Genomic DNA, 72,089 nt, shown 5'->3' with positions numbered 1-72,089 from the left:
TCCATCAACATTTGTGTTACAGGATTTAGTAGGTAAGAGAGACTCTTTGCCTGTTAATGGACAAATTCTCAAGAAATATTTTCCATAGAAGATTATTCTTCTATTTTTGTAGAGTAATTGTTTTTTTTCCTTTCATAATAAAACCAGTTGTGAGTGGTTACATTAGGCATTTACGAATAAGACACCAATTCTCTTTCAGATTTTGAACTTTTCGCTTGTATAAATAGCAAATCTTTTGGAAAATTGATCTTTATTATTGATAGATACAGTTAAAGATTCTAGCTTAGATATGATACTAGTTTCAACTTCATAAAGTTTGATGAAAACAACCTTTTGTGAAGAAGTTGTTTTATATCAGTACAATGAAAGGTATCAATAACAAAATAAAGATTCTCTGTAGAACAGCTATTTCCAAAAACTCTACTATTGTCATCCAAAGCTATCTTAAGGAAACAATCACTTCCTCCCTGCTAAGGAAATCACAACTTTCAGAAGAACAACCCAAGGATACACTTCATCTTGAAGAATAAGAGGACTCATCACGAGCCGGCTTATCATAATCACAGATATTATAACTTGCTGACTTTGCCAAATACTGTACACCACAACAGGGAAATGACTCAAGATTGGTTCAATCAAAAGACAAGGGGTCTCATCATGAGCCGGCTTGTTCAGCAAAGTTATAAATCAAGTGAATGACTGTGTCAGAAATTGGCTATCAAACCAAGACATTGTTCTTTAAGAATAAAAAGAAAATCAAAGCAATAAGTGTGGATTTGGATTCTTCTTTGAGAGTTGTAGGTTGCTTTAAGTAGGATACAGGATCATTGCTGGGTAACAGGTAACCTTGTCGAGGCTATAAACGCCTGCTGGCAGCAGAGGCTCTACCTACGACAAATGAGCATATTTAAAACTGGTTTACAGAGAAGACTTTGTTTTATCTTTACAGACCAAGTAATGACTGATGTAAATACAAGGACTAGCCTGAGGGAGCAAATAATCAAAGTTGAAAATAGTTGAAACAAAATGTCATTGATAGGTTAGAGCATAATGTACTTTATCTCTCCACAATAAAGTTTAACTTTCTGAAAAATTTTCTATTTTGGAAGTTTAGAAAATTCAATAGAAAAATAGAGATAATTGGTTCTTCCAAATGAATCGCCAATTGTTGTGGCCACCAACAACCCCCCTCCTTATTTAGTATTAGCAATAACACTATATAAGTGGGGACCCTTCGTCAAAAAATTTAAAAAAATCAACTATTGCTTACATTTCCTTGTGGATAAAACTTACCATCATGGACTTAGGAAAATACTTTTGAAAAATCTAAAAGGCTTAAGTTTCATGATCAAGAAAGTAAAGTCACTCCTTAAGAAATATCGCATCACGCGAAGAATGATAGGGCATCTTCTTATGAGTCAAAATGATAAAAATTACGAGATTGCGACGCGAAACTCCATCGCATCGCATCCATTAATGAGCACTCACGTTGGAAAACCTTAAAATCGCCGATATGCGATATCACATATCGCATACCGCAAAATCGCATAAAATACACATAACGATTAAACAATTAAGCGAACTATGATCTTGCGATATTGCGATCCGCGATCTTGCGATATTTCGATCAAGCAACCTTGCGATAAAACAACACGATGATATTGCGGTAATGCGATACAGCGATATGCGATACTACGATGCAAATCGCAGAAACATTCCATCGCAGATTTTCCTGGCTCAAAATTCAAGAAAAAGTTTTTCCATAAACCAAAAATCGGTTACGCGCTTTAATGATAATTAATGAGTTACATGCCAGTTGTTAATAAAGTATGGTTTTGTGTTTTCCGAAGAGCTAGTTCACGTAAGGTGGCATGTTTTTGCATATCCTTGGCATTTAAAACTTTCCTGTCATTATTTATTATCATTACTCTCACCTCACTTGTGAATTGCAGGAACGAAGAACAAAAGTTACACAAAGCAATATGCAGGAAGCTATGGGGAAAAAGGGTAAGGCTCCAATGTCCAAAGACAGAGAAATGGCACCCTTATAAACAAACACTGCATACAACAGAGCCGCAGCTTCACAGAATTCTGCTGAGCCATCCATTACAGATCTCTCATATACAGCCATGGTTAAATGGGTACTGAACGATGCGGATATCAGAGATAGACAGTTTAATGCTCAAGGTCAAGAGCTCACGAAATCATTATTTTTACAAATTTTGAGCTTTATACCTGATAAGAGAAAGAGGCGCAAAAGGCGAAAAACGCATCAGAGAAGCCTGGATCAAAGAATGGAGGCAGTTTCCGATCGCGCATCGCTGAGAAAATTGCTCAAGAAGGAAAGCTTCTAACTGCTCAGTCACCTGTAAGCCCGAAAATTGCAAGAAAGCAATGATAAAAACAAACTGGAAACAGAAAGCTAAAGAAAAGGCAGAAGCAATCCAAAGGGTTAACCAAGTTGAACTGGGATTATTACTGGGCATACACGGTAAAGCCACATAGTCAGTGGATGACTCTCAAGTATATCATCGATTTTGCTGAGAAGATGGTGCCAGCTCTTGCCAATTCTGTTTGCTTAGCTCAACTAAAAGCGGAAGATAGTCAGCCGACTCTACTCAAGCAAATATTGAATTCTTGCAACGTTAAGGAGCAAATGCGGAAATAGTTAGATATTAGATTTAATTTTAGGAATAGTTTCGCTTTATTTTTGCTTATAAAAAGGGCAGTCATTTAAACCACATCCTGAATTTTTGTAAATAAGTTATTTATTTAGTAGTATTTAAACCCTTCTCATGCATTTAGAGAAGGGTGCAGAAATTTATCAAAAACTTGTTCTCAGAACATGCACTTTTGCACCCTCCGAGGAGGTTTTGATGAATGAATGGAACAAGATTTGTTGATGTTTGCAATTAATATCTGCTACTGATGTTGCACTTCTGTACTCTTAGTGGATGTTAGATCAAGGAGAGATAAATCGTTGTCGCTTGAAGCTCATGAGTAGGACTAGTTATAAATGGTACTTTTATCTCTTAACCATTTTTGCTTATGTGTTAAAGTGATATACAGTTTTTAGTTGTTTATGTATTATTGCATGAATGCCTGAGTTATCATTTGGCACTTTTGTATGGTGATAGCTATTTATTTATGCTTAATGTATGAATAGCTCATTATGCGATATGTTTTTCACAACTGTTTCGTCTAACTTTTTATGCGAAGTGGTTCATCCTTATTGATTTCTTTTCTCATAATAGCTGAATGATCTTTATTACCAGTTGTTATCTAAAATCTTTTTAGATCGAATAATAGAAGAATTACATCCCGGGTTAGCATAGACTTAGATGTTGCTGCTTATTAGAATACAATAGCATAGCATTAGATTAAAGTTAGAATTAGAATATCTTAATTAGAAACTATTAGATCAGGAACATCAAGTTCTACACACACACACTCATAGATTGGGAAACTGGTCCCATATCCCCAGTCGGACCCGCTATACCAAACGGATAAGAAGCTGCCAACCAAGGTCTGGACCGGGCGGGTATCCCCCTTGTTGTAGACCCGATTTTCGGGGCTTCAACAAGTGGCTACAACCACCATCCAAAATTTTATCCTGCACCATTTTCGGAGCCTGACTCATGCTTGCGACTATTTTATGGTTATGCTCAAAGTCTTCGCTTTGTATGTGTTTGATGTGTTCGCCATGAAATCATCTGTCACACTACACACGAAGTCACATTCACTCAATCATGAATGATCAATCATGAGTGTCGCGCTTGTCACTTGCACTGTCGGTCAATCATGTTTAACATATGTATCCTGATGGTTTGGTCGTTTCATCGTCAAGTCGTGTGAGTGTGTGTCCGTATGATCACCTATGCATCTTTCAATTGTTCACACACTTAGTCATTTTTTCTAAAGTTCTGACGACCAAACTCTTCACTAACAGTCAGACCATCACCCTTCTTTCGACTCGATCAACTATCAACCAGAACAATGCAGAAGCATCAAGCTAGTTCTTTCAAGTTGTGCTGCCCGCAAGCATTTTTCAGCACTCATGCTGGCCACTTGGAGAGTCGACCAACTGTTTATCTCAGAAATTGCACAGCGCTCATGAGCAGGTATCCCACTGCCTATCAGTCATCTCAGCTCAGAAATTGCGTAGAGATGATTAGCAGGCCGACCTGCTGGCCTTAATGCAGTTTTCCCAACCAGCAGCACATTGCCTGTTCCCTCCAAGAATTGCGTAGTTTCTGCTGCCAGTGACTTAGCATCCAACTGGAAGTTCCCTCTGGGAATTGCGCAAGTCTGGCTGCTAGTGAACCCAGCAGCCAATTGGCAGTTCCCTATGGTAATTGTGTAGATCTAGCTGCCAGTGACCCAAGCAGCCAACTAGAAGTTCCCTCTGGGAATTGCATAGATTTGGCTACCAGTGACCCCAAGAGACAACTGGCAGTTCCCTCTGGTAATTGTGCAAATCTGGCTGCCAGTGACCCCAGCAGGCAACTGGAAATTCCCTCTGGGAATTGCATAGATCTGGCTGCTAATCTCCCAAGAAGTTCCCCAAGAAAATTGCACAATCCCTGCCGATTGACCCCTCATGCAGCCCGGCTCATTCCTCTGGAAAATTGCGTAAATTTGGTTGTCTAGCCCCTGCTGACTATTTGTTCTAGAAAATGCACAGAGCATGCCTACCTTTCCTTCCAGCAACCTGGACAGTTCCTCCTAAGATTTGTGCAATTTTGCCTCCCAGCCGAGCTAGACCTTGGAGTCAGTCGCTTTCGACTCAATCGCCTATCTCCATCTCTCAGTGACTCTTGTGCAGTTTTCATCAACAGTTTCCCGGATCCATCATCCCACATCACAGCCCTACTGCCTCTCCCAGTCACTTGCATTCGAATGATCATGTGTTATGGTAGACTAGGAGGTCTTGGATTTGATTTCATCTCGTCAAGAGTGGCTGTAGGTACAAGTACACCAACAAACATGTTAAGACTACGAACGGGATGAACAAAGGGAGCACATGCACATGGACAGGTTCACCAACGAATGAACAAGTGACGCATGCGAAGCAGACAAATGCAACAAGCATGCACATTCGCGAACAAGTGAGCTTGTCAAACCTTCCAGCATGAAAGAAAGGAACAACATGCTAAAGCTTCATCAAGTGAACCAAGGACCATCGAAGACTCTGCGCACTTCACCATGCGAAGGTGAAGCTATGGTACACCATGAAGACATCCATCACTCAGCAACACTCTAGCTCGACATGCACTCCAGCAGCAGCACGAATTTACTAGCATTGTCATGTCAAGTCATGTTGAGTCAAGTCATGAGTCATGTTGCCCACATCTCCACTATGGGCTTGTTGTCAATCAATGTGATGTAACGTGGAAGTCCAAAAGACCCACTTGTTGAACAAAGAGTCATGTAAGTCAGAAATTCATAGAAGTCGAATAGCCATGAGGGTAGTCGAACAACCACAGGCGTTAGTTTCACCCTTGGCTATAAATACCCACCTAATTTGTACATAAAGGGACTTTTCACCTCAGCTCCTCCCACATAGCCAAGAGAGTCTATAATCTTTTCTTTGAGGAGTAAGTAGTGGCTCCAATGCCCCGTTGATAGGGTTAGTGATGTATGGTGTAACGATGTGTCTTGGAACTTTCGCTTAATTCAGAAGCCTTTTAATAGGCCAACACATTTTCATACATGTATTGTATTTTTGTAAGACTAATCTTTAACACCTGTAATGCATGTTGATTTAACCATGTGTTCTACATCTGTATTAATTCATTTCTTGTAATGCATCATCTATTAATGGAAATGTGTTGTATATGTTGTTAATGTTGTCTCGTTTGTGTCAACTACTCTACCGGACATCAGACAGACCTTTCACATGAGCCTTGCTGCAACAACCGTCGCACTCGTCTCAGACTGATCCATGAGTGTTGTACATGTTATCTTACCTTGTATGTTGTGACAGTCACATCCAAGTGGACTACTCCACCGGAAGCTGTGCATGTCCTTTTGTCTTATGTCATTGGAAATATATTTTTGTTTAGAATAGCATGGAAAGATGACACGTAAACAACAAAGTTTTACCCAAAAAAATTGATGTTTTATGCCTCAAAATGCACTTGGAAGGTTTCATACCTTGTTTTTCCAAATTGGGTCCCACCAGTAAAAATACTCCCACGAGCTTATTCCTTCACTTTTTCCACTTTGAATGAATTGAGATGGATGACGACCAATATAATGATCTAATCTAGACAAGTGGAGGAGGGATGAATATAGATCCTACCAATATGGAGGTCATCATGAAATGGTTGGTGTCTAATAATGTTTCTGGGGTTATGAGTTTCATTGGGGTAGCACAATACTTGAGGAAATCCATAGCCTCATTTTAAACAATAGAAAAAACACTCCATGCTATAAAAACAAATAGCAAGAGTTTCTAGTGTGAAAAGGGTTAGCAGAGGACCTGCGAGCAACTAAAGAAGAAGATCATGCAATCACCATTTCTAGCATTACCAAACTTGTAGTATCACTTTGAAGTGGAGATATATATGAGTGGGTATGTTATGGGAGCAATATTGATGTATTGAGGAAGGCATGTATGCTACAATTGTGAAGTATTTCATGGGGTAGTTCTTAACTACCCCACCTATGACTGGGAGCTCTATGCCATGCTGCAAGTTGTGAAGAAGTGGAAGCATTATTTGATGGGAAAGGAGACAATAATCCACATAGATCACTAGTTTCTATAGTACCTACATGCCTAGAGTAAGCTACAAAAAAACACACATTACAAGTGGATTTGGTTTCTACAATAATTTCATTTAGTGATTAAGTATAAGAAGGGAAACACAAACAAGTTGGGTGACATGCTTTCAAGGCCACCCACATAAAATATTATAGCTTTGGGAACTTTTATGCACATGGAATCATTCACCCATGATGCATACAGAGAGGCATATCCATAGGATGATGACTTTATGGAAATGTTTCAATAATTGCATAGGTATAGTAAAGTGCACAATGGTGACAACATCGTTGACTACCATATCAAGGATGGGTTACTTTACAGGATGGATAAGTTATGTGTTCCTAAATGTGATCTATTGTAGCTTATTAGAGAGGTTCACACCTCCAAGGTTGCAGGGCAATTTTGTATAGGGAATATCATGGTCAACTTGAAAAGGTATGTGTATTTGCCCAAGATGAAAGAAAAGGTAGTGAGGTTCATAAGATGATACATGATTTGTTGTACCAACAAGCCTCGCAATAAGAAATAGGGTATATATCATCCCTTACCTATACCCACTCATCCTTGGGAGAGAAATTCCATATACTTTGTGGGCAGTTTACTAACAACTAAGAAGGGACATGACTATCTATACGTGGTAGCTTACAAGTTCAACAATATGTGTGTTTTGATACCCTATAAAAGCACCATCAGTGGGAAATAAGTATAAAACTTCTTCTTTGTACAAGTATGGGTACAGTTTGGGATACCATGCAACATCGTTTCAGAAAGGGACACAAGATTTCTAACTACATTCTACATTTTAGAGAAGATGGACACAAAGTTGAAGAGATCTATAGCATTCCATCCATAGATAGATGGATATATAGAAGTAATCAATATGAATTTGGTGCAACTACTAAGGGGATATAGTCAAAAGCATCTGAAGACCTGAGATGAAAATATGTTATATATACATCATTCTTACAACATAGCAGTCCACACTTCTACTAGAAAGTCCCCATTTGAAACTTGTTTTGGATATTTTCCACATTCACCTTTAGAAATTGCATATGATCAGTAAGGATGAGTGACAAAAGATCTTATAGAAGACACCTCGATGGCTGAAAATTTTATAAAGAAGATCATGTAGATTCATACATAAGTACAAGAATCATTGTAGAAGTCACAAGGGAAGTATAAGGTTAGTGATGATCAATATAGAATAAAGAAATAATTCTAGGTGGGAAACAGAGTATGGCTACAGTTGAACAAGGAGAGGCTACAAGGGCCTGGAAATAAAATCAAGGCTTTGTGTTATGGTCCCTTCGAGATACTTTAAAAGGTGGGTGATATTTCCTATTAACTCAATTTACCACCATATATGTGCATTTACTCAGTTGTGAATGTAGAGAATCTAAAACTATATGAGCCTTCGATGCTAGATCAAGAAGAGGAATAGATCCTAATTTCTATGGAGTATTTGGCACTAGATTCTCAAGTATAGTTGATTGGATATACAATTTTGCAAAAGAGGTCCATAACTACAAGATAGGGCCAGCGTGACCCTTGGCAGATTGGGTTGAAAAGGAAACTTCCAGGCAAACCTAAATGATACACCTGTGAGAAGGGGGAAGAAAAATTTCCTTAGCTCATTCAGTAGAAGCTTTTAGGTACCAAAATCCTCCCAAAAAGGGAAGGTGTGAACTAAATTGGATCATTATATTGTTTTTCACCCATCTCAATGCTTTCAGAGTGGAAAAATAGGAGAAATCATCTCACATAACACTTTTTAGCACAAAGATAACATCAAATGGTGTTTTTTGGGGGTAAAACTTTGACGCTTTAACACAATGCCATTTTTTCCCATTCTACACACAGAGACCTTTCCAACGACACAAGAATTGTGTCAATCAGATTCTGTATGCGAATGTTATTCTGCTTAGACATTGACCTCCCTATTTTCACCACCATAATTTGAGAGGATGCCACATCAGCCCCCATTATTCATGAAACATGGTCTAGCAACTTAATGATGATGAAGTAGACTTTAGAAGATTCTATATTGTAACTATGGTTAAGAGTTGAGGCAGTGAAACCTAACTAGTCATAGGCTATTGGGTTGTGTTATAACTAGGCAACTAAGAGGAAAAGGGGTTCCATTCTTTTGAGTGCATTTGTTCCATAGCTAAGAAAAAATATCCAAGAGGGATAGAAATTAGAGCACATAGAGAGGATTTTTCCACTGTAGCATCCCATGGGCCACATGCCATACTTCTTTGTACTCACAACCATATTTTCATTCAGAGAAAGTGAGTGGAGCAACCTCACCTTCTACTCCCAACAGGGTTTCCCAGGTCATATCGTATGTCAAATGTGTTTGTGAGATTTTATTTTGTCGTTCTCTATTTTCTACATAATTTTAATTCGCATGCATACACTATTAACAATAATCTACAGATCTATAAATCTAAAGAGATATAAAACTATAATAGTGTATATTTTGAATTTTTAAGTATAATTTTATCAGATCTATTGTGATGAATTGTCCAGTGGAATATTTATTGTAGTTTATGGATCATGAAAGGTATGTAATACATAGTTGTTCCATTCATTTGTTTTTCTCGTATGGTTTGTTTGAGAGATAGCCTTAAAGGTACTATTGTTATCCTTAAAATTCCTACAATATAATAACCCATGAGACTAATGACGTGTCTCAATCACATGGCATTATAAATGTCCTGTTGAGAAATAAAAATATATATTATTTTCTCTTTTCTCCTTTCTTTTTCTTTTTTCATTTTTTTTGAACTCTGCTAGTTGGGTTCCAAATTTTCTAGCATAATTCCATCCAATTATGCCTTGAAAGGTTTTCATAGTTTAATGTCTTTTTTTAGTGATATCAATCGGTACCTAATGTTCTGACATCACTAAGTGTTGAGCACCTAAAAAACCAAATTTTCACTGCCAGATCTCTCTCTTTTCTCATTTTTTTCTTATGTATTTTTTTTCATGGACTAGAAATTAAGAGGTCGTAGAAGGGGGTAGGTCATCCTCCATTTTGATGAGTTCTAGGTTTGATTAATTTAATAACTCCTTGATAAAATATTCTTCAGAATTATTTTTTTGATATAATATTAACCATTTCCCATTAGCCATTAATTGTCTTCATGCATCATCAATGGTGTGAAGCTTTACAATCCCATTGTTGAATATAGTTTAAATTTCGTATGACCCTAACCATTGAGTATAAAATTTCCCTTTTAAGCCATTTTATCTAAAATAAAACAAGAGAACCCAAGCTCCCTCTTTAAATTCCTTTTAGTGGATGAATATTTCATGCCACTTTGCTTGTTGTTGTTGGACAACAATCGTTTGTTGTATCGAATCCTGATGGATTTCATCAAGTTCATTGAGTTGATCCAGTAGATTATGTTGAGCAATGGAGAGGTCGATTCCCACTTGTAAAGATTTCCTTAATTTTTTAATTTCAAACTCAATAGGGAGGATGACCTACTTCCCATACACAAGCTTGTAAGGAGTGAAACAAGTTTGTAACGAACATAGTTCATATGTGAAGCAGAAATATCTGAATATTCAAAAGATTTAAATATCCATAATAGGATAATAATATTTATATATAAGAAAATTGAATGTACAATAGATATTGTTATGATATGGTTCCAAATGAGGGTATGATTATATACCTAGGAAAGTGCCCCTTCAGGAACATTCATGTCCATAAAGACATGACTCTTTAGTATACTAATCATTATTAACAATTAACTATTAATTATTTATATTCATAATTTTTCCTTCCCCTTAAGAATTTTTTTTTCCTCAAAGCTTATTGATGAAAAGGCTTGATATATTTTTCTATCTCAGAATGTCTTCTCATTTTATCAACATGTGGAGTTATCATCTTTGATGATACAAGATGTTATTAACTTCTGTGAGTGGTACATAATTTTCATACTGTGAAATGATCTAACCATCCCAGATTAATATTCCATGGAATCATGATTACTCAAAAAATTGGATGAATTTTTATCATAAGATTGGATTATGGTGACATCAATATTGTTGGGAACATCAATCACTTGTTTCTGATTTGAGTGACAAAGATATGCAGACTGGTTGAGATGTATGATTTTATGATTTGGGTGTTAATAAGGAGTTCTTGTGATATGATTTCCCCTTAACACATTTTTTGTGATTTCTTTATTTACATGAGGTATATGATTTCCTTCATGTATCGAAATTGCTGAGTTAATCATCACATCTTCACTCGAATTCTCTATCATTTGAACTACAATATCTGAGAATGTTTTCACTTCGATTAGATTGGGATCTATCTGAATCATAATACTATTGGATCAATGTTTGTTCCCTTTTCTTCAACTTGGATTGTTAATTCCAAAGACATTAATTCTTCTTTTGTGTTATGTTATTCTAGTTTGTTCTCTAATGATTTCTTATCACTTTTGAGTTTCTTGATTTGTGTTATTATCTTTTGATTGTGAATCTTGATACATGAAAGTTCATCACTTTCTAAATTGTTGACTTTATTCTTAGTGTCATTATCCTCATCTTTTAGACTTTTGATTTGTTCTAATAACCTTTCATTAAGGTTCTTTAAGCGTAAGTTTTCCTCCTCTTATTCTAGTAGGTGTGTCTTGAGTTATTTCTTTGTGACCTTAGCCTTCTCGACTTGCACCAATAAATTTTCACTGTGAGTTAGGCAGGCAAATTGGTTATGCAGACAAAAGAAATCTCCCTAGATTTCCAACAAAACCTAGTAACAAACATGAAAATCACCACTACCTTTCCTTAGCTTATGACTGATTGAAACAAGTAGTATGTGAAGAATCACTTACCTATTCAATGAAGTGCCTATTGAATTCCTTTCAGTGCTTTCCACAATGAGCTTCTCTTCAATACCTTAGAGGCTTTCCCAATGCTTTTCACAACTTAATAATGATGCTCCAAAAGAGATCTACATAGAAAAAAATATTCAAAGGCATCAAACCATCTTACATATAAAATCAAAGGCAAATGAATAAAAAATTAGGTATAAACCATGTGAGTGATCAAGGAATCTCACAAATAATATCAAATTGGACACAATTAGGAAAGAACAACTACTTTGTATTGAAATAAAAGGAGAAAAAGATTACAACCTGGTTACCTTGTTGTCACAAGCCTCTTCCCATGATCTCCAACCTTCTCCTTCGATGAAAATCCTTCTAGCCCTATTTCTACATCATAACCCTACCTTTAGTGGTCCTCTTTAACCCTCTAGCCTGTGTTTGATTTATAGACCAAGAGGAGGAGGTTTGAGATCCTCTTCCTATGGGGTGAGATCCTCAAATGGTGGGATAGGGGATCCACAAAGAGAGGGAATTAGCTCCATTATGAGAGGGATCAAGCTTGAGTAAGAATCAACATGAAGATTTTATTTGGGAAATATTCACCCAACAAAGCTTCTAGAATTTACTTTTTTATTTGTACTTACGTTGAGTCATGTTCACAGTTTATAGTGTAATATAGAGTTCACTTTTCCACTAACTTTAATGATCAAGTCTTTGTATGCACATAAAATAGCTAGGGAACCACACAAGAAATCAAAAATAGGTTTTGGGTCTTGTAATCCATAAATTTCATTCTCTTTGGGATTGTTTAGCTTCTAGCCTTGTAGGGGAATCAATTGAGACACTCATCGGATGGCGAGAGATCTGAATCGATAGTCATGGTGACAAAATTGTAGTGTAACAGATTTCCCACTAAAGTGAAAACTCAGAAAAGATGTTTGAGGACTGAAGCGCTTTATCATGCTAAGGTTCATATTAGAGACCATTCTTGGAGACTTGGAACAATCGATCAAAGGTTACAATGCAATATATAATCATCACTGAGGTAGGAATTCCCATACTCAGAGCATAAGTATCTCAAAGAATAAGTATGGAAATACATCTGAAGATCCATGTCAACAAAAGACACAGTATGGATGAAGCCATCAATGGATCTATGTTTACAACCATGAATATTTAATAACTCCACACAACCTGGATGGATGAAACTAGATCGAGGTTCTTTATCTCAATCTTTCAATCCATAATACGAATCTAACCATGAGAGTTAATGTCTCCTAGTTGAACCTGGTAGAAACCACTTGATTACTGATCAATGATGTGAACCATTAAAAAGTGCAAGAGAAACCACCAGTAATGACAATTATTCTCAAGGTACTTCTAGTAAAATCTATGAAGTGTTTAAAGATGTCCTGAAGTCAAGCACTCATAGAATCATTAGATTGAAGGTCAATGATGAGAACCTATCATCTAAGGTGAGAAACCTGTCATTAAGGCATAAAGGCTCCAAGGTACTGAAGAAGTTTTCTAGATCAACTTCGTAGATAGTGAGCTAAATTCGATAGGAAGCGACCCATCGTAGGAGGGCATACGACATGAAACACATTTCAAGTTTTGAAGAACAAATTTGGAGTGATTCAAGACTGAATCAGGGATGACCGGCGACATTGAAGTTTATGATTTGTAAGGTAATTTTGGCTAAGGTTGGACTTCTCTTGAACATATTGGTGACATGACATTTTGACTTGGTAGCATTTGACTAAAAAACAATACCCAAAACCAACTAAAGACTTTCAATGAGGTATGATCAGCTATGAGACAAATGTATTTCCCAACTTGGACAAAAAGATGATGAAGTGTCATGTTCAAGAGTGACATACTGTTGGGTCCCTATAATACTAGTGATTACCCCATTACTATTGTAGTTATACCCCTTATTTATATTGTTGTGCCCCTATTACCCCCATATTGTTATTTATGTGCCCCATAGAATCCCTCTATTGTTATTTTTGTGGTTTTATATTATTATTGTTAGGTCGGCTGGATTATATTGTGACTCCTTAGACTCCTATATATAGAAAGGAGGTTTTGTCATTTGTATCATCCAAGAATTGTTCATTTATGTAATGTAAAGGAGGTTTCCCCCTCGAAGAGGCTGAATTCTAAGGCGTTGATCTTTCTTTTCTATCTTTTCTTGAGCTGGTTTCATAACACATACTACCTTTTATAATACAAAAACAAACATTATTTCCCAATTTCCCCCCACCATTACCATCAAGTACCTCTTTGTTTTTGTGCAATCTTGAGGAGGATAACATATGATTGTCCTTTAATGAACCCTAGTAAGGACTGTTTCAGTCTCGTCATGATTGACAAGTCTTGGATTGTTTATGTTTTACGAGTCTAGTGAAGGGATAACTAGATGTTGATTTCATGTTTAAAGAGTTTGAAAATACACGAAAAGAAAATCATTCAGCTCTTTCAATGTAAATTTTTAACGATCCTGTAGAAAGTAAAGCTCGGTGTTTTTCATTTTTAGGGAGTCAAGAGAAAAACATAAGTAAACTCCAAAAATGCCCTTTTTCGTAAATTTAGTCTCTCGGGCTTGGAAAAGGGTAAAATAATGCAGGAGAGAACTATTTTGACTATGATTAATCAAGGTATACAGGCACATGCCCCCCAAGCTTCGTTTCATTCGCCTAAGTAGACTACTGGTTACTAATAGGTTACTACTGGTTACTATAGGTTACTATTGGTTACTAATTAGGGAATGATTTGTTTCATTTTTTTAACGAGCTTAGCATAGAAAAATAACTATGCTCATGGTAGTTGTTTCATTTTTTAATGATCTTGACACAAGAAAAGGAACTATGCCCATGGAACCTTTATTCATTTTTTAACAAGTTTGACAAAATAAAAGGAACTATGCTCATATGAACTTGTTTCATTTTTTAACGAGGTTAACACAGTAAAAGAACCATCCTCATGAGAATTTGTTTCATTTTTTAATGACGTTGACACAACAAAAGAACCATCCTCATAGGAACTTGTTTTATTTTTTAACGAGGTTGAAATAGTAAAAAAAACATCCTCACAAGAATTTGTTTCATTTTCTAATGAGGTTGACACAGTAAAAGAAACATCCTCACAAGAATATGTTTCATTTTTTAATGAGGTTGACACAGTAAAAGAACCATCCTCATAGGCACTTGCTTCAGTTTTTAACGAGGTTGACACGTTAAAAGAACCATCCTCACAGGCACTTGTTTCATTTTTTAACGAGGTTGACACAGTAAAATAACCATCCTCTCAGGAACTTGTTTCATTTTTTAATGAGGTTGACGCAACAAAAGAACCATCCTCATGGATGTTGTTTCATTTTTTAACGAGGTTGACACAATAAAAGAAACATCCTCACAAGAACTTGTTTCATTTTTTAACAAGGTTCACACAATAAAAGAACCATCCTTAGAGGAATTTGTTTAATTTTTTAACGAGGTTGACACTATAAAAGAACCATCCTCACAAGAACTTGTTTAATTTTTTAATGAGGTTGACACAGTAAAAGAACCATCCTCATAGGAACTTGTTTCATTTTTTAACGAGGTTGACACAGTAAAATAACCATCCTCATAGGGACTTGATCATGGCTTCCATATGGAAGAAACACATGTCAAGGGACATATCTCGATCATGGCTTCCAAGAGGTCTTCATTAGAAGGAAGAATAGTTCTCTGGAAAGAGCACATGTGAAGAGAATCAAAATGGGTAAGAAAATTGATTTCAAATTCCCCCATAGGGTACACCATGTCAGTTACTAGATCTAAGTCAAAATAAGTTGAGAAAACATTGAGAGGCTCACTTACATTGGTAACCAAAAACATGGGACATGTTGCAAAATAATTAACCCATGGTGGTGTAGGTACCACTTCCATATAAGGAACATTTAGGGATGTCAGATGACTGGTAGTTGAATCGAGACCAATGAATGAAATCTAGTCAATAGTCACAATGTTTCCATTTTGATGAAAATACATCACACGAAAGAGTGTCGATACGACAACTTTCATGGCATAGACATAGTATCGCCCAAAGAGTAAATTGAAATCCAAGGGCCTTGGACTACCATAAGATCGATACAGATAGTTTTTTCTTCCAGAGTAATATGTTACTTAGGAAGGATCCCTAAAGGCTCACTAATGATTATGTTAAAAACTAATATATTATGTGTAATAGGCACAAGATGAGGGGAACCAAAAGCTTTCCAAGTGGTTGAGGATAAAATACTGACAAAAGCACCTTCTTCAACATTTGTGCGACGCACATTCTTACCATTATTTTTCACAATGATTTGTAAAGGGGTGAAAGAAGGAAGATGACGCCCAGCTAGTCTACTCCAATCAAAGGAAATAACCTCATGACTTGGAGGGGGTTCAATGGAAGCAAGTGAAATGCCCCCATGTGCAGAAAAATCTGAGGTAACAAGAAGAACCTTAGCAGTATTGATTTCACTCTCTAAAGGGAGAATGGGACCAATTGGAAGTGGAATCAAGTTGACCACTTGATCAACCAATGGTTCATCAACCTGAGTAACATGATTTTCACTCTACAATGGAAGAGTTGGATTGACTATACTTGGCATTATATCAATCACTTCGGCAACGGATGGTAGGTTGGTAGAAAGTTTATGGTAACTAGTTGGAAGTTGTTGTTGTGAAATAGTAAGTTTTACCAACAATTTTAAGGCCTCATCCATATGATGGCAAAGGTGACTATGATGAATCCCTTTGCATAAATTATGCTGGGATGGGGTCCCCAGGGTTAGTTTGGGGTTAAGATAACCCAAGTTTTGGTATAGATTTTGTAAATAATGTAAAGTCTCAGTGATTTGTGGATGCAAAACGTGTAGATGAATAGGAGTCAAAGGGGTTTAGCCCCTTGTTTTATGTAAAGTTTGAGTTGGTTTTTAGATTCACCCATGGTCCGTGGACCATGGCATTGTATAAAAAGGTGTGTCTTAGAGAGTCTAAGGCATAATTGATGGATATGAAAGAAAAGAGTAGAGGGGAAGTGATAGCAAAGAGAAGTGGGTAAGATAGAAGAAAGGCTCTACAGCTAAGTGCGCAGAGGCCTAGGTAGAGTCCACAGCTAAGTGCACGGACCCCTGTAGCTATGTGTGCAGGGCATTTTTAAGTCTGTAACCCTGAATTGAAGATCAATAAAGACGATTTCTGAAGAATTCTTATGTATTTCTGTTATTTCTGTTAATATTATATGTTGTCAATGAATGAGGTGTTTTATGAAATATTGATTGAATGTTATGTGATTCTCTTGAATAAGTGTTAATGATGTATGCAATGCATGTTTAAGTACTTTTGCGAAGACTCTAATGAATTCTATGATGTTTATAAATAACTTAAGTTAATCTGTGTGAACCCTACTTTAGGACTTCTCTCTGATGCGTGTAAGTAGACAAATTGACTATTAAAGGTCTGCAAGGACTGATCGTAGACCTTCACGAAGGTTTAAAGGCTATTTGACAAGGTTGCAGCAACGAGCCCTAAGAGTATATCGATCTATGTGAAGGTAGATCTGAAGAATTGAAAGACATCACACTAGTCTCTGGATGCAGAAACTTGGTTCTTGCATCCCCCCATACTGCTTCGGGTGAGACTGCAGCCTACGCTACGTGGATTGTTGTCTAAAGGGCCAGTAGTGTAAGGTTTTATTGGTTGGTGCAACTAACTCTGAACCTGGGTCAAGACTCCTTACGCCAACAAATAGTTCTGTTGTCGAGACATGGATCTTCTTGAAAGAGATGTGTGACGTCGCATCATTAGAATCCGACCAATAAATAAATTGAAAAGTGGTTGGATCAAAAGATTCATGAGTTCGTGGTGCAAGAAAACAGGAATTTGAGCCTGTCAAAAGAAGAGTGGTTGAACATGTATCTCTATATAGTGATACACGAGATCTTCTTCTTCACCTTCCCCATTGTTATGTATGAATGGTTAGCTAAATTGACAGATAAACAAGGAAGGTGGAAACTTGATAGTCCTTTAGTGTGGACTCCATAATTAGTGCAACGACTAGAAACCTTTAAAAACAAGATCGTGTGAGTTGTTGATCATTGGCTTGATTGAATTATACGAGGATTTGTTACATAATTTGTAGTTAATACCTTGTCATGCGGAAAGAGTCGATAATGCGGACAAAATCGACCTCCCTAGAAGCAAAGGCTTTCTAGTGACAAACAAGACAAATAAACACTACCTTTCTCTAAACATGCATTGAGAATACAAGTAATCAGATGATTTTAACATACCTTTAGTCCAACGCTTTGTAGTAGTACAACCTCGCCGATCCGGATGAGCTCCTCCTTCTCTTTGAAACCTGCATTCACTAACAAGCCAAAAGATTAAATAGCACCTGATAAACTTATAGAATAACATATATCCATCATACAGACCAAGGAGTATATGAAACAAATCATGAATAACAATCTGTTGAGAAAAATGAGTTCATTTGTATTAAGTGGAAACAAAAGAAACCATTACAACCTGAGCCTTGGTGTTGTGCAGGTCCCTCCTAGGGTGCAGCAAGAGTTTTCCTTTACTTTGATCAGCTCACCCACTCTCAAATAAGGCTAGGAAAGGATGGGAATCTCTCCTCTCAAGCTTTACAAGGGAGTCCTAATTCCAGCAGCATCTACCCTTAGGAATGTTCAGCTTTCAACCTCTCCTCCCTCTGGTCCAATGCCTGTATTTATAGTGCTCTAGAGGAAGTTATTCAGGTCCACCATTAATGGGATAAGCCCCTCTTTGGATGGGATAGCTCCCCTCTTGATGGGATAAGTTCCTCTTTCATAGGGATACATGAACCATCTGGAGGCGCTTCATACATGTCAAACAAGCTTCTAGAATGCTCTAGAAATGACCACAAGTAACGTTTTTAGAGTGAAACTTGTGCCTTTTGACCTTTACAGGAGTACGCACCCTCCCCTTTACAGACAGAGCATACAAGTACGCAGGTATTGTGAATTTGGGGTGCGTACACGCAGGTAAGGCTAAGAGAAACTGCGTAGCCAGAGATATATAGATTTTTAAAGACTTTCTCTCTTTCTTGGAGTTTGACATGGAGAGCAGAGGTATGAGACTTGCCAAGGAGGATAGTATGACAGTTGATGGAGCCATACTAACTGCAAATAGTCATGGTGACAAATTTTAGTGTAACAGATTGCCCCCTAAAGTGCGAAGCCTGTAGTAGATAAGGGTTTCATATCATCTAGGAAGGGTGAAGTACTTTATCATTTCAAGGATTATCTTGTGGAGAGCCCAATCGGAACCTGCAAGTATTCAACACAAAATACATATATAAGATCATATCATCGCTGAGGTAGGCATTCCCATACTCAGATTGAAAACTTTAACTAACAAACTAACTACTGTTCTGATACAGGAATGATTTTGCAGTACATCATAATCATAGACTTTGTAGACACAGTATGGGCGTAGCCATCTGTTTATGATTCGTCTACTGTATAATGAATACAAAACTCCTCGCAGCCTGGATGGTGGAAACTAGATCCAGGGTCTTCATTTCTACTTCCCGAATAGGTACGATTCTATCCATGCGAATAAATGAGTTGATGTCGAACATGGTAGAAACCACTTGACTACCAGTCAATGATGTAAACTGTTAACAAGCGTGAGAGAGACCACCAGTGATGTCAATGGTTCTCAAAGTACCCAGTACAATCCATGAGATGTGAATGAATGAGTTGATGTCGAACATTTCACGGAATCCTTCGATCGAAAGTCAATGATGTAAACCATCGTCAAAGGTGAGAAACCTGCCATTGATGCATGCAGATTTCAAGGTACTAACGATTCCTAGGTCATCTTTCTAGATAATGTGTTGATGTCGATAGAAAGCGACCCGTTGCAGGCAAGACCACAACACGAAATCATAGATCAAGTTGAAGAAATGTAGCTGTAAGGACTGACTCAGGGATGGTCGAGATGGATGACGGGTATTTTGCAGATGAATGGTTTATATGCAGAGACCTCTTGAACACATAACGACACAACAGATGGCTTTGTGACATTTGACCCAAATTTAATATCCGGCTGAAAACTTTCAATGTGGTTTGATCAACTGTGAGGCAAAGGATTTCCCAACCCAGGTGAATGCAAGTGTCACGTTCAAGAGTGGTAATAAGGCTTCTTCTGAGACAAAGGATAACAAATAGGCTCATTTTTCTCTCTTTTCCCCCACCATTTCTGGCAAGTACCTCTTTATTTTTTACAAGCTTGAGGAGGATAACATATGATTGATTATAAGCTCATCCTTCGGATGAGTCCAACTTAGTTTTGATTCGAACCCTAAGAAGGAGTGGTCCGTTCCTATTTGTAATCGAACAGGTCCTTTACTGTGAAATTTTAACGAGTCTAGTATAGGAGAAACTCGGCGTTTTTCATTTTTAGAGAGTCTGAAAAACTTAAGAAGACTCCAGGTTGAACTTTTTCGTAAAGTTGTGTCTCCCAAGCCTGAAAAAGTATAAAATAATACTTGAGAGAACCGCTTGATCTTACGACCAAGGAGTACTTTCATGATTAGTGTCTTTGACCTGAAAATTAAAAAGCGATCAAGGACACGTCATTTTATTTCCAGTATCGAATTTGAAATGACAAAAATCTGGCAATCTTTTCCTGTTTTTATGGTCAGAAAAGGGCTATAAGGGGACCGTCTTTTAATTCCATTTTAACGACTGTAAAAGAAACGCTTGGCAATATTTTCATGTTTTAGGAGTCAGAATAGGGCTTAAAAGGTGACTCTGATGTTTTTGTATGTGAAAAATGACAATTTTCCCTGAAAATCCTTCTTATCCTGCACAAAAACCAACACATTACTCATACCTGTTTAATATAGATAAAAATACTTTGAAAAATACCTTTTCATGGTGGAAAATAAACAAATTTAACATTCATTTACTCAAAAAACCTATAAAAAGGGGTTTTACCATTTCATTTTTACCATTTCACTGTTGAGGAGAGAAAAAGGGCTTTTGGCAAGAAACTTCCCATGGTCGTTGCGGAGAATCCGACCGTCGAAATCGAACGTCGTCTCATCAGGTATTCTACAACATCCTCCCTTGCATTTCCATCCGTTTAGAATTTGTTTTTAGGCTTTAGATTTATTTTTTGGAGGCCTTGGGGGTTTCAGGGTCCGCTTTTCGGGGTACGCAGGTGCCCCATGGGTGACCTGCGTACCCCGACATTTTCTCCATTGGGAAAATGCCGGGCGTACGCAGCTTGCCTTAAGAGAAGGTGCGTACATACGCCCTGTCTCTAAAGGGCTGGCTGCGTACACCGCGGAGTGGATTTTTAAACTCCAAATTCTCCAAAATGAACCAAAAACTTTCAATTTTATGGACTCTAACAGATGTTTTATGGTGTGTAGATTGCCCACCATGCTTGATTGGCGTGAGAGGGAGCACGAAGATGTTGATTTGGCCGCCATTAGTCACCAACCTTCCATTGATGCTTTGAAGGCATGCGGTCTTTACAAATACTGGGCCATACCTGGCATGAGGGCCCAGGTGCGCTTTCTAGAGTGGCTGGTCGAAAGGTGGAACGTTCAGGATCAGTGTTTCTACATCGGAGGGCACCAGCTCGAGATAGAGCCCTCTGATATTTATTTTCTCACTGGTTTTCCCAAGAGGGGCGAACAATTGACTCTGTCCGGGACTAGGCCGGGTGGCCAGTCCATTGCTAGCCTCCGGCTAGAGTGGTGTAATAACCAAAACCAGGATAAGGGGATAGAAATCAAAAAGATATCCCGACCTGAACTTATGGTAATTGCCTTTACAGTTACCAGACTTTGCGGCACTGCCGCTTTGCACATTGCCACCGGGTCCCAAATGCGGATGGCGATTGACTGCTATCGGGGCACCATTTTCAACTGGTGCGATGCTGTGTTGGCCAATTTAAAGGGCCAACTAACTAGGGCAAAAAACGGGCAACTGAAGACTTTTGGTTATGGGCCCTTAGTTGTGAGTTTTTCTCTAGAGAGGGTTCCGATGTTGATCCCACAGCAGCTCACTGTTGAGGCTGGGATTCCCCGAGAGCCTAAGTTGATGCGATGGGTTGCAGTGATGGCCCGTCATCCTGACGAGGGCACAGAGGTTGTCCGATTTAGACCGGAGTATTTTCACTGGTTAGAGAACCAGGTCTTCTCGATTCAGGATTTTCCGTATGCCGGAGTTGATTTTTGCGGAGATCCGGACATGATTCTTCTAGCGGGAGAACAGTGGGACAACACAGGTACTTCATTTTCCACAAGTTTTTAAATTATTTACTCTCTTTTTTTTTTTATATCGTCTCAAAACTGACAGTGACAATTTTAAAAATGCAGATGTAGGTCCACAGCGTCCGGCCAATCTCCGGCCTTTCGAGAGGAGAGTACCAGTTGCACCAGCACCAGCCCCACAGGATGCGGCCGCAGAGACCTTAGCTGAGTTGGAACAGGACCTAGAGCGTCTTACGGCAGACATACCAGAGACGACTATAGATGATATTCCTATCAGACTTCAGCGCTATGTGGTTGTAGTCCCAGGACCTTTTAGGAGGTTCTTGTGTAGGGTAGCGCGTGAAGTGGTGTCGTATAGAGAGCACCACCAGTGACTGGCTGGTCACTTTTGTAGAAACATGTGACATTTTGGTTTTTTTGTACTTATCATTTTTGCCGATCATAAGGTGTTTTTCAACCTATGATCGAAGACGATGTATATTTTGACACACTCCTATCTATATATATCATTATTACCGGCTTATCTTGTTAAACATGTGTGATGAAATGTTTTTAAATTTACATGTATGATTATCGCAAATGTCTGTCTAACATTCGAGAAGCAATTGCATCTGCTAATGTATTTAATGACCTTGGAATATGCTGATATTCAATGTAATCAAATTCACGTTCCAAGAGGCGCACTCTCAAAAATAACCTTAATAACACTGGATTTCTAATGGCATAAACTCTATTAAGCTGTAATACAACGAGTTCAGAATCTAACCTCACTATCAAACTCCGAATCCCAAAAAATAGATTCAGACAATAACTCAATCACTGCACTGTATTCTGCAATGTTGTTTGTTGTTTGACCGAGGCTCACCCCATGCATATAAACTAACTCGTCAGAGGGCGAATAGATAACCCAAGCTGCGGAAGAGATATTCCGTGTACTACGACAAGCACCATCAGCGAATCCAATGTACGTTTGGAGAGGCGTCGACATCTGCAATATCAAGAGTAAAACCAAGATAAGCCAGAATAACGACGAAAAACACACTCTCTAAGCTAAGCACACTGTCTATACTAACAAACACACCAACTAGAAAGAAAAACTAACCCAACTAAATCTCCATACCCATCATTTAAGCATAATACCTCTTTAGGTAAAGTCCATTTCTGGGCTTACCCAAAGAGTCCCCATCAAAATCTACCAGCTCATAGGCCCCTTTTGCTAGCTTTCGCTTGACAATGTAGGGCCCATGCCACATAGGAACGAATTTTCCAGCACCTAATTTATCGTTAGCTTGATCATATAATAGCACTAGGTCTCCTTCCGAAAAATTTCGAGGGGTCACGTTGCGATCATACTGAGCTTTCATCTGTTTTGCGTGAGTCTCGATTGCCAATGCAGCGTCACGTCGAGTCTCATCTAATTGAGCTAAGTATAATAAACGCTTCTCCTCTTCGGAAGTAGCTGGAAGTAATTAGTGATGGGATTTCGCATTCAATGGGCAGCACAGCTTCCAAACCATAAACTAGTTGGAAAGGAGTGAACCCTGTTGATGTTTTCACTGAGGTTCGGTACGCCCAAAGCGCGGAAAATAACATGTTGTGCCAATTCGACCGATGAATACCAATGATTCGTCGGATCATGATAACTAAAACTTTGTTGATAGACTCAACCAGGCCATTGGCTTGTGGATAATAAGGAGTTGAGCTATCGTGACGCAAACCAAGCTGGCCTGTAAGTTCTGTCATCATAATGTTTCGAAAATGGCGCCCATGGTCAGTGATTATCGCTTGTGGGACACCAAACCTAGCAATAATGTGATTGAATACGAAAATCGCAGCTGTCTTGCCGTCTGCCTCGAATGTAGGCATCGCCTCGGCCCACTTAGTAAAATAATCAACCGCAAGGATGATATACGCATGCCCCCCGGCCGAGTGAGGGTTACATGTAATAAAATCGATACCCCATTTGGCAAAAGGACCAACGACAATTATAGGGTGGAGAGGAGCAGGTGGTGCGCGCATCTTGCGATCAAACACTTGACAGTTGTGGCATTTCCAGACCGCAATAATACAGTCTTTAAACAAAGACGGCCAGAAGTAGCCAGCGCGCAATATCTTTTGGGCTGTGGCATACCCAGACATATGACCGCCACACGCTCCAGAGTGACAGTCATTCAAAACCCTTTCAGCTTCCTCATGAGTTAAGCAACGACGAAAAACCAAGTCCGCCCCACGGCGATAAAGAGTATCTCCAATAATTTTGTACTGTTGGGACTGGAATCGAATTTTCCGACGTTCCGACTTTGAAAGTTCGGGCCGAAAGGATTGGGTTTGGAGATAGAAAATTATATCCCCATACCACGGATCTAAAGTGCTGATGAGAAACAAAGATTCGTCCGCAATGGGTTCCTCTGCCACAGTTTCCGTGTCAGCACGCGGGAAATCACACATCAACTCCGCAAAAACTAAAGATTTCTTAGACTTAGACTTTTCAAATTCCAAGTCGAACTCCTGCAGGATAACGATCCATTTAGAGTACTTGCCCCCTAGCAATTGTTTAGTCAAAATGTAGATCATAGGGTTGCAATCCGAAATGACTGTAGTTTTACGGAGAAGAATGTAGTGACGAAAACGTTGGACAGCTTGAACAGCTGCCAAGGCCAATTTCTCCACATGTGAATATTTGAGCTCAGTGGGATTTAACGTCCGACTAAGATAATAGATCACATGTTCCGTTCCGAATTCATCTTCCTGGACTAAGACCATTCCAATGGTGGAATGAGCGGCGGCGAGGTACAAAAAGTAATCCTGGTTGTAGTTGGGAGGATGCAGCAACGGTGCATGGGTCAACGCGTGCTTTAGCGCATCAAAAGATTTCTGAGCTATCTCATCCCAAGAGAATTGAGCATTTTGTTTCAACAACCGGGTAAAACCCTTGGTAATCTCGGCGTAGTTAGGAATGAATCGGCGTAAAAAGTTTGCTTTCCCCTGCAAACTTTGGAGTTGGCGAAGACTCGAAGGAGGAGGCAATTTGATGATAGCTTCTACCTTCGAGGGATCGACGCGAATGCCGGCTTTTGAAACTACAAATCCCAGCAATCGTCCCACTTCTATGCAGAAGACACATTTGTGTGGGTTCAACCGTATACGATAATGCCTACACCTCATAAAAATTGCTCGTAAATGGACAAGGTGATCAGCTCGATGTAAGGAGTGAGCGGGCAAATCATCGAGATACGGTTGCACAATGTGTTTGATGTCATGAAATGCATAAGACATCGCCCTTTGAAAAGTGGCTCCGGCATTCTTAAGCCCAAAAGGTAATTTGCAATAAGCAAATGTCCCCCATGGACAAATGAAAGCCGTTTTTGGTTGATCGGCAGGTAGAATATTGATTTGGTTGTAACCGGAAAAACCGTCCATAAAGGAAAATATTTCACTGCCGGCACAATCATCAATTATTTGATCGATATAGGGTGTTGGATAGTTGTCCTTGGGACAAGCACGATTGATATCCCTATAGTCGATACATATTCTTATTGTTCCCTGTTTTTTGTTAACCGGAACAATATTCGATACCCAATCCGTTAACGGGATCGGATAAATGAAACCTGCTTTCAACAGCTTCTCAACTTCTGCTTTAATCGCAGCCGCTTTTCGTGGGTGAATCTGACGCAAACGTTGCCGGACGGGTTTAGCGTCCGGGTAAGTCTTGATTTCATGGACAACAATGGCGGGATCAATTCCTGGCATTTCCTCATAAGACCAGGCAAACACGTCGCGGAATTCTTGAAATAGGGCCTTGTATGTTTGAATTTCGTCATCTGAACACGAGGCACCTATATGAATGTGTTCAACAATTCCGGGCTTCACTGAAATGTCAATGGGAATAGTGCGAGAAATGTTTCCCAAATTCAGCTCTGAATCAGGATGTTTCATTGGACTCTGAGCGTCTTTGACATATTCAGCTGTAAAGATTGATGAGAAATCGTTTTCAAAACGATCATCCTCAGGTAAAAACGAAGATCTATGATGGAGATCTTCCCATGGTAAATCGTCTACGCACAGGACTTCACAAAGTTGTTCGTCAGATGACACAACTTCGGGAAACGTTATTAATTTCGAGGTTGACGCGAAAAGGGATTCCTCACGGACCACATTCATTTGGTCGATTTTGGTTGAACTTGGGTCGGTAAAAGACTGCACGGCTTCATAGGCAATTTCATATGGACTCAAAGGCATTGCATCACCAAATGAGTCTATCTCAGATTCAGAAGGAACGATCCAAGGATCGTCATAAATAATGGTGTCTGAAGTAATCATATGAATAGATGCAAACAAAGACACGGCGTTGATTGGAGGAAAAGGAAAAGTTCCCAGTAAACCGGCATCTTTAACTAATCCTACGCCAACATCCTTATAAGGGATAGTCGTTTTACCGACATGCTGGATACTCTCTGAAGAGGCTGGGTCGGATGAAAAGTAAGCCAGCTGGTCTATGGTTACGATCTTGCCATTATGTGGAAACTTTATTACTCTGAAGACCGATGAAACGACCGCTGTCATAGCGTAAGACCAACTTCGACCCAAAAGAAGGTTGTAGTCTAGAGGGGCATCAACCACCTCCACATCTAGACTAACGGTTTTTCCTTCAACCCCTATAGGCAAATCCTGTAGAATGCCAAACGGATGGAACCCACGGCCATCAAAGGCCTTAAGAATTGTCGGGGATTGATTTAGTGAAGGAGAACCAAGCGATCTCCAGCACTGTATCGACATAATACACGTGGAAGCTCCCTCATCAATTACAGTCCGATGAATAGGCCTGTTTTTGACTATCACTGGGATCTGGAAAGCCATCTGATGAGGCAAACGCGGTGTACTATTTTCTAGATCAAAGATTATTAGGTTCGGGTCCTGAACATCAACAGCTCCTATAGCCGACAAAAGTAATTTTCGCTGTGCTGGGCATGATTGCAGCACTTCTAAAGCCGACATTGCTGAGGGTGAAACAGCTAAATCCTCAACAATGTTGTAATTCTGGGCCGCTCTCGCATGTGGATTGAAAGCAGACCTTCGAAGTACACCCTTGGCGGGCGGTTTGATTACTAAGTCAGGGTTAGGTTTCTCGATCTGTAGTGGATCGGAACCGGGAGCTGAGGTTGATGGATTTGAATGAGAAGATTCTGCTTCTTTCGATCCATCAACAGGACTTTTACTACCATAATCTTGCGATCGAGTCGCAATCCTTACATGAGACATCATCAATATGGGTTCTTCAGTGGCACCCGAGGAAGAACCTATCATCTTACTCTCCTGCTTTGGAAATGGATCTTTCAAAACAGCAGGAGTTGGGAACCTTTGACGATTTTCACAACCTCGGCCCGATGAGGGCAATCTCTTGTAAAATGATCCTCTTCACAAATAAGACAAGGATATCGAGGTTTGCGCTTTTCGTCATTGGTTTCCGACTTTTCTGTTTTCTCCTTTGGAGTCTTGTCTGCTTTACCCTTCTTCTTACCTTTCTTCTTCCCACCGTTTTTTGATTTAGCCGTAGATGACTCTACAGCGTGAATATCAGCGGAAATTTCAGGAGAAGACTCTCCTGTCGGGGAATCTGGTAAGGTTATAATGGGCGAAGAATTCTTTGAAGACTTCTTCTTGCTTTTAGTATTTACCGTACCAATCATGCCATCAGCAGCATGAGATCCCGAAGGAGCAGCAGCGATTTGATTTGACTTTGGAAGATCTGGGATCTTTTCGTGTAACGTACCTGACTGAGTGTAAACTAAGTCAAGGTACTGCGCTTGAGCAATTACTTGCTCCTCAGTAACTACTCCGGCCTTAGCTACGTCTTCAGTAATCTTCGGTAATAATGATTTAACAAACCATTCAGCTAAGATTTGGTCCGGGATAAAAACTTTCACTAATCGCCGTCGACGTCTCCATTCATGTATATGATCGGAAATATAAGTGGACGTCGACTGTTTTAATGAAGTTAGTAGCTCCGTGCCATTATCATATCTGACCGGCAACTGAAAATGAGTTAGGAACGAGGTAGCTAACTGACTAAAATTGTAAAAAGAGGCCCGTGGTAACTCAATGTACCACTTGGCCGCGAGACCAATGAGCGTACGCTGGAAAAGACGTAAGCGGATCGAATCATCCGAGATGGAATTTGAAGCACACCAGAGGTGGTAAGTCATCACATGATTGGACGGATCCTCTCCAGACTTACCTTCGAACTTGGGTATGTCACTGGGCAACTTATTTGGCATTGGCGGCCAGAACGGAAGATAATTTATTGGATCGTTCGTTAGGCGCGACAAGTCTGGTAAATCCAAAGTTGCGATAAACGGTAATTGCCGATTAGGATCCCTAAAACTCTGGGTCACAAGACCAGTCCCAGGAGGAGGATATCCAGGATAACTTGGAATAGGAATCGCATTCGGGATATTGTATCCTCCTGGAAAACCAGGATTAACCGGACCGTACTGGGGTTGCTGAGGTTGTTGATAAGTGTACCCAGGATACGGTTGATACTGGTAAACTGGCTGTTGGACAGCAGGCCCGTATTGGTACTGTCCCTGGTACGGTTGATAAGTGAATTGTGGTTGACTAGTGACAACCGTACTTAAACCAGGCTGTCCTACAGGCATCTGAACCGTAGTTTGAATCGTGGATCCAGACAATGGTAAAGATGTCTGAGGAGTAGTTGCAGAGACAGTAGAAACCGGAGCTGTCGATACTCCAGAAGTAAGTGTGGTGGAAGGAACAGATGTTGCGGTAGTTGCAGCAGTCGTTTGAGATGGAGTACTAGGTGCAATTGGCGACTGAGTAACTACCGAAGGTACAGAAGTTTGAACATTAGACTGGACTGGTTGCTGGGATGGACCAGCAACTAAGGGTTGTCCAGCTTGAGATGACAACTGTACGCTTGGCTGCAATACCTGTTGAACTTGCGATGGATCCCACACTATGTTCATTCCGGGGTATTGACCCATGACAGGTTGAGGATATTGAGATCCATAACCGGATTGAGGGTAGGATTGATAATTGAAAGGTACATTTCCCGTACCTTGAACATAAGATTGACCTTGAGGTGGTTGATAACCTTGACTCGAGTATTGACCTTGAGGTAGATACCCTTGAGGTAAATACTGATACTGGGGTTGACCTTGAGCTATGAATTGATACTGAGGTTGACCTTGGGGTACATATTGAGGCTGGGGTTGACCTTGAGGAATGTATTGTACTATGGGTACATACTGTCCTTGAGGTTGCCCCCCAGACGCAATTTGTGTACCTTGAGGTTGCCCCCCAGGCGTTAATTGAGGCTGCCCCCCAGGCGGTAATTGGCCACCTTGAGGTTGAGAACCGGGAACTGAACCTGACATCATGTAAATGTCTCCTACACCCAACGGTTTATTACCATTGTTTCCAGCTAATAACCCATGTTCAATGGGTTGAGGAGATGCTCCCGCAAAAGTACCAGAAAGTGACTGATACCCGGAGGGAACAGAAGGACCGCCGTACAAGAAAGATTCAGGAGATTGAGTGAACACGGACGACTGACCAGACATATTTACAGGAGTATAAATACCTCCAGGTGGATAAGGAGTACGAGGTGGAGAAAAACTTATCCCTGAGTTGTCTAAATAATTGGTTAACGAAAGGTACCAAGTAGTACTTCTAGGAGGACTGTAAAAGATGGATTCACGCTCCCTTAGATCAATAGTAGGTTGATCTTCAAGGATAGAGACGCCAAATTCTTCCTCTGGAGCAAGTTCTTCAATAGCTATCAAACCAGCAGGAAGATTTTCGGTGATGACTCTTTCTACCCTAGGTGAATCAGGTGCACTAGAAGTTGGAGTAACAGGTTCAGATATTTCAGGTTCTTCGCCTATATCACTAGTAGATGAAAAACTACCAGCAAGCTCGGAAACTGCAACAGCTTCAGGATTATAACCTGTTTCTAGACCTTGGTAATCTGGATGGACTACCAACGACGACTCTCCTTCTTCAGGTGAACCTACTTTACTGCCACTAGGAGTTACAAGGACTTTCAAACCTTCGTAATGACCTGGAACCTCTTCAGGAGGTTCGCCCCGAAGTCTACGGGACTTCCTCAACAAATCGGCCACGGTAACAATCTCAGGAGACTTGCCCCGAAGTCTACGGGACTGTCTCGGTAATTCAGCCACAGTTAAAAACTTTTAACTACTGCACACGCAAACAAAGTAAAATCTCAAAGAAAACCACCTAAAGTCTCTAAAGAACCAAACAAATTCGAATCACACACCTAAAGAATCTAGGGCGTCAAACCATACACAAACAGTAGCCTTCCGGACCGAAAACACTAGTTGGAGATGAAACCCAACATCGCCGAATTCAGTACAGAAGTGGTGGGTGGAACAGTTACCCCGAAAACCTGCTTAATGAATAGACCGGCACAAGTTCCTCCACTTTAACCGTCTCGAGTGAAGTGAACCCCCCAGAAAATCCAAGTGAGTCTAGCCGACGTCTGCTCCAGGTACAGTGGGATCTTCCCTCCACCGTCACCTCGGTAGAATCCTAAAGATAATGGTCACTAAGGTTACCAACAGCAACAAATATACCTGGGGGAACAGTCTACGACCCGATAGCACGCAAGGGCAGAGTAACAAGCTCAATCCCCTTGCCGGCTCCTTGACAATAATCCAAGGTTTACCGACAAGTGACCCCAGGCTCCTCGACAATAATCCGAGGTTTACCGTTTGTAGTACGTGCGTATCTGGCGTCTTTCCCAATGAAGGAGGATTGATCCCCTCACTGGTTCGGACACGGTCTCGTGCTTCTCCTTTAAGAGGAGCTTTCCCAGAGTACAAATGAAACAGTTGGATTTATCCTACCACAAGATGAGCTACTTGTTTGGTTTTACTGTCTTGGAGAGTTAATTACTCTCCTACTCCAAGACACTAGCCTGATCTATATTGGTGTTTCAGAGCCCTAGTAAATGAAAAGTTACTAAGTTGATTTTACTTTAAGCGTTAATTTTATGGCTTTTCTTTAAGACAAAAGGTAGTGGAGATGAAACTGATGGTGTGTAGACTCGACCGAAATCCACTAAAAAGATGCACTTAGGATGATTTATACTAATTTTCTTTTTCAATGAATTCCCTAGCTAAGAGAGTTGGAGAATGCAAAATTGATATAAAACAACTTTCTTGGCAATGAAAATCAAAGAAACAAACTCTTTATCTTTTCCAAAGCATACAACACATGGCCACTAATTACTTCACGAAAATTCCTTTCCTTTCAAAGACTCAAATGCTACCAAAGCAAACTTTCCTTCAAAATATATTTTTGTATTTTTTCCTAATTAATAAAGCATGTAAAACTTACTTTAACAGAAATCAAAGTTAAAAAAAACTATGGCAATCAAATCAACTCAATTTCACTCAAAAGAAAATCTAAGAGAAATGCACCTAAAAACTAAATCTAACGAGGCAAAAGCCTACTAAAGATGATTCTCGGATGTTTTACTTAGTCAAAATTTAACTACTTAGTCAAAATTTAACTAAGGACCAGTTAATGCAGAACCAAACACCAGTCAAAAACAAAAATCAAAATCTTTTGTTCTTTTTCTCAAGAATAAAATTCAAAGTTCAATCAACAAACTTTTTCAAGATTCGGCAAAGAGAGGACACAAAGGTAGGTTTCTCACAAGGGTGGATTCTATGAAAGGCCCGACTCCTAAGAGGACTGAACAAAACCAGGGAGATCCAAAGTTTGACAACCTCTAAAGCCAAAGTCACTATAGGACCAGTGCAAAAATCAAACCCTAAGGCAAAATCTCTATGAATTTCACTAAAACTCTCGACACTGACGAAACAAGCTTAGGTGAAGATTTATGGCAGAAAACCAGTGGATCTGGGCAGAAAAAACAAATTAAAAATAAAATCTAAAAGGCAAAAAAGGAGAAAATTGAAATTTTCTCAATTTTGACAGGGTACGCAGGCGACCTGTTTGCACAGGTGCGTGTACGCTCTGTGCACAAAGCTGTAGTGCGTACAGGTACACACTGTGCTCAACGCAGAGGCTGCGTACTTCTAGCAAAACTAAGAAAAACTAAAATCTAATTTAACCCTAAGCTAGCCCACCCAAAAACACAGTCAGACAACCAAAAACCAGAAAACAAACGACTTTTCTCAGATTAAAATTTCATACAAAGGAAAAAATCATTCACATTAATGGATTCCCCAGTATGGTCGCCATTTTGTCATGCGGAAAGAGTCGATAATGCGGACAAAACCGACCTCCCTAGAAGCAAAGGCTTTCTAGTGACAAACAAGACAAATTAACACTACCTTTCTCTAAACATGCATTGAGAATACAAGTAATCAGATGATTTTAACATACCTTTAGTCCAACGCTTTGTAGTAGTCCAGCCTCGCCGATCCGGATGAGCTCCTCCTTCTCTTAGAAACCTGCATTCACTAACAAGCCAAAAGATTAAATAGCACCTGATAAACTTATAGAATAACATATATCCATCATACAGACCAAGGAGTATATGAAACAAATCATGAATAACAATCTGTTGAGAAAAATGAGTTCATTTGTATTAAGTGGAAACAAAAGAAACCATTACAACCTAAGCCTTGGTGTTGTGCAGGTCCCTCCTAGGGTCCAGCAAGAGTTTTCCTTTACATTGATCAGCTCACCCACTCTCAAATAAGGCTAGGAAAGGATGGGAATCTCTCCTCTCAAGCTTTACAAGGGAGTCCTAATTCCAGCAGCATCTACCCTTAGGAATGTTCAGCTTTCAACCTCTCCTCCCTATGGTCCAATGCATGTATTTATAGTGCTCTAGAGGAAGTTATTCAGGTCCACCATCAATGGGATAAGACCCTCTTTGGATGGGATAGCTCCCCTCTTGATGGGATAAGTTCCTCTTTCATAGGGATACATGAACCATCTGGAGGCGCTTCATACACGTCAAACAAGCTTCTAGAATGCTCTAGAAATGACCACAAGTAACTTTTTTAGAGTGAAACTTGCGCCTTTTGACCTTTACAGGAGTACGCACCCTCCCCTTTACAGACAAAGCGTACAAGTACGCAGGTATTGTGAATTTGGGGTGCGTACACGTAGGTAAGGCTAAGAGAAACTGTGTACCCAGAGATATATAGATTTTTAAGGACTTTCTCTCTTTCTTGGAGTTTGACATGGAGAGCAGCGGTATGAGACTTGCCAAGGAGGATAGTATGACAGTTGATGGAGCCATACTAACTGCAAATAGTCATGGTGACAAATTTTAGTGTAACATACCTCAGTCAGCTATAACGAAGCGGAGCGAAGTTTTTTCAAAGGACCACGAGGTAAGTATTTAAGATCACTGAGTACTTGGATTAAAATGTTGTTATGTGAAAAATGGGTGATTCCATTACCTTTATGTTTGGAGCTATGCGAAGTGGATGACTCTTTAGAAATTGCGAAGGATTGGGACCGGAGTGTAGTCCATTGATTGGACCTCCTACAAGTGACGATGAAGGGTAAGAACGGACCCCACTGCAAAGCGCTATTCAGCTAATCTCTCAGGGGATTCCTCACGTAAATCATCCATCCACTCCACCTCCACCTCCACCTCCACCATATACACCTTCACCCACAACTCTGCCTCCACCACTACCATTGAACATGGCGAACACAATGAAGATGTTGATTTTCAAGGGCATAGGGAGCGAAGATACATAGCCGTTTTGGTTTGTTGTGAATACTATGTGGACAGTGCAACAGATTACTGATGACAATATAAAGAAGGCACAATTGGTTACCACTCTGCAAGATCACGTGCTAACTTGGTATATTAAGTATTGTTCTGATAATCCTCTTGCATCACTAGCAGAGACTAAGGTGGATTTAAACAAGGAGTTTAGTAAGCCTAAGTCTGACTCACAGTCAGTAATCGGATTCAAAGAAATCATGATGAGGGTCGATGAGATGCCTTGGGAATTAGATCAAAGGTTGAAGTGTCAGATTTGAGAAGCTAACATGCATCTCACAGATAGTTAGCATCGTGAATGGTTTATAGCTTCACTTTTGCCCCACCTGAGAATTTCTCTGTCACAATAGAAGATAGGAACGCAAGAAAAAGCCTTAGAAATCGTGATGAGGTTACATACATCACCTATTCAGGATGTCACCTTGGGGGTACAGCAGATCCACTCTCAGTTACAGAGCCTACACCTAGAATTACATAGTTTGAAGAAAGACAAGGAGACTAAACCAGAAGTGTGCATAGAATTCTGGTGTCTAAAGTGCAAGAGCCAGGGGCATGATAAAGACCACTGTCCCGTATATGCAAATTATATTACAGGAGGGGGACCAATTCCCTTGAATCCAGAAGCCCCAGTAGGGTCGAGCATGGGGGCTACTCTATGGTGTGTTATTTTTCAGGTTGTTGGATAACATGCGATGGATAATTGTCATTTACTTCAAAAGTTCATCCTGAAAACCCATCAATTGTTCTATAGCTTATGTAATTCGGTGGGCCACAATGAGTGCCACTGTCAAAGCTATGAGCTAATGATGGAAAGAAAACCTACATACTGGATGCAAGCAGAAACCCAGCCTCCATAGTAGGGTGCCGAAGGAGCGCATAGAGTTTATCAAGGACGATAACGAGGTCGAGGAGGAGGAGGACCTAGTCAAGGCTGCGGTCATTATCTTCTACAACTACAGATAGCCAGGGCACTATGCGCGAGAATGTCAGAATCAGACACGCCTGTCATGTCAATATTGTAGCCAGTTTGACCACACTATAGAAGAGTGCCCGGTGCTAATAGCTAAAATGCAAGAGAAGAAAGTGCAGCCTCAGTAGCCTACGCAGAACTTAGAGATGATGAGAGTTAAGCCCCGCAAGGAGGATCAAATCGTGAATATAGTGCTGAGAAGTGGAAAAACGACTGGCGATGATAAATGAAAATAGCCTGAAGAGGATGGATGGGTCTGAAAAGCACTAGAGAAAGAAGTTGGCTTTCATCTAGAGGGCGCTAAGGAAACATTTATGGAATCAAAGAAGATATTTTGAGACCTCCACCTCAGGAAGCCAGGACAAGGTGCAAGAAAGTAGCGCACCTGCAGAGGTTGATCCCTCTATACTCACTACCTTTTTGGAGACCTGCATAAAATTGCTGCACAATAGCAAAACTATGGAAGGCCTGCAGGAATTAATAAAAAAATGTGCCAGCAAAGTGAAGGTCCCTGATGGACACTAGGTGGTTAGAAAAATGGGCAAACATAAGGCATGAATAGGGCGTGATATGAGGGTCACCAGGAAGATAGGTGATTATGATATGGACCAAGTCATCTTGGATCTGGGGTCCGATGTGAATGTATTACCAAAACAAACATGGGAAATAATGGGTAGACTTGCACTATAGTGGTCTCCGATTCAGTTCAAAATGGCGAACCAGTAGAAAATAATCCCCTTGGAACAATTATATGGAGTAATAGTTGATATAGAAGGTGCGAGCGCGATGGCTGATTTTGAGGTTATAGAAGTCATCGATGACAATAATCCATATCCCACGCTATTGGGAATTGATTGGGCCATTGATATGAATGGGGTCATCAATTTAAAGAAGAGGACAATGTCGTTTGAAAGGAAATTGCTTCGGGATGTAGTACCGTTGGACCTTGCAGAAGGGGCGTGATATACTGAACGAGTCTGTGATTATGAAGGAATTGATGATGAACTAGATCAAATCTACAAAATAACAGCGCAAAATCAAGACTGGATCAATCCGATGGCAGATGGGGGGATTGCATGGGATTTAGAGAGTTACTACACCTTTGATTCAGACGAGGAGCTAAAACATTGGCAGAATCATTTGTATGAAGTGTCTACATTGTGATGCAATATGGTGATGAATTCATTGTGCTGTGTTTCATCAGAGGTAAGGAAATTGCCCTATTATGATGGTTTAATGGATGTTGATATGTTTTTGGATGAATTTGAGTGTGAAGTCCCTGAGGATCACTGCTTCCAAGCATTAGAGTTGGCACTGCGCACTATGCCTCCACAATGGTGGGGTACACATAAGGATAGTTTTGTTGGACGGTGAGATTACAGAAAAATGATGAAGTTGTGGTTTGGGCATGTTAACACTAGAATGACTGAGAAATATAATGGAAGGGGTGATCTGCATGATCACCTATCAAAGTAGACTAAAGCATGGGGAACAGAACCATGACTAGAGTGGGTACACATATTTTGCCATACTTTGGATACAATTCCCATGAACTGGTATCTGGAAACGGAGCTCCACCATGACACCTCAGAATGGGATATATTGAAGGAAGGGTTCTTATTGACATTTAGCTTTGAAGACGGATTTGCAAGCATCGATAAAGTGTTAGAAGAGATTAAGGCGGTTATATTCAGAACATCATAGGAACCTATGGAATGGACCCAACCAGATTGGAGCACCCAGCTGCGCCATGTGTTGGAATGCTATGATGTGACCACTGAAGAAGAAGACAAGGATTTGATAAATATTAATATTCCAGAGGCAGAAGGGAATCGCAAAATCGAAGGCCCACAAATAGACAACCCAAACATCACCGCGTCATTGAAGACAAAGCAAGTAAACATTGGCATTGAAGCAGAATCGAAGTTCATAAATATTGGAGAGTATTGGGACGACGCTACTGTGGATAAATTTGTTGAGTTACTCCATGAATACCAGGATCTCTTCCCTACTAAGCTTTCAGATTTGAAGTGCATAGTCGGCGATTTGGGCATTATGAAGATCACTCTAAAGCCAGATGTGAAGCCTATTAAATAGAGGTTGTATCGCCTTAATCCTAAATACAAGGAAAAGGTTTGCCAAGAGCTGGACAAGATGCTGGAGGTAGGCATCATAGAACCCGTTGAAGAATCTAAGTGGGTGAGCGCGATGTTTATTTAGGAGAAGAAACAAAAAGGTGAAATAAGTATTTACGTAGATATGTAGAAGCTTAATGATGCATGTGTCCACGATCCATTCCCAATGCCATTTACAGATGAAGTATTAGACAATGTTGAAAGGTAGGAGGCCTATTCCTTTACTGATGGGTTTTATGGGTATCATAATATTAAGATTGTGCTTGAGGATAGGAGAAAAATGACCTTCGTGATAGAATGGGGTTGTTTTCAGTACACTGTAATTTCGTTTGGACTTAAGAATATGCCTACGATATTTTCCCATGTAGTCTTAGAAACATTCAAGGAGTTCATTCATAAGTTCTTAGAAGTATGCTTTGATGACTGGATGGTGTTTGGATTAGTGAAACGCCATGTGGCAAGTTTGTGCCCAATGTTGGATACGTGTCACAGAAACCAGATCGCGTTGAGCTTGAAAAAATGCATACTCTATGTTCCCTTTGGGATCTTTTTGGGTCACGTGGTGTGCAAGCAAGGATTGATGGTGGACCCTGCAAAGATTGCATTAATTGTAAATTTGGAGGCCCCGAGGAACGTCAAGCAGCTGCGTGTGACACTGGGACATACGGGATACTATAGAAAGTTTATCAAAGATTATGTCCAAATTACTGCACCCATGGAGAAATTGCTAAAGAAGGACGCAACATTTTGTTGGGATGAAGAATGTCAGTGCAGCTTAGATGTATTGAAAGAAAAGATGGTCACTGCGCTGATCTTGGTATTCCCTAATTGGAAAAAGGAGTTTCACGTACATGTGGATGCCTCTTGCATTGCGTTGGGTGCACTGTTAATGTAGGCTGGTGAAGGGGAATGGACCATCCTATAGCCTTCATCAGTAGGAAATTATCAAAGGCCAAGAAGAATTATTAAACGACTGAGCTCAAAGGATTAGCCATGGTGTACGCGCTACAAAAATTCAGGCATTATCTATTAGGAGGGCATTTCAAAATGTACACAGATCATTCTGCCTTGAAATACCTAGTCAATAAGCTTGTGTTGGGGGGGAATACCTGTAGATGGTTGTTATTATTCGAGGAGTATGAATTTGAAGTCATTTTGAAGCTAGGAAGGTTAAATGCAGGACCTAACCATCTGTCACGAATCGAAATAGGAGAGGAGCATAATAATCTAGAGGAAGGGTTGTCAAATGCGCAACTCTTTGTGGTGCGCATAGTGGATGGTCATTTTGCCGACATTATTAACTTCTTGACTACAGGGATGGCACCAGAAGGATATGCAAGTCAGCAAAAGAAGGAATTAGTATTGCGGGTGACAAATTTTTCAGTTATTGCGAGACATTTGTATAAGATGGGTAGAGATGAAATATTGCGAAGATATCTGCCAGAGTTTGAGCGGGATAACATTCTCGCTGAAGCTCATGGGGGAGATGCGGGAGGCCATTATGCAGGCAAGGCCACTGCACAGAAAATATTTCACGCAAGTCTATGGTGGCCAACTTTGCGCAAGGATTCTAAGGCGTATTGTAAGGCGTGCAATGCATGTCAAAGAACTGGCAAACCATTGCAAAGGGATGAGTTACCTCTACATCCTCAAGTATCTTTGTAGACATTTGAGAAGTGGGTGATTGATTTTGTTGGGTCAATTCCGCCCCCAGGAAAGAAAACAAGTGCGCACGCTATTATCACCATGATGGAATATCTAACCAGATGGGCGGAAGTAGAGCCGATTAAGGATTGTACAAGGGCTACAACTGCAAGGTTTTTGTTTGAATATGTCTTAACCAGATTTGGCTGCCCGAAAGTGTTGATGAGTGATAGGGGTACATAATTTTTGAACGAGATGATCAGCGCATTGACTAAAGAATTCCAGGTATACCATTAGAAGAGTACACCGTATCACCCATAGGCCAATGGGACTGTTGAAGCCTTCAATAAGATTTTGGAAAATGCACTAAGGAAGATATGCAATGTGCAGGGAAATGATTGGGATGTGCACGTACCTACAATACTATGGGCTTACAGGACTACTTGTAAGAAGATGATATGGAAAAATTTGTTTAGATTAGTATATGGGGTCGAAGCTGTCATGCTGATGGAGTACATTGTGAATAGTCTGCGCATCGTAGCCCTAACAGATATGGTAGATCGTGAGGCCCTGGAGGGATGGCTCGCGCAGTTGATGGAGCTTGAAGAAGACTGATTTTTAGCAGGATTTCATCAACAAGAATAAAAGGAATGTGAAAAATCATGGCATGATCGCCATATCAAGCTTCGCACATTCAAGGTAAATGATCTATCATGTTATATGATAGTAAATTCACTAAATTTCTGGGTAAATTCTAGATGCATTGGTTAGGGCCATATATTGTCAAAGAAATTATAGATGGAGGTGCAGTTCAGCTCGCAAAGCTGAATGGGGAACCCTTCCCAGGAAGAGTGAATGGGAGAAGGTTGAAATGGTAGTAGGATAGTCTTAGTGCTCAAGGCAGTTGCAAGGGAGCACGGGACTCTAAACTACATTGCCCATTTTGGAGGACAATGCAGCAAGTAGGCTACGCAAAGAATGACGCAGATACAGCCCATAAAGTTGCACTCACGAAGATGCACCATGGAGGAAGGTACCACGCAGCACAACAGGAAAGTGACCGTTGGAGTTACTGTTCATGACTTGATGGCCAGAAGATGGTTAAGTGGACCGGGGTGGCGACATGTAAGGAAAAAATCTGTGAAGATCTGCCACCAAAACAACATTTATTGTTAGAGTTTGGGGGGAATGGTCAGATTTGAATTCAAAACCCCTATAAATTATGCATGCCAGTCCAATAGAGAACACTTTGTGCTATCAGAATTTTTAGTGAATTTCGCTATCTGTTACCTAGGAGCCAAGCGTTTTGGGAGGATTTCATTGCGAGCCCCACATTTGCTGATTTTCCTGCAATAAACCAAAATTTTATCATTGAAAAAATGTCTACACCAAGTCCTGTTGAAACCGTTATTACTGGCGATCTTTCCTCTGAGACCAATGCCCTAGAAGTTATAAGTATGGAAGCTCCGGATACTATGCCTATGGTGCCGAGGTCACCCAGGCCGAAGCCTACCCCTACCAGAGAAACCCAAGCAGGCAATCTAAGTAATCCACGAAGGACAAGCAAAAGAAGCCAGTGCTGGTGTGCACATCTAACTAAGACATAGAAGCAGAAGAAAGATAAGCAGTTGGAGAAAGTAGTGAACCTGGAGGCGGAAGAAGCCCAGGGAACAAAAGATATTGATGCTAAAGGAGTGGAGCCCATAATAAGGCTACCCAATTATATCCCTCTGTACAAGGGAAAAGAAAAGGTCACGAAGGACTCGGATATCAAGAAATTCACCATATCCACACCCCTTCTACCTAAGAAGGTCCCTTTTGAAGCCCCTCGGCTCACAAGAGTCCCGTTGTTGAAAATGGAGGATTGGGACCTCGCATACCATGCTATGTTTCCACACTTGGTGACGTAAAAATATATGAGGAGGGTCTATTATGCATAATCAGGTTTTACAGCGTTGGAAATAGAGGAATGGGTCCACGTGTTGAGCACTCAGGATTATTCAATTTGCTATGGGTGCCACATTACCAATGCACCCCCATAAACACGATATGTGTGTGCTAGCTACTCACATTGGTGCATGATGGTTGTTTATGGCTGCGAGGGCATATCCCCACTATAGACATGCTTATTCATAGAATCACGCCCCCAGCTTATAAAGGCGCGAACCTGGCTAAGGAGTTTTCCGAAAAGACTGGGGAAAAAGACCTCACAGAAAGGATGAAAAGGGATTACAACCTCATTAAGAAGTCGTAAGGGTATTCAATTATTTCTATAACAGACTTGGAAATTTAATTGGCTGCATAGATTTTATAAAGGAAGGTGATGGGAAAATGCTGCTTGGAGGAAGTTTCGGCACCCGTAGTTTCCCTGGCTACACAGTGCGTGAAAGGTGTATAGTTTAATTGGGAAAGATACCTCTGTTAGGAGTTCCTAGTGAACTACCAAGAGGCCCAGGATGAAACCAAGTAATTTCACTACAATTGGTTGTTGCTCTCAATTGTGCTCATCACTTGAGAATTGCTGGAGGATAGCCAATTTCCATGGCTTGAGGAAGGATTTCCAGAGGCAGTGAAATTCATGTCCTTATTGTCTACAAAGGATGTCACGTGGATTATAGAGATGAAGATATTTTTGGTTCTTGTGGAAATGTCTCTCCGAATGGCCATCAATTAGTGTCTGAGGTTGTCCCCTACCTTGTTCATGCAGCTGTCAGCCTATGCAGCATTCAAGGCTAACTTCCACAGAGTATATATCCAAGCGCGAAAGGATCCAAAGCATAAATGCCACATGTTTCCCTATTTGGTGTCAGAAACAAATGTCCAGGAGGTTGTCTTGAAATGGTCCACAGAGTGGGACACCCCGTCGGACTTAGATGATGGACCAAGCATGGGTGCAGAAATGTATGTTGCATAGAAAATAAAGGAGGTAGCTAAGTAGGTTATGCGTACCCTGGCAGCACAGAAAAACAAGGAAGCCGCAGAAAAGGCTCGGGTGGAGCAAGAACACGCTGCCAAGGAGAAGGTGGAATAGGAATAATGTGAGTCACAAAAAGGTGACAAGTCACCTTCATCGAGGACAGATGAAGAATAACTTTCAGGACAAGGTGGCGGAGGCGATGACGGGCAAAGCACCCCATTTATTTTGAAATGATGAGGCAAGGAGCAGCAGGGTGGAACGCTGAAAAACCATAAATCGAATAAGTCACAGGTTGATTCCATGGTGTTAATAGAAGACGATCTTGATGATATTGACAATAAAATCATGGATACCATGACTGAAGTGTTGTAGCATTTTAAGCAGCAATACATGCAAACACTAGGGAGCATCTAAAATGATCTGTGTGACCTATAGATTGCGGAGCATCAGAAAAGTGAGTGTGGAGAAAGCGAGCCTGGAAACCAGGACAAGCTAAGTAGCAGAGCTAGTAAGGACCTAAATCTCATAATTATACCATTGTCGGACACGTATGTAGGAGGATCTAAACCTGCAGACACTGAACACAGAGGTAAGGGAGTTGCAACGACAATATTATGAAGTCAGGGCAACTGCGCACTCCTTAGCACTAATGCAACGCCTTGCCAAATTGCAGGAAGGAAAGCAGCTGCTGACACAGTTGGAAGAAGCATAGAAGAAGGATGCCTTGCTAAAGGCTAGGTTTCAGCCTTGGTTGGAGGAGGCTTATCAAGTCACAACTACCATTCAGGATAAGCTTAAAGGTCTGTAATAGAAACAACAAACGATGAGGTTTGTCATAGAAGGACTAGCCGCGGAAAAAATGGTCGAGGAAGTTAAGCAGTCAGCAACGTAGAGCGTTGCCAACGTTGAAGTGGTCTAGGTGGAGCTGGGGGTCTTCACAGTAATATCGCAGTGCAAGAAGAGTGACTCGAGGACGAGTCATGATCTTTGTGTTGGGGGATTGTTGGGATGGGGTCCCCTGGGTCAGTTTTGAGGTTAAGATAACCCAAGTTTTGGTATAGTTTTTGTAAATAATGTAAAGTCTCTGTGATTTATGGATGCAGAGTGCGTAGATGAGTAGGAGTCAAAGGGGTTTAGCCCCTTGTTTTATGTAAATTTTGAGTCAGTTTTGAGATTCACCCATGGTCCATGGACCATGGAATTGTATGAAAAATGCTATAAATATGTGTGTCTTAGAGAGTCTAAGGCATAATTGATGGATATGAAAGAAAAGAGTATATGGGGAGTAATATCAAAGAGAAGTGGGTAATATAGAAGAAAGGCTCTACAGTTGAGTGCCAGAGGCCTAAGTAGAGTCCGCAGCTGAGTGCACGGACCCCTGCCGCTGTGTGCGTATGGTAGTTTTGAGTCTGTAACCATATTAAAGATCAATAAAGACAATTTCCAAAGAATTCTTGTGTATTTCTGTTATTTCTGTTAATATTATATCTTGTTGATGAATGAGGTGTTTTATGAAATATTAATTGAATGTTACGCGATTCTCTTGAATAAGTGTTAATGATTTATGCAATGCATGTTTAAGTAATTTCGCGAAGACTCTGATGAATTCTATGATGATTATAAATAACTATATGCATAATCCCTACTTTAGGACTACTCTCTGATGCGCGTAATTGACTGTTAAAGGTCTGCGAGGACTAATCGTAGACCTTTGTGAAATTTTGAAGGCTATTTGATAGGGTTGTAGCAACGAGCGCTAAGATTATATCGATCTATGTGAAGGAAGATATGAAGAGGTGAAAGAAATCACACTAGTCTTTGGATACAAAAACTTGGTTCTTGCATCCCCCCATACTATTTCAGGCGAAATTGCAGCTGGCGCTACGTGGGTTGTTGCCAAAAGGGCCAGTAGTGTAGGATTTTGTTGGTTGGCACAGCTAACTCTGAACCTGGGTCAAGACCCCCTAAGCCAACAACCTATAAGGAAACCTAACTTTACCCTTTTTCCCAAGAACCTGACAATCACTGGTTGATGGATCAACACTAAGTTGATAATAATTTTTAGACTAATCTTCCAAGACCCTAGGAATACTAGGACAATTCATAAGTGGTCACCCATACAAAGCTTGTAAGCATATTTGGGCTTGTGACGTATTCTAGAAGTTCCCTCAACATTACCAATACTTACATCCATGGTTGGTTGGTTGACTTCTTTCTTATCTTGCTTCTTTTTCTTCTTCTTAGTCACCTCATTACTAGCGTGAAGCCTTTTACCAGGCGAAGAAGAAGAAAGGGAGGAGGACATGTTGGGTGAAGAAGGTAAAGGGTCAACATGATGTTAGTGATGTTGGGATGGTGAAATCAAATGAGGTGAAGAACTTGGTTTAGGTGGAATAGTTTGGGTATTTGGGATTAAAGAAGTTGAAGAAAACCACATCAATAAACCTATTGTGAATCTGGGAAGTGAAAACGTAGCCATATAAGGAGAACCAACATTTGTAAAGTCAAGAAAAGGACTAGGATTCTCATTAAAAGGGGTTTCTTTATCAATAACTTTCGGTAATGTTTCGATTAGATTCAACTTAGTTAAATTTATGACCAATATTAACAATTCAAAATCACAATCCACACCTAAAGTTTTGTAAAAAGTATAAAAAAAAAGCAAATAACATGCACTAATAAATCTAAGGAATAAAACCATACAAACAACCTTTTCACAACGAAATCACTAGTTGGTGATGAAATCAAATGTTGTTGAGTTCAATGTGAAAAGTGAATAAACATAGAGCGGGTTGAACCAATTAGGTTCAAAACCAGCTTAATCAACACGATATGGTGCAAGTAACTTCACTTATGCCATCTCGAGTGAAGAATACCCTCCAAAAAGGTCCATGTGAGTCTAGCCAACGTCTTTTCTAGGTACAATAGAGACTTCCCCTCCATCGTCACCTTGGGAAATAGTCCTAATATTATGGTCTCTAAGGTTACCACTTAATACAATTTAACCTGGGGGGACAATCATAGATCGGGCGTACACACAAGGGCAGTGTAACAAAGCTCAATCCTTTTGAAAGTTACTCAACATGGTTAATCTGAGGTTTGATTACACGTGTCTCCCAAGTACCTTTCAACACCATTTATAATATGTGTAAATCACTCTACTGTAGCTAATGAAGTGGGGTCAATCACTCCACTGGGTCCAATATGATCTCGTGCTTAACTCCTTTATAAGGGGAGCTTCCCAGAGCCAAATTTTAATAAATGGATTTACTCCCTATCACAAGATTCTAGTGTTTGTTTGTAGCTTTGGAAAGTTAACTCATTCCATATTTGAAAGCCCTACTACCTAATCTAATGTAGGTGGAAAGAGCCCTAAAATAATAAAAATTATAAATTAAGTAACCTTTTTCACAGCAAAATCACTAATTGGTGATGAAATCCAACGTTGTTGAGATCAATCTGAAAAGTGAATAAAGATAAAGTTGTTACTTACTCAGTAGGATGATGGATGTGAAACCAGTGGTGTTATAACCTGACTCAAAGTTAAATGCAATCGAACATGATATTGTGATCTTTTCATTTCGATGAATTTTAACTAAAGTAAGGAAAGAGGTTTCATTTACTTTTCAACAATACAAGAATCAATGGATCATTTTCAAGATACAAATTAGAGAGAATGCATAATACACGATTCTTGGCCCTTTTTTGAAAAATGCAACCTAATTTCCTCAAAATATAAGTTACAAAAAGAAAATTTTAATCTTAACAACTTCTTGCATACCCAAAAACAAACAATGAATTCTTCCTTCAACAAACACAAGCCATAATTTCAACTTGATGTAATGAGTTACAAATCACTATAAGCAGAATATTGTGTTGTCTTATAGAGAGAAATAATCAATATTCACTTCGACAAAAACAACAAACTCCAAATCACAAGTGTTGCCTTGAAAAACCCTAAATTTTTCCTAATACTAATGATTCTTTGCAATTATGAAAACAAAGTACTTAATTTGATCTTTTGACAGAAAAAGGGCACACTCAACAATGACTGAACCTTCTTTTAATTAATCAAGAATTCACTAGATCAAAACTTGAACCCTAATTTGCAAAAATAAAGAATTCTTTATTATCACTCAAAAATGATCACCTGGCCATTTCTAACTAGGTGGACCGAAATACACCATGTAGGATTAATTTTACCATAGTAAAATCACTTTCACCATGGGAAATAATTTAGTAAACCATTTTTTAAATTATCTTCTGAATTAAAAAACCCCATGAGAATAATTGAATAAATCATTATTTATTTAATTTTCTCTAGGAATAATTATTAAATCATTATTTAAATAATTATTCCTTGTCACATTTGACTAAATCCCATAGGAATAATTAAATAAATCACTATTTATTTATTATTCTTTATTTCTATTATTGGAATAATTGTTAAATCACTATTTAGTAATTATTTCATTTTCACACCATTCTTAATCCTCGCGAAATAATTAATAAATCATTTTATTTGTTAATTATTTCTAAATAAAGATATTTGACCATTTTGAATGTATTTTACCTCTCCAAAAAATATAATAATGTACTCCTAAAGGTTAGATCTTAATTTGGTCAATATTATTTTATTATTCTCCATTTTCGAGATAAACTCAATACTTTGTTATAAATAGGAGGGTTTTCCATTCATTCTTCACCATGATCATTATCATCATCACCATTATCATATCTTTTTTCTTGAGCTCCCATTTGAGTTATCCACATTTTTTGGGTTTTTCACACATTGAGAGAAAGAATCGATTATTGAAGCATCAAGGATAGTAAAGGACCCATCCCATGAAGGGGGATTTGCAGACCCTGTTTTCTATATCTCCTTCACCAGGTGTTATCAATAAAATATTTATTCATTTTAATGTCTTTCCATTTGGGTTATTGCGTTGGATATATATATTGTTGTTTGCTATTTTGGATGATATATCCCTTTTTTTTGCAATTTTTCCAAGTTCACTATAGATCTGAAGTGTAAGAAACCACAAATTGTTGTTAGGGCCACATGTCACCTAGTGACTTAAGTGAAGTATTTTTGGTACACCTTCCAAGAAATTTCACACTAACAAATGGCGACTCCACTGGTGTAATAATAGTATTCTTGGGTGATTGTAGTTTCAGTAAATTTCAGGGTTTTCTATAGTTATTTTGAGCCTCTCAATTTCTATTTATAGTATTATTTTCTTTTTTGTCAAATTTTCGGATTCTAGTGGTTTTCTGGTTCTTTCCAGAGGTCATTGGTACCGGCCGATTAGGAGATGGCAAAATTTGTGTGAGATTTGTTGACCGAGAGTCCCTGGAGAAAAAATCACTTTTCAGCCCCAGATATGTGCTCTAGAGCACACTTTTTGGCCTAAAAAGCATGTTTTCCACTGTTCCAGGTTAGTACATGCGTTTTGGAAATTTTCAAGAATTTTTTCAGAATTTTTCCAAATTTGCCGAGAGTGTTGTGTGTAGACTGGAAAGGGTAATTTATCTCTATTTTTAGTCTCCCCTAGGCCTATATTCTCTTTTTTTTCTCTTTGAGGAAGGAAAAATCCCCCTAGGGTTTAGAGTACACCTCCACATTGTTAGGAAGAGATTGGTTGAGTGAGGAGTCTAGGGTTTCAGCATTTTTAGCCACTGATTTTCAGAGTCTGATCCATTACTTTTTAGCACTTTTGGATAGGTTTCTTTTACCTTTTATCCCTTTATAGTTTGGGTTTTTCCTTTTCCCCCTTAGGATCCCCTTGAGCATCCTAGGTTTTAGAGCTTCACACCTATCCTTTGCAGCATTTTTCACCTCTGATTTTTGTTGTTTATCTGCACCATTTACAACATATTAGTGCCTCTAGATCTCAGTCCCTTTGACATTAGGTATTTTATGAATTTTATGTGTATTTGAGTAGCTTTTTTTCCCTCTCTTACTTAGCTTCTTGATAGCCTTTTTGGGTGTGGTTTTGTGTGCTTGATTGGCTATTTATTTTTCTATCATTTTAGCATTATTTACAATATTTCAACACTTTATTTTCAGCAGCACATGGCATCATAAAACATGCTCAATTAACTCATCCACTTGACACATTATTTTCACACACTCACACCCTAAGTGAACGTGAGCTTGGTTAACACCGCCAAGCCAAGACTTGAAACACTACACCTTAATAATTCAACCTACATAGATTAAGCCCACTTGGGCACTAGGGCCAAACAATCTTTGTATTTTAGGTGTAGGATCGGTGGGATAGGCTTCCAATAACACCCATTGATCGCTTTCATTGAGACATAGAAGTTGACATATTAGGGAGATTAAAATCCTTGACCATCCCACGATCCAAAGACATAGTGCATCAAAAAATTGATTAGGAGGGGGTTAGGCTAGGTCATCGTGTGAGCAGTTCTCCTAGGGGCTACCCAACCTATGGCACAAAATCCCATGCATAGCTGATGACCAAATAGCTCAAGACATGACCACCCCTGTGAGACAAAGGTAATGGTCATGACAAATCTTAGGAAAAAACCTTATAGGACTGGATGTGGGAAGAAGTTGGTTATCTACCCTACCATTCTCTAGACAACTCTGCTTGCGGGGATGAGATTTTGTCAAGTAAGAAGTTCTTTGGAAGGTCATCTAATATATATATATATATATATATATATATATATATATATATAGACAATTTTTTGAGGATTTAGACCACCTACAAGCTATAGGTCTTTTTATTGGATAGGATGTGTTTTATTGTATTAGAGTAACATCATTAATATAGTTAGTTTACACTTGGCACCACCGCACTAGGTGTTTGCTTGATGTTTGTTGCCCTTTTAATCATGTCATCCCCTTTTATTCCTTATATTCATCATTGTCTTGACATCATTGTGCCCCCTAGGCATTTGTCATGGACAATTGAAGGCCTTCATCCTTGATTCCCGTTAGGACATACTACTCCTCCCCGTCGAGTTAGAGTACATCCTCCCAATCCTCGATCAAGTCATCATTCTAATTCTGATTTTGTTGATTCTTCCAATTATTTCTTTGATTCTGCATCTTCTCAACCCCATACTGTCACCATGTTAGGCACCAACGTGGGTGCAAAAAACCAAGGTGCTAACCCAAGTACCAACCAGGTTAAACCCACAAGCGAAATGTCCATCATTGTGGTCACTCTTCCTCCATTGCTTCCTTTTATGGCTAGTTTGAGTCTCCCTTATTTCAGCCAGCTCATCAATGATCCTCTTCTCCATGATCCCAATTGGCCAACTATGCCTACTAAAATTCCTTCAGATATCCCAAAGTTTGAATGTAATCCTGGAGAAGATCCCACAAATCATGTTCTCTCATTCCATATGTGGTGTTCATCCAATTCTATCACTGAAGACTCCATCCATCTTCGTCTGTTCCAACACACTCTTACTGGAGTTGCTGCTAAGTGGTATGTCAATCAACCCAAAGCCACTCATTCCACTTTTTCGACTCTTGCCAAATATTTTCTTGCCTATTTCTAGTTGCGTCTCTATAATGAAACTGGTACTGAACTATTTACTTCTTTCCGTCAAACTTTTGTAACTCGCCTATTCGACAATGATCAAGAATGGAATATAAGGAGGAGTGTATGTAGAGCTCTTGAATTTGAAGACCACATCTACATGGATTGGTTCCTTATATTTCTTTTGGACCAAATTGCTAAATATGTCATGTCACACTTCCCCCAGTCTGAGGAGGATGTGCTCCAAGTACCCTTAAAATTTGATTTGATCTATGCCCAGTCAAGTTATGTTTATACTATCATCCCCGATCTGCCTCAGCTAATGCACTAAGGGCATCTCATGCCATAGATGGCCTAGTTGGAACCATCTCGCACCCTAAACCATATGCCTCACCTAAGATGAGTTATGGTCAAACTCAGGGAGGGACCAATTCCTCTTACCCCTATCCCTTCCCCAATCTTCCACATGGAAACTCTTATTCAAGTCCCAGCACATCATATGCATATCCCCATCTGCATCAACAGATGATAGGGCCAATTGTTTCTCCACATATTTATCCCAATGTTTCCCCTTATTATTCATATGCACTACCTAGTGCTCAAGCCCCTCCAGCACCAACGCCCTAGCCCCCATGCCTTCTCCACCTCTACCATAGTAGAAACATCCTCCATAAGGTAAAGTGTATGCTCAACAGAGCACAACCAATGTCCTAAACCCCAAAAAAGGTAACAAGGGGAAAGGTAACTGAAACTAGCAATCTCAAGGTAATTAAGGTAGCCAGGGTCACCCAATGCACCTCAGGGACCCTAGCTTAATCCCGCAACCTAGAAATAGGGCAGACAACCCAAGCAAAAAAAGGGTCTTCGCACATAACAAACCTTGTGCTTGTTGCAATGTATATGGCCACTATACTCATGACTGTCCCCTTTTACCTCAGATGCGTCAAGTATATGAAGCACATGCAGTTGCTTCTTATGGACCGCATCCCATATCTCCTCCTCCTCCTGCTTCATCTCAACCGACAGTGCTTACCAATCCTTTTCCTCACCAAGGATATGTTGTTTCTCAACTTATATGGTTGTGTTGATTAAGTGAATATAAGATAAAGTATCTATTTACGTGAAGTTAACTAACAGTTATAAGAAGATAAGTAATATCCATGGGGTAACTTGGGGAAATAGCGTAGATCGTTGCCTTAGCAGCGTGAAAGCACCTCAGCCCCTAGTTAGGGCTACTTGAGGGTGATTATAACAGATCACAAAGATCTCGCAGGTTAGGATAGTGCGCGAAAGTGACCCGCGTGAAGGTATTCATAGTTGGACTAAGTTGACCCCTCAGACATCTCAAGGGTGTGGAAACCTGGTTCCAACATCCCCCCATACTGCTTCAGGTGAGACCTCAGTCTGCGCTACGTGGGATGTTGTAGAAAGGGCCAGTAGTGTAGGGATTTGTTTGGCTAATTAAATTTGAACCTAGGTCAGGCCCCCTCAAGCCAAAAAATGGTTCCATTGCTAGGACCGGAATCTGCATAGAGATTTCTAATGTCGTATCACTGGAATCCAACTAAGAAGGAAATTGAAGGTTGGTTGGACAAGAGGATTCACGAATTCGCGGTGCAGGAGAACAAGAATCTGCGACTAACAAATGAAGAGCGGTTAGATTGCTACCTATACATAGAAATCCACAAGATATTTTTTGCATATTTCCCTACTGAGTTGTACGAGTGGATCACAAAGCTAGCAGATAGCCAAGGAAGGTGGAAGCTCAACGGTCCTATTGTGTGGGCCCCAGAGTTGGTGCACAGATTGGAGGCATCAGAGGATCAGATCGTGCGCATTGTTGATCACTTGCTCGAATGGATTATAGGAGGATTCATTACTAAGTTTGCGGTAGATACTTCAGTCAGCTATAGCGAGGCAGAGCGACGCTTTCTCAAGGGACCGTGAGGTAAGTACATAAAGTATTTGAATACTTGGATTAAAATTCTATTGTGTGAAAAGAGGGTTATGCAATTACCTTGATGTTTGGAGCTACGCGAAGTGGAAAAACCTACAGAAATGAAGGAAGTAAGGGACCAGAGAATAGCCCTTTGATTTCACCTCCGTGAGGGGATGAGGAAGAGCTCGCGAAGGTCTCACCGCGAAGTGTGATCCATTTGATAAGGAAAAGGATTCCACACATACCACCCCCACCCACACCACCACCAGCTTCACCACCATCACCTCCATCTTCACCCGTACCACCTCCGCCACCACCGCAAGTCAATATGGCAAGCACGATAAAGTTGTCTGTTTTCAAGGGAGTAGGAAATGAAGATCTGGACCAGTTTTGGTTCATGATAAGAGTCATATGGGAAGCACATGGGGTTACAGATGATAATATAAATAAAGTGACATTGGTCAGTTCCCTGCAGGACTGCACTCTGACCTAGTATATTAAGCATTCTAATGACAATGCAGGAATCGCAGATATCCAAGTAGCGCTAAACAGAGAATTTAGCACGCTGAAGTATGAAGCACAATTAATCATTGGGTTCAAATAAATCATGATGCTACCAGGTGAAACTCCTTTGGAGTTGGATCAGAGGTTGAAGTGTACAATTCGCAAAGCTAATATGAACTTGACGGATGGACAACATCGTGAATGGTTTGTAGCATCGTTAATGCCACATTTAAGGAGAGTGCTATCGCAACAGAAGTTAACAACTTAGGCAAAGGCCTTAGAAATCGCGATGAGGTTGCATGAGACTCCAATGCAAGATCCTAACTTGAAAGTTCATCAGATCCACGTGCAGTTGAAAAACTTATGCCTTGAGATGCAGAGTCTGAAATAGGACAGGACAACTCGCCTGGAAGTGCACAAAGAGGTATGGTGCATAAAATTCAAGGGTCAGGGTCATGATAAGGACCACTACCCGGTGTTCAAAAATTACCTCGTGGGAGGAGGACCGATTCCATTAAGGCCAAAAGCACAAACAGGACCTAGCGCGGTGCCTGCTTTTTGGTACGCGATTTGTCAAATATGAGGGAAACACGCTACGGACAACTACCATTTTCTACAGAAGTATACACAAAACTCACAACAGTTGTTCAGTAATTTTTGTAGGTCAATGGGACATGATGAGAACACTTGTAGGAGTTATGAGTTGATGATGGATAGAACTCCCACCTATAGGCTTCAGGCTAAAACGCGGCCCCTAGACTAGATTGCAGGAGTGGCGCGAACCGGATTTCAAGGGCACTGTTAGGGTCCCACCCTAACCCCCTTATTTATGTCATGGGATCACGTCATAGTCAAGATTCAATAAAGCCCATATTAATATTTGTAAGTGGTTAACCCGCAATTAATGACGGGACCACAGTTAGTTGCAAATGGGCCATAGTATTAGACAGATGGTATTAATAAAACCCACGGTATTGGCCCGTGGTATTGCATGTATGAGTCATATATAAAGGATAGAGACTCCCTGCGAGGAGCATTGTGTCTTATTTTGTAGTCGAGCTCTGCTCTATTGGAGGTTTCCCCCTCGAAGAGGCAAGTGACCATTACTCTCTGAATAATAAAATCATTGCTATTATGTTTTTTGGGTATCTTTTCTTCGCATATTCTGTATTTGGGTATCATTTTGCAGGTTAAGAGCATAAAAAGTGGTATCAAAGCACTTTCCAGGGCCGGTGGGATCTCCAATTCTTAGCAAAAAAAAAAAATTCGGCTAGAGACGTGTTATGGCGTCTTTAAACCACGGGATCTGTCATTGAGCGCATAAACCTACGGATTTGGGGAGGCATGCACGCAGGAAATACAAGAGGTGGTCACGTCTGTTGGACTCCCTTGTAACCCCTGTTGGTACCCCTTCGAGTAGTAGCGCATTAGACAGAACCACGTACGGACTGTCTTCCACGTACCCTCTGGGTATATCGGAAGCCCCCTAGGCTCCCTTGAAACCTCGCCATAGATAAACCGTCAGCTGTCTTGTGGCTACAATACACCGAGAATAGCACTTAGAGAGATTACTCGCCCATACGATAGGGAAGTCGGGTTGTACGGCTAAGGGTACGGTCGATCCTCCTTAGTTAGAGCCCTGAAACATTGGGCCGAGTACTACTGCCAGACCCTTATGTATATTGCGATCTGTAGCACTTGACACTCCTCACGACCATAGTTTCCTTTTCTATCGGGGGATCACACATCATCTATTCCTGATCCGCATGTGCAAAGAGGTGCAGTAGCAGCAGACATCAGTCCCGCAGATCCATCAGATCCGCCGCAGCAGTTGTTCCGCCATTCATATCTCTCAGACCCACCAGATCAGAGTTGTTGTGAAGGGTTCCTATATCGGGGTATACTTTTCGCATGACTTTTTGTAGCATAGACATTTTGAGGATTTGGTGACTGCAGTATTGATCAAGAAGGAGTAAAACTCCATTAGGAGTTTTCCAAAAAAAAAAGTCTGAGATCTTCCGGGGCGCTTATTGGTGATCTAGCCCATCAGAATCAGGACGACGAGCTGAGCAAGGTGGTACCATTCAATTTATTAGTAAAAAAATTTTAGGCGGTCCCAATTTTTCAGCAGGTTGGTGTATGGTAGAAACTAGAGCTCAAGCGATGGCCAATGAAAGGATGGATAAACTTGAAGACACTGTGAACTCCATCCAAACTGCGATGAACTCCATCCAAACTGAGATTCGCGGACTAAGTCTCCAGATACAGCAATTCCTCTCGAAGGGCAAGGAGAAAGCCCACGAGGAGGCGTATAATGGCCATGAATACAATGAGGGTGAGTCTAGCCACTCTCCTCACGTCTGGCACACCCATCCACCACCCAGTCAGCGACCTCCCAAGTTGGATGTGCATAAATTTGACGGTTCTCACCCGTCTGCATGGCTAGCACAAATGGAGCAGTATTTCAAATTGAATCATATCCCAGATGATGCAAATAAGCTTATGTTGGGGAGCATGTACTTAGACAATGAACGGTGGCAATGGTGGGAATGGCATCAACGTTGCAATGGACCTTTTAGGACCTGGACCCAATTTACCAAAGCTCTTCGAGATCGCTTTGAAAAGGAAGACTCTTTTTTGGGTCGTCTCACTAAGCTCCGACAGACTGGTACAGTGGATGAATATATTAATGCTTTTGAAGCCTTAGCCTTTCGCACTAGGGGTCTCACAGATGAGTTCTACATGGAATGTTTTATCAGCGGTCTTAAAGAAGCCATCAAAGCTCAAGTTCTACTTCACCACCCTCCCACGTGGACGGAGGCTTGCCAGGTAGCTCGTAAGGTGGAACGTGCATTAGCAGCCCAATACAGTCGCCCAAATTTCCCTGCTAAAGGTCGTCCCCCACAAGCTCACAACACGACTCAAACACTTAAGGTCCAAAAGGTGTCACCTGCGGAAATGGCCGAAAGAAGGAAGCAAGGACTATGTTACTACTGTGATGAAAAATAATCCCCAGGTCATAAATGCAAGGAGCCCAAATTTTTTCAAATAGATGCCACTGACTATAGCTCAACAGAGGAAGATACATCACTTGAGGAACATGAGGCGCTAGAAGAAGACAACCCAAAGGAGAATGTCTCTGAAGAACCAGTTATTTTGCTGCATGTGTTGGCAGGGATTTCTTCCCCTCAAAGTCTCAAAATCCGGGGTTTTCTTAAACATCGCCCAGTAGTAGTCTTGATTGATAGTGGAAGTACCCATAATTTCATCCATCAAAAAATTGCAGAAGCAGCGCATTGTTTTGTACGAGAAGTTTCTAACTTCCAAGTCCAAATTGCGGATGGGGGCACAATGAAATGTGAAGGCCGCTGTGAAAATGTCAAACTTCAAATGGGGGATTATCAGTTGAAAACCCACGTGTTTGCCATACACATGGGGGGTTGCGACATTGTCCTCGGCGCTGAATGGCTCTGCACTCTTGGGCCAATCACAATGGATTTCCAAGAGTTATATATGAGTTTTAAGCAGAACAACTCCCCACATACCCTCCGTGGACTTCAGGCGGGAGCCCCCTCTATCATCAGCTCGCATAGGATGGAAAAATTGTTAAAAAAGGGCCATCATGGAGTAGTAGCTCAATTTAATGCCATCCAGGTAGTCGAAACCATGTCTCTGCCAATTCATCATGAGATGCAACAGATTTTAAATAACCATCAGACTATCTTTGACAAGCCTAATGAGCTTCCACCCTCGCGAGGGGAACATGATCATAGCATCACCTTGGTTCCAGGGGCCCAACCACCAAATGTACGGCCATATAGATATCCGTTCACCCAAAAGAATGAAATAGAAAAAATCATCAAGGAACTGTTGGAAGGAGGTGTCATTCGTCCTAGCATTAGTCCTTATTAATCCCCAGTGGTCATGGTGCTCAAGAAAGATGGGGAGTGGCGAATGTGTCCCGACTTCTGGGCCCTCAATAAGTTGACAGTCAAAGATAAATTTCGCATCCCGGTGGTTGACGATTTGCAGGACGAACTCAATGGGGCTCAATTCTTCACTAAGTTGGATCTTCGCTCAGGCTACCACCAAATTCGCATGAAGGAAGTCGACATTCCCAAGACGGCTTTCAGAACTCATGAAGGCCATTATGAGTTCCTTATCATGCCATTTGGTCTTTATAATGCCCCCTCTACTTTTCAGAGCCTTATGAATCACATTCTCAAACCATATCTCAGAAAATTTGTCCTTGTCTTCTTCGATGACATCCTCATCTATAGTGGCACTTGGGCTGCACATCTTCAGCATGTAGATCTACTCTTGCAACTACTCCGCAAGCATAAATTATTTGTCAAGATGTCCAAGTGTTCGTTTGGCATGGAAGAAGTTGAGTATTTGGGCCACATTGTGGGGCGTGAAGGTGTCAAGGTGGACCCCAAAAAGATCCAGGCAATGAAAGAATGGCCTCAACCTAAGACCTTGAAGAGCTTGAGAGGATTTTTGGGTCTCACAGGCTATTATCGTAAATTTGTCCGCAACTATGGCTACATAGCGAAACCCCTCACTCAACTCCTAAAGAAAAATTCCTTCTTCTGGAACGAGGAAGCACAATAGGCATTTACCGCTCTCAAAAACGCCATGTGTTCCACTCCAGTCTTAGCACTACCTGACTTCACCAAATCCTTTGTCATTGAATGTGATGCTTCGGGTACAGGTATTGGGGCGGTCTTAATGCAGGAAGGGCGACCGTTGGCCTTCACAAGCCAACAACTCAGTGGGAGGAATCTGGGCCAATCTACCTACGAGAAGGAAATGATGGCCATCTTACATGCAGTCGAAACCTGGCGACCTTACTTATTGGGGCGACGTTTCCAAATCCGCACAGATCATCACAGTTTTAAATATTTTTTGGAGCAACGCCTATCCTCCCCACAACAAAATAAATGGTTAGCCAAAATGATGGGATATGATTATGAGATCATTTACAAGAAAGGGAAAGACAATAGTGTAGCAGATGCATTATCTCGCCAATTTGAGGAGGAAAGTACTCTGCTCGCAATTTCCCTCCCCATTCCAGACTGGATTGAAGAGGCTCGCAGGGAATGGTTTTCACACCCCGGGCTCTCCCAACTCATTTCTCAATTGTAGGTAGATCCTAATTCCACCAAGGGCTACTTGTGGCAGAATAATATTCTTCGCTACAAGGACAGAGTCGTAATCTCACCAACATCCACCCTCAAAGGTCGCATTTTGGCAGAATTGCACTCATCTCCCATTGCAGGACATTCGGGCTTTCAGAAGACGTATGCTCACACCAGAAGATCATTTTTTTGGACAGGAATGAAAAAGGACATCCTCACCTTCGTAGCAGAATGTGATGTCTGTCAAACGCCACAAAGGGGAAACCATCAACACACCAGGCACATTACAACCATTGCCCATTCCGGCATCAATTTGGACGGAGGTTTCTATGGATTTCATTACAGGTCTTCCAAAGTCAGGGACCAAGTCAGTCATCATGGTGGTTGTGGACCGACTGTCGAAGTATGCTCATTTCTGCGCCCTACCCCACCCGTTTACACCAACTTTGGTTGCTCAATCTTTCATGGATCAGATCTTCAAATTGCATGGCATGCCCACTTCTATTGTGTCCGACCGCGACCCGATCTTCACCAGTAATTTTTGGCAGGAACTCTTCAGACTACAAGGCACTCAACTCAAACTCAGTACTTCATATCATCCGCAAACAGATGGCCAAACTGAAGCAGTCAACAAATGTCTAGAAACCTACCTTAGGTGTTTCACTTCAGAAAAGCAACACCTTTGGGTACAGTGGTTACCTCTGGCTGAATGGTGGTATAACACCAACTATCATGCCACCACCAAAATGACTCCCTATGAAGCAGTATACGGTCAACTTCCGCCTTCCCCTACTTCTTATCTCAAGGGGTGCTCCAAAGTACAAGCAGTGGATCAACTCCTACAACACCGCGCAACCATGCTCGCCCATCTGAGAGAGAATCTTCATCAAGCTCAGAACCGCATGAAGCAACAGGTCGACCAACATCGCTCAGAGCGCCAATTTCAAGAAGGGGATCAGGTCTTTTTGAGGCTGCAACCATATAAGCAAACATCACTCAAAGACAAGGGTTGTCAAAAGCTCTCTCCAAAATTCTACGGACCATACCAAGTACTTCAGCGCATTGGAGAAGTGGCTTACAAGTTGGCTTTGCCACCTACGGCAAAAATCCATCTAGTTTTCCATGTATCGTGCCTCAAGAAAGTGATTGGGAACAATTGCCGAGTTCAAACCAGTCTACCTGAATTGGACGAAGAAGGGTCAATCTGGCTTCAACCCGAACAGGTTCTAGACACACGAGACAAGCACCTGCGTGGCCGCATGATTAAGGAAGTCCTCGTCAAATGGAAAGACACCTCTCCGGAAGATGCAACTTGGGAACCAGCCACTATTCTTCAGCAGTTTCCGCAGCTTCAGCCTTGAGGACAAGGCTAGTCTTAAGGGGGAGGGCATGTTAGGGTCCCACCCTAACCTCCTTATTTATGTCATGGGATCACGTCATAGTCAAGATTCAATAAAGCCCATATTAATATTTGTAAGTGGTTAACCCGCAATTAATGACAGGACCACAGTTAGTTGCACATGGGTCGTAGTATTAGATAGATGGTATTAATAAAACCCACAGTATTGGCCCGTGGTATTGCATGTATGAGTCATATATAAAGGATAGAGACTCCCTACGAGGAGCATTGTGTCTTATTTTGTAGTCGAGCTCTGCTTTATTGGAGGTTGCCCCCTCAAAGAGGCAAGTGAACATTACTCTCTGAATAATAAAATCATTGCAATTCTGTGTTCTGGGTATCTTTTCTTCGCATATTCTATATTTGGGTATCATTTTGCAGTTTAAGAGCATAACAGGCGCGGACGAGGCCTAGGTGGAGGAGGACCTAGAAGAGGTCGCAGACAATTGATATGCTACAATTACAGAGGGCCAGGACATTATGCCCGTGATTGTATGAACCCAACATGTCCATCATGTTTGTATTGTACCTTGTTTGATCATGAGACGGAAGATGGTCCTACGCTGATAGCTAGGATACGCGCCAAGGGAGCTCTACCACCTCCCTCGACTCAGAACCTACAGATGATGAGGTCTGAGCCACGCGAGGAAGATCCGAATGTGAACATTGTGCTCCAAAGTGGAATCGCGATGGGAGATGATAAAGACAAACAACCCAAAGATAGTACTTGGGTTCGCAAGGCTTCGACGAAAGAAGCAAAATTTTATTTGGAGTGTGCTAAGGAAACCTTCATCGTAGCCAAGAAGAGCTTCCCTGATTCCTCCACTTTAGGAAGCAAAGATAGACTGGAGCCAGAAATGGACCCATCTATGCTTACGATGTTCCTGGAAAGATGCATGAAGTTACTGCACGACAGTAAAGCTGTAAAATGCTATTACAGATCCATTTGGGCACATCAACCCCAACCTACAAATCAGTACTATTAGGGCTCATCAAACCCTAATTCATTTGTTACATGCCCTAAAGAAGTCAACCATCAGAATGCCTAGCTTCCCAAGAAGTTCCATGACCGAAATCATCCAAAAATTTCCTCTAAGAAGATCAGCGCAGGAAGGCCTTCATTAGGGTGTGCTGCAATGCAGACCATACACTGATAGGGTGTTATGCAACACACTTGAGCCCTCTTTGGCTTGCGCTGGGTGAATTTGAGCGAAATTGCATTGGGGTTTGGGAATATTGTTATCCATTGGATGCATCTAGAAGTTTCCCAAGTTTATCTATTCCTTTGATCTCGTATTTGGATGAGGTAGGGAGTTAAGAACATCAATCCCTTTATCCCTTCCTCCATGGAACTAAATCCTAAGTTTGGGAGGGCATTCATTATCACCATTTTTGGCATAACTTCCTTCATTCACTTATAAAAAGACCACTCATCTAAGTGATCATGGGCTAGAAATCATTGAATTATAGGGAGATGTTGTTAGTATGAAACTTGAGTTGATTTCAAGTATTGTAATGATGTCAAAATGTCTTGATTGTTATGAGGAGAGGATGGGATTGAACTGGAGGAGTGATGTTGAATCAAGAAAATTGGGTTGTAACTCTTCCTTTTACTAATAAAGTGTTCAAAGCTTTTCCATATGCTTGTGTTATTCATTGATGCTTTCATACGTGTAGTATGTACTTGATTCCATGCTATGTTTAATCAATAGATCATTATCATATGCTTTGATCGGTTTTTGTCTTCTGTCTATGTGAAGGTACTCTTCAAGCGAATTAAGTATGGAGAGGAGCGACAAAATTTGTCAAGGGAGATAAGGAGTAAGAGAAAGCTACAGGTAGGCTTCTTTACCTCTTATTTAATCTATTGGTCATAGAAAAAGTAGAGAATGCTTTGCACTGTTGTTCTAGACTTAGCTACTAGTCTAGGGGTTTAAGCATTTATCCGTAGACACTAAAACTTCCAAAAACAATTTGGTGACTCCACTGGGGAGCAATCATCCATCTTAGTAGCTTATTAGCCTCTTAAGACATTTCTACATACTGTACTTGTGGTCATTGATTGAATTTCAGTCTTCTTTCATTGAAAATTGAGCCAAAACTATGTCAAAATTGCCTTCAAAATGGCTTACTATCACCAGCGCAGCCCAATGAAGGACACAGTGCATTGCAGTGCACTTCCCGCATAGATCCAGTGCACTTCAGCACACTGTCTCTCACTGCTGCCTGCGCTGATCCCTTGAGGGTCAGTTTTCCCATCTAGGAGCTGAATTTTTTGCCAATTTTCTCCTGTTTGAATGATTTGCTGAATGTCAATGATGTCTTGTCTTTGAAAATAGTTTTTCATCTCCTTACCTGGCCCTACTTAGACTAGGATTGATAAATGTTTCTTATGTATTTACTTTATCATTTTCAATCTATAGTCAAAAGTTAGTTTTTTGGTCGATTGATCTTTAGCGAAAGAAAGTGTCATTAAATCGTCTTTTCCTTCGAAAATTGAATTGTCGTCAAGTCTTCATTCATGAAAGATCGATTGATTGATGTATGCATATGATTAGTCTTTTCGTTGAAAGTGTCATAATTCCTCATTTCTTTGAAAATGAAAGTGTCGTAAAGTCTTCCTTTCCTTGAAAAGAAATTGTCGCAAAATCGTCATTTTTATGAAAAGAGTTTATTGATCGATTGTGCATTAGTTTTCCTCTTTGTTCATTCACATTAAGGGAAATCGTAAAGAAATACATGCATGTTGCATTGAAAGAGTTTGTGTGCTGATAGGAATAGTGTAGGGAATTTTCATTTCGATTGTGCTCTTTGCTCTTTCATCAAAAGAAATATGATTGCTCTATCCCTAAGTAGCTAGGATTTTCATCATTAAATTGAATGGAAAGAATGTTTATCATGATATTTGCATTCCTAGGAATTTCAGAATACATCACGTGGTGAAATTGAAAGGAAATTCCTAAGCAAGATCAAGTTAAAATAAACATCAATTTACCTAATGGAGCATTGTCATTAACGAGAGCATTTATTGGTTCTAGGCTATAGACGTGTTCCGATGTCGTAAAACAAAACAACTATTGCTAATTTGTCTGCAATACATGTCGAGTGTGATACCTCATTCCACGTATGTTATAGACATATTTGGGCACTTCAACCCCAATCTTATATGTCGATAAACTAGGGCTCTTTAACCCCTAAAAGTGTTGTTTCATACCCTAAAATATCATGGTCAACTGATTACATCATTCCCCAAAAGTTCCACCTGAAAAACCATCCAGAACTAGCCTAAACTGGACCATACTGAAAGCTCCATTGTCAGGGTGCAATGCATACTGACTTCTACACTAGCCAGGTGCGATGCATATTGAAGAGGCCTTCTGTGGGGTGCGATGAGAAAGAATGGACAAATGTCCAAGACAGTTTGCTAAGTGGATGCTCATGGAATCTTCTAGAAACTTCTCCTATGACACTTACCTCTCTGAATTCGCCCAGGGATGAGTAAGAGATCCAAGAAATCTCCAAGTGGAACCAAGAACAACAAGTGGAATGACACTAATCAAAAACCCAGAGATGACTCACACCCTTGCATACATCTATAAATGGATCCCTCATCTGAGAGATCTAGAGGCTGGAATTTTGTAATTTGTAAGGAAGTGTTGATAGTTTGTGTCTGAGAAAGAGCATTGTATTGTTGGGTGATCTTGCTTTTCATGAGGTGAAGAGGGCTTTGATGCTAGGAGGATGATGCTGGATCAGACAGCTGGGTTGTAATTCTCCCTTCTATTTAATAAAGTTCTTTGAGTTTTCCTCCATACAATTGTGTATTTGTGAATGTTGTTATTTGTGAATGCCATTGTATGTTCATTGTATTTCTGATTCTGCAATGCTTATGATATAATAGATCAAGATGCTTTGATGGTGTTTTGTTACTATGTTTCTACAAGTACTCTCCAAGCGGGATAAGTACAGAGAGGAGTTGCAAGCTCTATCAAGGGGGAGAGAGATCAAGCAAGGAGTTAAGCGGAAGATGCAGGTTGGTTCCTTTGCCTCTCTCTTATCTATCATACATAGAGGAAATCACAAATTGCTTTAAACTGTTTGTTTCTAGGGTAGATACCTATCCTAGAGGGCTAGTCAATCGAAAAGACACTAGTTTTCCTAGAAACAACGTACGTGAGTATATCATAGCTCGTTCATGTACCTTTGGGTATATAGGGTGATGTTACAGTACGTAAAGTATATGGGAATGCTCTCACTGTGTGGTTTTGCATTAGACAGCGCTTATACGGACTGGGCCTCCATGTACCTTCAGGTATATATGGGAGGACAACACTAGGTTAGTATCCATCCTTAAGTAACTGAGTCAGCCGCCTTGTAAACTGTGATACACCGAACACAACATTCGGGGAGATTGCCTGCCCATACTTCTTGGTTCGCCAGGAGGTATTCTGCAGTTCATAGTTGCTTGGTAAACCTTTTGCCTAGTATACCCCTTTTTGTTTATTTCTTTTTTTATAATAAAATTAATTAGCAATCGTGGAAGAACATCAACCCATACCCTGTCGTTCGTAGAGAACGGCAAGAAAACTGCCTTTGCCTCCCAAAGCAACACCAATTCGGGCAAAGCGGTCTCGCTTAACTGAGTCTAGTACATCAAGAACTCCTAGTTCTTCATCTGAGTTACCTGAAACATCTATTTCGGTAAATATAGAAAATCCAGTTACTACAACTATTTCTGGTATGTCCATTCTTAAAGAGGAAGTTTCACAATTACCTGAGGACATTAGCACTGATCCTATTGAAACAGTAACCGAAGTTGTTCAACCACAAGTTGATTCTCAACTTGAAATTGTTCAACAAGAAAGTACTTCTGAACTTGAATTAGTTCAACCAGAAGTTAATCCAGAATCTATCCCAGTTCAAACAGAAGTTACATCTGAACCTGAAGCTGTTCAGGAACCTCTCACTGAAATTTTTGTTCATTTACCCAAACATCTGGACTTCGAATTTGAACATTCAGAAGTTGTTACTTTATCGGAAGACGATCAACCGCTTATCCCTCAAACATCAGTAACTATTTAACCTTCAACTTCATCAACACAAAAAATATTTTACAGACCTGATGGTGAAGTTCTTCCACCAGGTTTGATTGCCATAGAGGAGGAATTAGAAGAATATTCCACACCTGGAACCCCATTTCACTTTGGAACTGGGCTTTATCTTTACCCTAATACTCCTGATTTCTTTACTTCATATGATCCTGCTTCTTTTCAAGTACCCGTCGAATCTTTAGGACAACTTTTCAGTCAGTTAACTATTGCTGAACAACCATCAACATCCCAGACTGCAGTAGAATCTTCTGTTGTAACCTCTTCGATGTTTTCTACCACACCTGAGTCGCACCTGTATGGTGAATCGTCCATCCCGGTTGGTTACCAATCATTGTCTGGAACCCACTCAGTGGTTACTTCTACACCATGGTCATCACCCATGTCCTCAATTGAAATTTTACCTAGTTCTTCTCTAATGGGAGCTCAATAGTTTGATCCTGCATATCAGTACCAAGCTGGGCAATCTGGTCAACAAAGACCTATTTATCCATTAAATACTGAATTGCCACCATATGGAGAGCAATATGCTTATTCACTATATCCTCCTTGTTCTAGGGGACTACCATATGGTAATATCCCATAGTATTCAAGTCAACCTTGAATTAGAGTTTTTCAATGGCAACCAACAATGCTAGTTCAACCGACGCTTGTGTATCCAACACAACCAATGCAAACTGTGTCAGCTATTCCTACTACACCTGTTGTTACTACTGTACCACAGTCACAAGTTCAAATTATTGTATCTCAACCTATTCAAACTGATCCTTCTACCTTGCATTCACAAGTTTCAAGTCAACAAGTTCAAGTTCCTCAAGTTGTTGTACAACAACCACTTGTTTCTAGAGTTCAACAACAACCTCAGGTTAGTGTACCCTTATCTTGATTGACCCAGGCTTACACTGGTATAGTTTTTTCACAACCTAACCAACATTTCATTGTTGGATAACAACAACCATTAAATCCATAACAGTTGTACCAACAACAACAACAGTTGATTCAACAACTGTGGTAGCCTCAAATTCAACAACCCCCATTCCAACAATTCCAACCGTAGTTTGGACTTGTTTCATAGGCTCAACCTGGTTTTGGTCAATCTCAAGCTTACCAAGGTCCTGGTCAAAAAGGCTTTGCAGGTTATGGACAACCACACATTCAACCTGGTTATCAACAACCACCTTATACTAGTTTTGTTCAACAACCATACCAAGGTTACCAAATGCAGATGCCCTATGTCGGTATGCAAAGACTGATTGCTCAGGCAATTCCATCATATCCTAGATATGCTCAACCCAACTTGAATCGATAGTTGCCATTTGTAGCAACTTTGGAATTACCAGAGTTAAATCGGCTCACTAATGATCCATTCTTATATGCACCTTGGTGGTTGGTAATTCTGCATAAGTTACCATGTGAAATTTCGAAATTTAATGGAAATCCTAGGGAAGACCCATCAAATCATGTTATGACCTTTCATTTGTGGTGTTCATCAAACTCCTTAAATGATGATTCGGTCAGACTTTGTCTTTTCCAAAGAACACTTACTGATCCAGCTGCTAAATGGTACATTGAATTACCAAGAGCTTCTTTCGATAACTTCACCACTTTAGCCACTACTTTTTTGACCCACTTCTAGTTACCTATCAGATATGAGACTGGAACGGAACTCCTAACCAACTTTAAACAGACTACTGCTACCCATATATCAGATCACATTCATGAGTGGCAGCTTCGTCATCGAATGGTTAAGACATATGTTCCCGATCAAATTTTAGCTGAGTGGTTCATAAAATCCTTGTTGCCATCAATCACCGAGGATGTGGCAAAAGGTGGAGTTGTCACACAAGAGCAAGTCATTGCTCGTTCCCAATACTTGGATTTGATTTACACACAATTTTGCATGCTTTATGATAAAATTCCCAATGCACCTCCACCAGCTTTCACTATTCCACCTCCTCCACAATCGATTAAGGACTCTCATGCCGGCGATGGTGTGATCGGTTCTTCAAGCACACAGTCAGCAGGAAGACCATCTGGTCAAAATCTTGCTATTTCCAATCAAACTACCAATGCATCAAAAAATACCCTTGCCTCCGAGATTAATTCCATGTCATCTGAAAAAGGCAAAAATCTGAAGCAACCAGCAGGCAAGAAAAAGGGGAAGAACAAAAAGAAACAAGAAAATTCCCCTCCAAAGAAATCATCTGATTCCTTTACTTCGGCAAGGAAACCTCGTTATCCATGTCTGATATGTAATGATGAGCATTATATGAGAGATTATCCACATCACTCTAAGGTCTCTAAACTTTTAAAGACTTCAAACACATCGGCAGTGTTGACAGATCTATTTCCAACCCCGGAGACACTTTTGGTTCCAATAGACCATGCTTCCACATACTAAGTACTCATGTTATCCATCATAAAGCCACAAAATGATGTTTTGGTGTCAACAAGAAACAAAGATTATGGAAATCTGTCATCATCGAATAATCAGACCACTGATCAACCTAATCCTTCAACCTTGACTTCATCTGAAGTTGTTCCACCCATTGTACCCGAATTGACAATAAAACCACCAAAGGGAGTTGTGCACAAATCAACATTCAATCCTCAAGCTTGAGCAACTCAAAACTATAACAGAGTATAAGATCTTGCTCAATCACCTTCCACTATGTCGACACTCGAGGTGTTGCAAAACTGTCCCTCCCAAAAGCAGGCTTTACTGTCAGCAATAGGCGAATATATCCAACGGATTCAAATCTTGTAGCTTTTAACCATGCGGGATATTCACCACAGTTACTGACACAATTAGCTTTCCTAATCCAAGTAAAATCCCTCAATAAGAATGTTCACTGAACTATTATCGACGAGGGGGCATCTACTTGCATTATGTCCATGAGCCGCTGGAAAACACTTGGTTCACCGTCGTTATCACGATCACCAACCATGTTGAAAGATTTTGATGGAAGAACATATACTCCATGTGGGATTTTGAGTAACCTGCAAATCAAACTTGGGGGCAAAACGATTACTATTGAAGTTGAGATAGTTGATGGACCCCTCGATTACAACATTTTATTGGGAAGGACTTGGGTATATGCTATGGCTGTTGTGGTTTCCATGTACTTTTGTATTATTGCATTCCCTTTTAAGGGTGGAATCATAGTCATTGATCAGATAGCCTTCTTTTCCAATAGTTCACAGGCTACGGGAAGCATTCTGTTGGTACACGGACCCCCGCTGTCACTTCAAAGTGTTGGAGTAGGTCTCTTTAAAGATCCTTCCCTAATGGGCACTTTTACCCTCCTGTCACCATCTGATTTGGCAGAAGTGGCAAGAGTAGAGACTTGCAACATGATTTCCTCCACCTCATCTAATTTAAGGAGGATTTCCAACCAAGTTGAAGTTGATAGTAATCTTGAGGTATTTTCGTTAAGCCCTATTCAAACATCATAGCAATCAATCTTTTAGGCTTGTGCAGCAAACCCAAATCCGCACTCAACTTTTGTATGGGTAGATACATCGTTAGAATATGGTACCTCTTCAGATCCTTTTTCACGTATAAATTCTACGGATGAAGGAATCATCAAATCAATGATGATAGGAGAGGAACCGTGGGAAGATTATCATCATCGTTCCCATCTTCAAGATGACATCGAAAATTATTCCAATGAACTAAACCACCCATCAATCGTTGATTTCTTGTCGAATTCTGTTAGGGTAGAGACTATAGATTCTGAGTGTAATTTGTCAAACATAGAAGAAACAATTTCTATAAACATTTCAACCAAGTCTAACATTGTAGAGAACATTCATGTCGGAAAATCTTGTTCTCCATTGGAACTTGATAATTACTGTGCTCTGTTTCGTGAATTTATAGATATTTTTACATGGTCTTACGAGGAGATGCCAGGAATTGACTCAAGCATTGTTAAACATAAGATTAAAATGTACCCTGATGTCAAACCAGTACAACAGCGGCTTCGACCTATTCATCCTAAGAAAGCCATTTCCATTAAAGCAGAATTTGAAAAACTTTTGCATGCTGGCTTCATTTTCCCTATACCTCCTACCGACTGGGTATCTAACATTGTTCCAGTTATGAAAAAACAAGGGACAATTCGAGTGTGCGTCGATTATAGGGATGTAAATCAAGCATGTCCAAAAGACAATTATCCTACACCTTTTATCGACCAGATTATTGACGAATGTGCCAGATGTGAAATCTTCTCATTCATGCATGGATTTTCTGGCTACAATTAAATCAATATCTGCCCACAGGACCAATCTAAAACAGCTTTTATTTGTCCGTGGGGAACATTCACCTATCGAAAGTTACCTTTTGGTTTGAAGAATGCAAGGGCTACATTTCAGAGGGCAATGAATTATGCCTTCCATGACATCAAGCACATTGTTCAACCTTATCTTGATGATTTACCTGTTGATTCACGAAAGTGGACTGATCACCCGCAACATTTGAGAGAAATATTTTTACGGTGCCGACACTACAAGATAAGACTCAATCCACACAAGTGTGTGTTTTGTGTTAGCTCTGGTCAATTGCTTGGATTCATAGTCTCAAAAGATGGAATTCAACTCGATCGAATTAAGGTTCAGGCAATCCTTAACTTTCCTCCACCTTCAAACTTGTTACAGTTACAGAGACTTCAAGGGAAGGAAACTTTCTGAGGAGGTTCATTCCAAACTACGCTGAGTTTGCTAAAGGTTTTACGCATCCCTTGAAGAAAGGGGTACCCTTCCGTTGGGATCAGGTTACGCAAGCTTCCTTTGATGCTCTTAAAGATTCCCTGATTAGAGCATCAGTAATGTATGCCCCAAACTATCAAAAAGACTATTACATGTATCTCGTCACTGTAGATACAACCATTGGCATGGTTTTAGTCCAAGAAGAAAGTGGAATTGAACATCCTATTTATTACTTGAGTCATAATCTCAACGATATGGAAAGTAAGTATTCCTATATCGAAAAGTTAGCTTTGGCAGCCGTTGAAGCTGTGCAGAGATTTCGTCATTACATCCTCCTCTGTAAAACTACCATTATATTTGATTGCAACCCTATGACATATATTTTATCACGTCAATTGCTGGGGGCCAAATATTCCAAATGGATAGTCATTTTGCAGGAGTTTGATTTGGAGTTCATCAAATCTAAATCAAAGAAATCTCTTATCTTCATTGAGTTACTTTGCGATCTTCCCTCATCCTCCAATGATTTAACATCAAAAGCATCAATATTGGATGAGTCTTTGTTTCTTATCTCATCAAGTGATCCATGGTATGGAGATATATTGGTCTATCTCTAGACCCAAGATTTTCAGCCTAATACCTCTTTCTCTAAACAGTGGTGTACTCGATACCAAGCCAAAGATTATCTGATCATTGGTGATACGCTCTATCGTCGTGGTGTCAATACGATTTTATGTAGGTGCCTCACTCATGAGGAAGCTGAAAAATCTTTGAATGAATGTCATTCAAGTGGTTGTGGTGGACATTTATCTGGTTACACTACCACGCAGAGAATTCTCCGTGCTGATTACTTCTAGCCAACCATATTCAAAGATTGCATTATTTCTGTCAGAAGTTGCCATGCTTGCTGGATATTTGACTAAAAAACTAGATTACCACCTGCACCACTGCATCCAGTCGTTGCTGTTGGCCCATTCGCCAAATGGGGCATTGAATTTATGACATGTAACCCCACCTCCATTAGGGTGCATGGGTATATTATAGTCGTCGTTGACTATTTTACCAAATGGGCCGAGGCGATGCTAACATTAAATAACAGTGTCAAAACGGCTGCTTTATTTTTCTTCAAAGATGTGGTTGCCAGGTTTAGTGTACCACAAGCCATAGTTATAGATCATGGATCACATTTTCGCAATCACATGATGGTTGAGTTGACCACCAAGTTAGGACTGTCACATGATAGTTCTACTCCATACTACCCGCAAGCTAATGGACAAGTTGAGGCTATCAAGAAAGTCCTTAAGTGCATTTTGCAAAGAATGATTGGAGTTCATAAAAGAAATAGGCATTTAATCTTGTACTCGGATCTGTGGGTATATCGAACCTCGATGAGAAATGCGACCAGATTTACACCCTTTCAATTAGTGTATGGTTTGGAAGCAGTCTTCCCAATTCAATATGAAATCTTGTCTCTCAAACTCGCGATTAACCTGCTACCCGACACTTCTAAAGAAGAAGTGTGTTTCTTGGAGTTAATCCATCTAGATGAAACCCATCGTGATGCCACATTGGCTAACGAAGTGAACAAGAAATGTATTAAGGCACAATATGATAAAAATGTCAAGTCTCGTGTCTTCTCAGAAGGTGACCTGGTCTTGCTTTATGATCAGGAGTCTGATAAACTTGGTGCAGGAAAATTTAAACTGTTTTGGATGGGCCCTTATATCGTTAAGTGTGTTTTGATGAAAGGTGCCTACGAGTTAGTATACTATGATGGGATTCCATTGTCGCAGCCCCGAAATGGGTTGTACCTTAAACGTTACTATGCTTAAGTGTAGTAAAACTCACTATATATATGCTTTGATTGTATGTGTGTGTGTGTTTCTTTTAGAGTTATTATTTGGTTAAGTAATCCACTTTGAATTTGTTTCATATGTCGAACTTTTCGGAACCATTTGTTGGTTATGCCGATGGGGCTAGTCATAGTACGCAAAATCTATCCTCTGCAGCATGGACCATTTTCGCTCCAAGCGGCGAGTTAGTGAGTTTTAGAGGGATTTGTATTGGTCGATTGACGAACAAAATCGCTGAGTATAGCGCTTTGATTGAACTTCTCTCTAATGCCATTTCACTTGGCATATGTCGAATCATCATTAGCCTAGACTCACAACTCGTTGTAGTACAACTTACTGGCATTTATACCATCCGAAACCCAGAAATTCATCGTATGTTCCTTAGAGTTCGTATTTTGGAAAGGTATTTTGAGTTTATTCAATATCGGCATATTTCCAGAAATCTAAACATATTAACTAATTCTTTAGAGAATTATGTGTTAAATAGACATTTACGACATATGTAAAGTAAAATATTTTCAATTCACATCATTAGTTGAATAGGATTGCATCACTTAACCATAATAAAACTCTGAAAGTAAAATAGATAGTTGTTTTAAAAAAAATTACAAACAGTTTGTGTCCAAGACAAAAATTGGTCATCTCACCCAAAAACTCAAAATGTATGCAGTCAACGTCTAAGTAAACTAGTGGTGCTCATGATAATAGGTCACAGCCTGTGCTATCATGCGTAAAAGTCTCATCCAATGACTCGGCACACCAATGGTGTGGTGCTGCAGTCGAATAGGCAACTCCTCGATCCAGACATCTGAAATTCCTAAGGTCAAACCCTCTATGTGGTCCTGTAGCTCAGCTAATGTCTCGGCTAAATCTAAGTCTCAGAGAACTACTCTCGCAATAAGTCTCTGTACTGGCCCACCTGCCTCTCGTTGGTGCCCCACAGGTTGAATAGTTCCAACATCTGCATACATAAAAATGATTTTGTTTAATCTTGGAGTTAATAAAAAAACACAAAAAAAACATAGAAACTTTAAAATCAAAAAACACTTTGGTCAAACAATTTACCTATAGCACCCCACTATGCTCCAACTGGTAACATCAAGTCTAGATCACCACGGAAATCCATTCCTGAATATGGATACTCTGCGATGGCCATATCCTGTCAATCAAACCACTCAAAGAATGCAGGGGTAAATGAGATCAATGACTGACCAGCATGCCTAGCCATAAGATCTACCCATCTCTACATCCGTGGATCCTTAGGTCCAGATACACTCAGTGAAACAAGTTGTGGCTGCATGAGTGGAATTCTCTTCAAGGAAAAAAAAATTAGGATCGACCCATAGCCAAAGTTCTTTGTCTTTCCGCTTTTCACCTTGATCACTTGTTCTTTAGTGGATGAAAGTACTGCCTCGCACTAGTTGAACACTTTTGGCTCTAAACACTCTAAATCATACCGCATGTATGATTTGTTTGCCAAGTGTAGTGTTGCACTACCAGCCAATTTGGCAATGGTAAAGAGGATCGACCTCAATGGTAAATCACTAACATCCCTAATTTTAATCTTTTCATCTCTACTAGGTTGTGCACCTTCCTAGCAGAACTATTGTATGTAGTCTCTCACTGATTCACCTCCTTTGGCAAATCCAGATAGTGAGATGGGGGCACCCCGCCTTGACAGTCCAGTCAGAAAGTAAATGTCATCGATGGTAAATGGGATCACTTTGTCCCTAATGTAGGATCCCATGAATGAACAAGGAACTATAAAATCTCAATCTACTGCCGCATGCTAGATAGTCGGAAATACTTGAGTAACCCACAATTCCTTAGGGCCTCAACTATACCCTGATTATTTAGGGAAATCATATCTTGTTCTTCGTGCTCTCGTTCTCTCCATATAATCACCATTTTGATCTGATGAATGTCTGCAATACAACCATTAGACAAATTAGGATCCATTTCTTGCAAAAAAACAGAGCAAAATTTGGGAGAAAATAGCTATGTGAATTTGGGTTTTTCTCCCAGTGCACCCCTGCCTTAGAGACAATGCGTTGCAATGCATGTAGCCTTCTATGTGTGTGCAATGTAGCACACCTTTTGATGTTGAAAGGGTGCGCTGATCCCAGAGTTCAAAATTGAAACCCTAGGGGCCTCAAAAACTCAAATTTTTTGCTTGAAACTAAAAATGAATGGAATGAAATGAAAGAGAACAAAGATAGCTCCTACCTGGTCCGGATGGCACGAGGAATGGTCCACTGAATCCTCCGCAATCAGCTAGTAAACTTCGAGGTAAAAACTGCTCCAAAGCACCAAAATCAAAGGGTAAATGTGAAATGGTAAAAATGAATGGTAAAACTTGTTTTTATGTTTATTTCTTGCACATTAATCGAGTAAACATTAGTTTTTATTCATTTTATCCATGAAATAGGTATTTTTAATCTATTTTGATGGTGTTTTGAGCAGGTTTAACAACTAACATGCAGAATTTGATGTGCTCAAATGTAAATTGAACATCTTTGACCACAAAGCAAACTTTTATCTCTTTTTCGAGCTTT

This window comes from Pinus tabuliformis, chromosome Q (genome assembly GCF_031772625.1).
Source record: "Pinus tabuliformis cultivar Carrire ecotype Pingquan chromosome Q, CPIR1, whole genome shotgun sequence".
NCBI lineage: Eukaryota > Viridiplantae > Streptophyta > Pinopsida > Pinales > Pinaceae > Pinus > Pinus tabuliformis.
Note: the sequence above shows the minus strand (reverse complement) of the source record.